At 38.1% G+C, this 57,437-nt stretch overlaps 2 protein-coding genes across 4 annotated transcripts; one reads left to right on the top strand and one right to left on the bottom strand.

The window, feature by feature from the left end:
* The first annotated feature begins 18,491 nt into the window (after positions 1 to 18,491).
* LOC132645413 (probable serine/threonine-protein kinase WNK10) lies at positions 18,492 to 23,191 on the top strand. Its single transcript, XM_060362380.1, has 7 exons — positions 18,492 to 19,200; positions 20,524 to 20,561; positions 20,658 to 20,885; positions 20,966 to 21,186; positions 21,265 to 21,422; positions 21,501 to 21,894; positions 21,992 to 23,191. The coding sequence occupies exons 1-7, from the start codon at positions 18,805 to 18,807 to the stop codon at positions 22,807 to 22,809; spliced, it is 2,253 nt and encodes a 750-aa protein (XP_060218363.1). The 5' UTR covers positions 18,492 to 18,804; the 3' UTR covers positions 22,810 to 23,191.
* A 4,207-nt stretch (positions 23,192 to 27,398) lies between these two features.
* Positions 27,399 to 33,612, bottom strand: LOC132645415 (serine/arginine-rich splicing factor RS31-like). 3 transcript variants are annotated; one of them, XM_060362381.1, is made up of 6 exons: positions 33,489 to 33,612; positions 33,176 to 33,305; positions 28,583 to 28,695; positions 28,215 to 28,444; positions 27,861 to 28,112; positions 27,399 to 27,732 (listed from the first exon to the last, which is right to left on the bottom strand). In XM_060362381.1, the coding sequence occupies exons 2-6, from the start codon at positions 33,279 to 33,281 to the stop codon at positions 27,702 to 27,704; spliced, it is 732 nt and encodes a 243-aa protein (XP_060218364.1). In that variant the 5' UTR covers positions 33,282 to 33,305; positions 33,489 to 33,612; the 3' UTR covers positions 27,399 to 27,701. The 3 variants fall into 3 exon arrangements, with proteins under 3 accessions (XP_060218364.1, XP_060218366.1, XP_060218365.1); XM_060362383.1 differs by having other exon boundaries at positions 27,399 to 27,729; XM_060362382.1 differs by having other exon boundaries at positions 33,392 to 33,508.
* Positions 33,613 to 57,437: the final 23,825 nt, after the last annotated feature.

Here is a 57,437-nt window from a genome sequence, read left to right as displayed (position 1 = left end):
TGCATATAATGTCGGGTTGGTTCGGTTCGGTTTGACTTTTTTTAGTTAAAACCAAACCAAACCAATTATGATCGATTTTTTTTCTCAACACCAAACCAAGTCAAACCAAACCAAGTCAAACCAAACCACTAGTCGAGTTTTTTTCTCGGTTTGACTCGGTTTATCGGTTTGGTGCGGTTTGTCGGTTTACTTTGTACACCCCTACCCCTAGTCCTGCCTTGCGAAATTATTTTTTTATTTTATGCCTGAGCGGGGGTTCGAACCCAAAACCTCAGGTATCCAAGCGAAGGACAAAATATAAAGAACACAAATATGAGGGGCAAAAATTTAAAGATCACCCAAAAGAAGGGCAATCCGTGCAAAAAAAATGATCATTATTTGACACCACTATAGTGTACGGCTAGCAGCCTCCCATAACAATGGTTACTTGTAGATCATCTTGTATTCTAAATTGATAAATGTCATTAAACTCTACAAGTTTGACAATTCTTTATCGCATAGATAACTTACACTCTAACCTCTTTTGTCACATCACCAATTATCAAATAATTTATGTTAATATACCCATGATAAATCTCAAGTCCAACTTTGTAACAATTATTACTTGTTGTTTTGATTAATGTATATTATAATCCTATAAACAACGATGTGTTTCAAAAGAAAAGGTAAAAAACTGTCTTTTTACGTATTTCTTTTTTCTATAGGAATTAACTTATATGTAGTGATAGCGTGAAAACTAGTTTATACTTAAGCTTAGGTGCAATTGTTACAATTACTTCTAAGTTACTAATCAATTAGAATTTTTCATACTTGTATGCTGTAATTGTTTTTTAAAATAGCCTAATTATATCAAGCTTTGCTCAATCAATATATAAAACTTATAAGTATTAACACTCTAACCTCACATTGTCGTATCCAAAACTAGTAAAAGATTTAGGCCCCGTTTGTCCATAGATACCAAAAAAAAAAAAAACACCTTTTTTGGAATTTTGGAGTTGAGTTGTGTTTGATCATAATTTTTAAAATTGTAGTTTTTGGTGAAATGTAGTTGTAAAAAAGTGGAAAAAAAAATTAAAAAACAAGTTTTTTGAGTTTTTGATATTCCGGACGGAATTCTTACGGGGATGTATCTTGATCTTGGTTGCGGTGTGGGAGAAAACTGTTGTTAGAATTATCTTCTGTTCCCTTTAGTTTGTCCAAGAAAAACGATAACACTTTTTTTCAAAATTATTTAATGTTAGCATTCTCATTCATCGTATAAAATTAATATGAATTGTAGAATCACGTGATATAAAATTTTACTTTCTTAGAAAATAAAAAAGAACGTAACATGGGGAGGGCTATTGATAGTTTAGGCCTGTAGGGGTTAAAGGTTACTCCTATTGTTTACCCTCAAAAGAAAGCAATAATTGAATTTGTACGCGGTTTAAAGGATCTGTGACCAAGTTTATTAACAAAAGTAAAATTAACGAGCAAACAATAAAGAATCAGTGGAAAACGAAAATAATGAGGTAGCCTGGGAATATATAACGGCGAGTCCGAATAGGAGGAGCTCCTTGTTCGGATTGCGCCTAAGGGTCCGGTTGGGAGAAATTCCTTAGACTATTTGAACGAAGATCAACTTACGATGAACGGGCTTAAACAAAGATAAGCTTAAGGATCTTAAGCGAAGTTGAATTTAATGATAAACGGGTTTAACCAATGAGATACAACTGGGATGATGAATATTCTGATGCCCTCTAATGGGGCTGGTACATGTACTTATATAGTGATAGTGTCCTACTATAACTAGGAGACACGGACCCCCACATGGGTGAAATGATTCCGATAATATCGGACACGTCCGTTGATGGCATGATCCTCGGCGATGAATCAGTGGAAGATAACCTTTCGCTGATTTGGACTTATCTTCTCGAACCCACCTCGGGCGTATCTTCTCGAACCCACAAATGGACACATTTCGAAGGTCAAATTACCAGACTTATTTCTCGGACCATCATTGATAACATCCCGCTCCTTCGCTGAACCGGAGAGAACTTTTCCCATCTCATCGTACACAGATAGTCCCTCCATTTTCCGAAGTAAAGAAATGGAAACGGGAAATAGATTGAAAAGACCTCGTTCTCCCCAAAACAGTGCTTCACTACGATCACATAACCGACTATCCTGAGTCTGAATATAATAAATGTTGCGCCGTTACATGCTTTGGTAACGTGCATTTCACCAGAATCCTTTGGCCTTCTATATTCTACCGTTATTAGAAGTCTTTCCAACTTCAACCTCCTCATTATATAAAGCCATGCACAGTATCACTTCTACACATTCTGAAAATCTTGGTCTTGCTTCGCTTAAGATGTCTTCTCCTCTACTATTGTTAACCGACACTGCCCTGTCACCGAATTCTCCTACATCTCCCACTGAACCTTTACCACCACATCCGAACCTCTTATCATGACAGACCTCAAACTTCAAGCGGCTGAAATTGTTCCGACTGGGTTCAATTTTGAGGATGATTGCAAGGTTGGTCATCACTACAACCATGTGAAGACCTTCGAATCCTTTGTCATTGATGACACAATTCCCAGGGTTCGGAGAGAGTGTGATTTAGGCAGTGGTGTTGAGATTTTGCCTGCCGGACAGGGGGTGCGGATTAACCACCACATCCCAGGTCATTCTCTCGTATACACTTACCCATTTGCCATCGGGTTCACGCTTTCGGTTCCTCAAGTGATCGAAGATATGTGCCGACATTATCGGATTTCCGTAGACAAATTGCTCCTCAAATATGGCCACTCGTTTATTGCATTCAGTTTCTAGCTGATATGACTGGAGTCCCATTTACTTTGGACCATGTAATCCATATTTACATACCCCGGGTCATACGTGGGGGCGTTATACATCTAATCCCGCGGGGCCCTCAGGTCCTGATCGACCCCGAGGATGACTTTGATCAGGGATGATAACATCGATTCGTCATTATGAGAACGACCCAACTAGAACGTGCCGTCCCGGATCCTTTACCCGAGGAGTGGAATCCTGAACCAATTGTTGTTAAACCCGAACTTTTACCCGGGATATTTGAATGGTTAACCGCCGTGTTGGCTGCTGCCGAACACGTAGGCCGTTCTTGGAGAGACTTAGGCCCAATCGGATAGAAGGGAAAAATCATGGTAAATCCCATTCTTTGCTACTATTTTTTTTTTACCTGTTTTTTTTACCTGATTTGTTTCTTCTATGTACCAAGGCTTTCGGTGAAGAAAGCTTCGAAGGCGAGGGCCGCCAAAGTAAATCCCGAGGATGCAGGTGAAGGAAGTGCTACTGGTTCGGCTAAGGTGCCGAAGAGAAGAGCTATACCGGAGGCACCAACTGGAGGTTCGGGAATTGGTGTCAGGGTTAAATCTCGCCGGATTTCCCAAAGGGGATCCTCCGGGGAAGGTCCGGCCTCGATCGTGGAGATCGATGACAATCCCGAAGAAGAGGTTGTTGCAACCCCGCCTGATGCTGCTCCAGCCCGAACACCGGAGAGCTTTCTCGAGGAGATCGCCCGACTTCTGGCAGAGAATGATCGGCTTAAAGCAGCTTTATCAGGAAATAGTGATGAGCACAAGATTGACGAGATCCAGAGCTCGAAATTTTAAGATTTTTCTTTGTTCGGTCATTTCGATCGATGTTAGTTCTAGTTTTGTACGGTTGTTTAGATCGATGTTGATTTTTGTCGATTTTCTTTGTACGGTCGTTTCGACCGATGTCAATTTTCTTGTTTGGATGATTAATTGAACCGTTTCCTTTCCGAATTGATTTGTAGCTCGATTTTATCATCTCTGAATTTAATTTTATTTTGGAGAGGCTAGACTTAAATGCAACTCATCGGGAATGCGCGGGAAACCCAAACGTCTCATCATGTCACTTCACTGACACGAAGGACGCGTCGGTTCCCGATTAGTCGCTTCGTGGCACATGGCGATCCACGTCTGGTTGTGAGAGAGGTGACGAGTGGGAAACGTTGTTGCTTTCACTATAAATACTCGACTCGTCTTTCCCCTCTCATTTTCATCTTCTGATCTTCGACTTCTCTTAAAATTCAATCTTTCCACCATCCAAATCATCGATTCAGCCTTCAAATCTCAAGAACAAGCTTCAGTTCTTGGCAAGTTCTTCATAAAACTCCAAAAACAGCCTTTTGATCTTCATTTATTTCTTGTTAGTTCTTCCCTTTTTTTACGTCCCTCTATTCGTTCGGTTTGACACCCATACTCATTTTAAAGCTAATATGGCCTCAAGTTCTAGGTATTCGTCACGTGAGAATACTTCAACCGACTCCCCTCGTGCCACCGGTACCGCTGCCGGCGCAGATACCGAGGCAATCTCCTATGAACCTCGGGGACGGGATGTAATTCCATCGGCATATAACTTCGATTCAGAGTTTGCTTCGGAAAAGCCCCTAAGGGGAGATAATGCGGATCGAGGTTATGACGTCCGATGTTATCCTTTAGCTATCACTGAGGCGATTCTTCTACAAGTCCGAGATGACTGCGGCTGGAACGTCAGTCCGACACCACCATTTGCCGGAAAGTGGAGGTACGACCCTTCGGAGATCGTGATCCCGAGCCCTAATGAGGACATGACCACATACGTGAAGGGTTATTCAAGTGTATATACCTTCCCCTTCACGTACAATCTGAACCCAGCAATTGATGAGGTCATTCTGGATATGTGCCGGACATACCAATTATGCCTCGGACAAATTGGACCGAATGTTTGACGTGTAGTTACATGCATTCGGTATTTGGCCAACGAGGTCAATACGATGTTCACACTTGATCATCTGATCAGGCTTTACTCACCCCGCTTCTTTCGGGGGGAATAGTAAAGCTACTAAAGCGTGGAAAGTATCCTATCCTTTCCAGTGTGGACGATAAGGACAGGGAGTGGTTGGTACGGTATGTCCGTGTCAAGACCGAGGAGATTATTCCTCCGAGTCATCGTCCCTTCCCCGAGAAGTGGAACAAACGATGTAAGCAACCCCGATGCTCAATATGTTTTCGGTTCATTTTTATGTTTTTATTTATGTGTTCGCTTCGTTTTGCAGCCAAAAAATGGATCCCTCGTGTCATCGACGACCTCGAGGACTGGCTCGAAAGCCTCATGGCCCAATACCCCCATGAGCTACGATACTGGGCCATTTGTTGAAGGACAAACGAGAGGTAAAAAACCATGGTGAATTTTATTCGTCTTCTTCCCTTCGTTTCCCTTTTTTTTTATTTCGTTACATTCGTAGGTTTAAAACGGGACAAGACCCAACTGAGGGATCCTCCGCCCCCATCTCCTAGGGGAAGCTCAATGTTCGACCCGGCTGACTCTGAGCAGCTCGTAAGTGAGGTATCTCCTAGTAGGAAACGGAGCAGATCTTCCCAGCCCCCGTCTTCCAAAGGCCTTAAAAGAAAAAAAATGGCCATGGCTCGAAGTGAGCCTTTGCGGACATTGGGAGACACACCGAACGGCAAAAATTTCATGATCGTCATCCGAGTGCATCAAACTGCACCACCCGCGGCTAGTCCTGCTGTGGCCGGTACGGAGATGCAGCGTGTAATCCTCCTGCAGGGATTATCTGACGTCGCCTTCCAACAGGCCTTAAAGAACCCAATCGGAATTTCTGGCGACGTCATTTCGATCGAAGATGATCAGTCCGGCGGGGAACCTGCCGCGGACACTGCAGATTTGCCCAGGACTTCTTCTTTCCTACACGGGGAGGATCTTAAGAGTATGTTGGGTGAGGCCTCCCGGGTAGATGCCGTTAGGGCAGATCCCTCGGGTTTTAACATGCCGATTCCCCAAGGTAGGAGACGGCCTATGCACATTACTGAATTGGGTTTTCTACCCCACCTTGTAGGCATGTTTCCTGCTCCGAGTGTCGACCCGAGAAGGATGAGGTATGCCGTTGTTTCTTTGCCGGAAGATACTCACTTTTTGTCTCATCCGGTTGGCGTGGCCAGCTATCTTCGTCCTGTAGTATCCCAGGAGGATCGTGAAAAGATGGACGACGTATAGAGGATGTGTCTCTTGAACGAGAGTATGCATGCTAGTTGTCATACCCCATTTTAACCGGGTTAAAGTAGAGTACAACATATTGGTGATTCCTATTTTTTGTTTATTTATTTTAAGGAGTCGCCACCTAATTATTTATGGTGAATTAGGACACCTAAAGTTTATTAAAGTTATTTTCTAAAGTTAGCTCTGTTTAAGGTTTGCGAAACTTAAGATTCTAGGTAAGGGTTCAATTAGTCTAAAGGGAATGTATTAGGCATCCTTTTAGACCCATTAACAATGGTTAACCGACCGGACTTACAATTGATTAGGCTAAGTGTAAATATAGTATTATAAAAAGAAAATAGTTTTATAAATATAACTAAAGTTACAGATATATATAGGAATATTGTTTGAAAACAGGATTTGTAGAAAGTAATAAATTTATATAAAAGAGTATTTCCGATACTATTTAAAAATATGACTTATACAATGTTATTAAAGCTTTAAACGAAAGTATAATAGTGTTGTTTAAAATAATACTTGTAGAGGAGATTCAACAAACGCGAATTTTTAGGTAAAGATGATATTGTATGAATAGTGTGATGTAAAAGATCTAGACTTGTTTTTTTGTAAATGGGATGTAAAACAAAATGAGTGAATTTCTTTCTTTTTTTATTAATTCTTACTTAACCATATTCAACTAAAAAAATGTATAATTGAATAAATCTTGAAAATGTTTATAAAGTCTAATCGGATTCTTATTTTGTATGTTAGTGACGTTTTGAAATTCTAAGATAGTAAGCATAAATTATGATTCCTTTAGCCAAAATATGTGTAGTCATACTATTTTGAATGTCAATTGTTCTAACAAATGTTATAGATACTATAAATAGTTTAGAAAACAGAAGTGAATGTAATTTGTGATATTAACTACCCATTATTAAACTAAAACTCTTAATGTCATTGAGGTTTATCTAAATTAGCAAACAAATGTTAGTCATGCAATACACGTTAAATACACACAAAAAAAAAATAGAGGGGCAGATATAACATAAATGGGCTTGGCCTATTTGGACTGTTGTGGTCTGTTTGCGGTTGGGCTTCGGCCCAGCAAATTTCTATATGTGTTGCTGCTGTTGTCACGCCTATTGGGCTTCGGCCCAGATTTTTATTTCCTTGTTTGGCTGCGGATCGGCTGCTACTATATGGGCTGACTCGAGAGGAATTGTGTTGGGCTTTTGGCCCAACGTCAAAATGCGGGGAAGATGACGAGTCGCTTGGACTCGTGTGCGGGATGTCATGCATAAAAATGAAGAGAAAACGGTTAGTATACGATCAATGGATAATGTTAAACATGTAAGATATAAACTCAAACAAATCGGCAGAGCGTATATATTCTATGTATATTTGAAGTATACCTTATGTATACATAGGTATACCAGCTGAAAATTGAAGCGATTGTAGGTGCATTGAAAATATTCTAACCAGCTGATTATGCTTAAACACAGAAAACTCAATTTTATAGGTATTTTGAAACAGTAGCAGCTAGGCTTAACACTACGTTCTCATCAAATGAAAGCATCTGTTTCCTTTTAAAACCAGTGGTTCACTTAGTATAGTATTGACATCATATTATAGCAGCCAAATGTGACAAGTTTCATCAAGGCATCAGTAGTATAGTTTTTTGTTTTAAGAAAGGATTTCAGCATATCTGATAAGTTAACAAACTAAGACAAAAACACTGCTTAAACTAAATAAATAAGTATAGGAGAACCTGCTACATTGTCAAGTATTTTAGACTGATAACAGGACCAGTTTCAACAACAAATAAAGATTACTAAGCTGATCATGCTCAACAGACTGAGATAGCAGTAATTTTCAGCTAACCATACACTCATAGAATCAACAGGCCATATCATGCCAATAGCAATTTAAGACTGCATGAAAAATACTTAAACAATCCCATAATTAAGGCTACAACATCATTGTCCTAGTTAAACAAACCATGGAGCATATACTATCACATAAACAGCCTACCAAACAACATAAAGAATAAAAGAAACAAAACAGCACAGTAAATTAAAGTAACAACATTTCTTAACATAACTAGAAGAGACTACTTATTTTAGAGGGCATGCTCACACTCAAAATGGACAGGGCCTATTTCACAACTTCTATTTTGACACATTCTATTGCACAACTGTGATTGGTCTAATACAGAGATTCCTAGCCTCCTATCTTTAAACACAACAATCATAACTTGGATATCGACCATACATGAACAGAACAACATACGCAAACCTTAATAGACATGCTGTTCATACAGAAATAATGACCACAACTTTAAGCTTTCATTTTTTATACTAACAAACAGGAGAATATATGCATATATGATCTTAGAGGGATATATAAGGGGGTTTAATGGCAACATCAAAGGAAAGAGTGACAGTGTAATGCTATGAAGAGTAGGAAACGAACACAGATCCAACGAATTACTAGACAGACCAAATCAAGTTACAAACTGATGCCTTAACCGCATACTCAGGTCACGATGTCAAATTAATACTTCGATGGGCATATAAACATAACAGACAGGACTGAATTATGCTTTCAGTGTTTTAATGCAATCCCAGGACCTGATTGGTACAAAACATATGCAGTAGCAACCTTTAAATGACAGAAGAACAAACAACCAATATTCACTGTCACTGTCTCATATTAGCATTAAGTAAAAATAGGAAACTTAAACTTACGGATGAAAGATAATTATGGAGATGGTTTAGTGCCGATTTGTTTTAATCATATACACAATATACCTAAGATATACACACCACGGTGTGTATATCAGATGTATATCGAATGTATATCTTCTTCTTATCTTGATAACCCACTGTATATCCAATGTGTATTCGATTTTAAATGTGTCCTAAGTCTTGGAAATTCAGTCTTAAGCATCCGAACTACACTTTACATCTTTCAAATTCAATTAACGATTAATATCCTATCCTAACAGCTCCCAAACATCAAACAAATAACGCGACGACAAAGAAATTACATAATCACTAAACATATAGTAGAATAAACTAAAAATATTAACCAAAACAGAAACTAAAGACCATGAGTAATGAATGTATCGAAGTTTACCTCTTTTGTGTGCAATGAACTGGGGTGTCGAAGTCGTCGAATCTATGTCTGAACTCGACAAAGCGATTTCGAAACTAAAGTTGGGTAAACCGAATATCTTAGTCGCGGCTAAAGTTCACCGAGACAGAACGAGATGTTTTTTTTTACCAATCTTAAAGTTTAGAATGCCAGTTAACAAAATGCTAAGGATCTTTTTGATCTCTTCTTTATGATGGATCGATAATAAGAAAACAGAGAGTGGAGATCCTCCCCTTTTCTGAGTTGATTTCTGATTCCAGATTTTGGGTTTTTTTTTTGTTCATCCAAAATCCCCCCTAACTCTGTTCTCGATTCCCCTTTTTATGGGAAAAATGGAGGAGCGTAGTGGAGCGGAGGAAGAGGAGCGTAGGGGAACGGCGGTGAGTGGAGAGTGGGGTAGCGGCGGCGTGAGATGGAAAAGAGAAGAGAGAAAGAGAGGTAGGGTAGAGATAATGAGACGTTGTGGTGCGGTGGTGATGATAAAAAGGGGAAAGAGAAAGAAAAGTAGGGTAGAGAGGAGGGAGGCGGCTGAAGTGGAGGAGTGGGGTCGTCGGTGTTGAGTGGGGAGGAGCGGGTGAGGAGCATGGGAGAGAAGGGAAGGGAAGAGAGAGGGTAGAGAGGGAGTGAGTTGCGGCTGAAAGAGGAAGAGAAAGAGAGAGAGATGAGCTGAGGGAGAAAAAGAAAGAGAGGAGCGGATCATTAGGTTAGGGATGAAAAGGAGAGGAAGTGGACCGGGTCGGGTGAAATAGTGAGCTGGATTGGGTGAAATGTTTGGGCCAGACGGGTGAGTATGTGTAATGGGCTACTGAGCTTAAAATAATGTGAATTGGTTGAAATTGTGATCATTCCTCCTTCATTTTAATTATTCTTGGGCTTTTAACTTAACAACCAGTACAACATATATTATGTGAAGCCAAATAGTAAGTAGTATGTGTAAAGTAAAATTAATTTAACGAGTACGAATCCTAAAATGAAATGATGACGAACCATTTAAAATTTGTGATAAAGTAATGCTAGTAATGTCGATAGTAAAGTAGTGAAGTAATGATATTAACAGTAGTAGCCTTAAAATAATAGTGAAAATAAAGTACTTAGCTCGTCAGTAAATTTAGAAGCCTGAGTAAATAAAATTAAATAAATGAGGGACAAAATTGGGTGTCAACACTAGTAACCCGGTATGTACTGGAGAATTCCTCATTTAATGCCTTTTACTTTCTATACTAATATGTTCTCGAATGCAGGCCTTGGTACTGGCAGACGAGGGGTTTCTTCAAGGTTCAAGAGAGTGTACTGAGCTGCGAAGTTAGCTAGATGATGCCCGGGGTCAACTGGATGCTCAGGGTCGTGAAACCCACAAGTTCGAGACCCTGCTGTGGGATGCCGAAAAGAGGCTTGCGGAGTCCCAGGACGCCTCTATCCTTAAGGATGAGGTTGATGCTGTTAAGGCTGATCTTGATGTTGCCAAAGCCGAACTCGAGGTGGCAATAACCAAACTCGCCATTGCTAGGGAAGAGAACCTCCGAGTGGGAAATGAATTGGCGGCCATAGGCGAAAAGTATACCATCCTTCAGGTGGACAAGGACCAGCTGGCTATGGAGGCCGAGATTTCTTCCGAGGCTTTTGAGGAACGGGTAGCTGCTGTTTTCGAAGTTAGGCAGGAGCTTAACGCTCTCAAGGCCGAATTTACCAGGTTAATGGTCGAGCATACCGCGCAGGGTGAGGCTTTGAAAAAAGCCCAAAAAGCAGCAGATGATTAGGCTAAGGCCGTTGGGAATCTGACCACTCAGCTGAACTAGTCCTTGGTTGCTCGTCGCCGCATTGAAGATCAGGCCATTGCCGATGTCCAAGCGGCCACTAACCGCTCCATTCTTAAGGCCGAGCACATGAAGTGGTTGACTCGGGTTCATACCCTTCGTGAGATCCAAAAATAAGCCCTCGAGGGCATTGGGGATAAGATCACCCAGGTCGAAGAGATGGAAGCTAAGATGAACAAGGCCATCAATGATGAAAGCTCTGGGGATGACCCCTCGAACTCTGAAGAACTTGCCTCCTCGGGAGAGGAGTAAAATAACTTTGTTGTTTTTTTTTGTACGGTTTTGGGCTTGGCTGTTTTAAGCCGATGTAATTTTGTAAATGGTTCGGCAGATTTTGGGCCGATGTAAAAAATTTCTCGGCATATTTTTTGCATATATATATATATATATAAGTTTTTGGCTCTAGATGCTCGACCCTATTTTATATTTGCAAATTCGGACGTCTCGGAATCGGCACATTAAGCATTTTTGGCCGATATGTTTAGGAGCCTTCGTATTTGCATCGAGTCTGAATTCTTTTAGACCTTGTTCTGGTTCTAGCCTTTAGAGAAGTGAGTAGACTAGATGCACCGAAATTTTTATAAACGAAAACTTGGAACATTTAAACGGAAATATGAACCGAAGTGTTTTTCTCATTTCATAATCACAAATGATACATGGAACCTAAGGGCACGACTCATTTAGTCGTTTAGCCTTCGCAACACATCCTACTCGGGCACGACTCAATCGGTCGTTTGGCCCTTACAAATAACCTATCCGGGCACGACTCATTCAGTCGTTTGGCCCTTACAAATAACCTTTCCTGCCATGACTCGTTCAGTCGTTTGGCCCTTACAAATGACAAAAACCTTCGGTACCCTCGGTTTCACATCTCATGGGGTCATGTGCTCTAGCCCCCCAGTGTTTGATGTTCGAAGTATGAGGAGAAAAACACTATCGTTGCTACAAGTCCCCAGTCCCGGCTCGTAGCCAGTCTTCAACATTTTTTAAGTAACACGCTGTACATCGTTGCCTTGTTAAAAACCTCGCCGGAAAACCCAAGTTGGGACAAAATCGGGCTAAGGAAAAAAGAGTGCAACACGTGTTTTCGGACTTGAGTCTGCTATCTCGGGTCATTGTGTCATTACCTGCAGGGGTTAAAACTAAGAAATCTAAGCAATTTACCAGGGTTAATTCGTACCTTAGCAATAGTATCTCTTTAGGTGTGCCGCGTTCGATTATTCGGCACTTGTTGTCCGTCCACTGCCTCGAGCTGGTAAGACCCTTTGCCCGTTATTCCGATGACCTTGTACGGTCCTTCCCAATTTTGTCCGAGTTTTCCTTCGTTGGGGTTCTTTGTATGCAGCTTCAACTTTCGAAGGACTAAGTCCCCGATTTGGAAATGTCGGAGGTTGGTCCTTTGGTTGTAGTATATGCCCATTCGTTGTTTTTACGCCGCCAAACTGACTAGGGCGGCTTCGCGCAACTCCTCCGTTAAATCAAGATTTATAGCCATTGCTTCGTCATTTATTTCCTTTGTGGTATATTGAAATCTGAAGCTGGGCTCTCCTACTTCTACTGGGATTAGAGCCTCCGTACCGTACATGATAGAAACGGTGTTTCATCAGTGCTTGACTTCGGCGTCGTTCTGTATGCCCATAATATCTCGGGGAGGACTTCCCTCCATCTGGCCTTGGACTCATCGAGACGTTTCCTTAAGTTCTGAATGATGGTTTTTTTTGTGAATTCTGCTTGTTCGTTTGCACTCGGGTGATATAGAGTTAACACTATTTTCTTTATCTTTAATCCTTCGAGGAAATCGTTTACATTGGCCCCTATGAATTGACGGCCATTGTCACATGTGATCTCGGACGGAATGCCGAACCGGCAAACGATGTGGTCCCATATGAAATTGATGACCTCTTTTTCTCTGATCTTTTGAAATACCCGTGCTTCAACCCACTTAGAAAAATAGTCGGTCATAAATAATATAAAGCGAGCCTTACCTGGCGCCGATAGTAGGGGTCCGACTATATCCATTCCCCACTTCATGAAAGGCCATGGGGAAAGTACCGGGTGAATTGCTTTACTTGGCTGGTGTATTATCGGGGCGTGTCTTTGACACTGGTTGCATTTGCGGATGAAGTTTTTAGCATCCGTTTCCATATGGTCCCAATAGTATCCTGCCCGAATCAGTTTCCGTACCAACGACTCGGCTCCGGAATGATTGCCGCATGTTCCCTCATGTACGTCTCGCATTACATAGTCAGCTTCATCAGGACCTAAGCATCTGGCGAGAGGGCCAAAAAAGAAATGTCGGTACAGCTTACCATCGACTATGCAGTACCTTGCCGCTTTAGTCCGTAGTGCACATGACTGCTTCGAATCCGTGGGCAGATTTCCATCCTTCAGATAATCCATGTATTTATTTCGCCAATCCCAAGTCAGCGTCGTTGCGTTGACTTAGACCTGATTACTTTCAATAACTGAACTCATCAGCTGAACAACTGCACCCGAGTTTAGCCCTTCGGCTTCAACAGAGGAACCGAGGTTCGCTAAAGCATCAACCTCGGTATTTTGTTCTCTCGGAGTATGTTGTACCGTCCACTCTTAAAACCGGTGTAAGACCACTTGAACCTTTTTAAGATATTTCTGCATTCTATCTTCTTTTACCTCGAAAGTCCCATTAATTTGGTTCACGATCAGGAGGGAATCACATTTTGTTTCAACGACCTCAGCTCCCAGTCCCTGGGCCAACTCTAAACCTGCAATTAAGGCCTCATACTCGGCTTCATTGTTAGTCAATTTCGAGGATGTTTTTATAGATTGTCGTATAACATCTTCGGTTGGGCTTCTCAGCATGATCCCGAGTCCGGACCCTTTTACGTTGGATGCACCATTCGTATGTAGGGTCCAGAATCCGGTTGTTTTACCCGAGGCTAGTGCTAATTCTTTTTCAACCTCGGATATCATTGCGGGCATGAAATCTGCCATGAAGTCTGCTAAGATCTGAGACTTTATGGTTGTTCGGGGTCTGTACTCGATGTCATACCCGCTGATTTCCACCGCCCATTTTGCTAACCTATTGAATAACTCCGGTTTATGCATTATATTTCTTGACGGGCAAGTAGTTATTGCACATATGGGGTGACATTAGAAGTATGGTTTCAACTTTCTAGATGCACTCAAAAATGCTAATGCAAGATTTTCAAGGTGGGGATAATGTTTTTCGGCATCCCCTAAAGTCCTACTAACATAATAAACCATAAATTGTGTACCTTTTCATTCTCGGACAAGAACACCACTTACCACTATCTCAGATATGGCCAAATACAGGTACAGTTGCTCGTCGGCCTTTGGCGTGTGCAACAAGGGCGGGCTTGATAGGTACTGTTTCAGTTCATCCAAGACTCATTGACACTCGGGTGTCCAGACGAAGTCATTCTTTTCTTGAGTAAGGAGAAGAAACGATGACTTCAGTTGGGGGATCTAGAAATGAATCTGCCTAAGGCCGCGATTCTCCCGATCAATCTCTGCACACCCTTGACGTCTTCGATCACCTTGATGTTCTCGATGGCTTGTATCTTATCGGGGTTGATTTCTATTCCTCGGTTTGACACCATGAACCCCAAAAAATTTCCCGATCCTATTCTGAAGGCACACTTCTCCGGATTCAGCTTCATGTTTTACTTGCGCAGGACATCACCCTTGACGTCTTCGATCACCTTGATGTTCTCGATGGCTTGTATCTTATCGGGGTTGATTTCTATTCCTCGGTTTGACACCATGAACCCCAAAAAATTTCCCGATCCTATTCTAAAGGCACACTTCTCCGGATTCAGCTTCATATTTTACTTGCGCAGGACATCGAAAGTTTCCTGTAAATACTTTAAATGGTCCTCTGTTTCCAGGGACTTAACTAGCATGTCGTCAATATAAACTTCCATTGTTTTCCCTATCTGTTGCTCGAACATTTTGTTAACTAGGTGTTGATAGGTAGCTCCGGCGTTTTTAATTCGAAGGGCATTACGTTATAGCAATAAGTTCCATACCGAGTTATAAAAGATATTTTCTCCTGATCCTCCGGGTTCATTCGAATCTAATTGTACCCAGAGTACGCGTTGAGAAAACTCAGTAGGGCGTGTCCGGCCGTCGCATCTATCATACGATCGATGTGAGGCAAAGGACAATAATCCTTCGGACATGCCTTATTTAAATCTTTAAAGACAATGCACATTTTAAATTTGTTACCTTTCTTCGGTACGATGACCACGTTAGCTAACCAATTCGGGTATTTGACCTCCCTAATAGATCCTATTTTTAATAACTTCGTTACCTCGTCTTTGACAAACGCGTGCTTGACTTCTGACATTGGCCTTCATTTCTGTTTGACCAGGCGAAAATTTCGATCCAAGCTCAAACGATGAGTGGTCACTTCCGATGGAATTCATGTCATGTCTAAATGGGACCATGCAAAATAATCTGAATTAGCTTTAAGAAATTCAATCAAATTATTCCTAAGCTTCGGGGTGAGTCCCGTGCCCAGGTATACCTTTCTATCCAGGAGATGGACGAAGAGGACAACTTGTTCCAGTTTTTCTATTATTGACTTCATTGTATCGGATTCGTTTGGTAGTACGAAAGATCTTGGTACACCGAAATCATCTTCCTCCTCGGCCACCTCATTCTGTGATTGCTATTTGGCCCCTTTGTCCGTATCTAAAGTCTTTGTGCGGCTTACTGCAACGGCCTTTGGTGCGGGTTCTTTTGGTGTCGCTTCTTCAACTGCGAACATCTCCTTAGCAGCGGGCTGCTCCCCCCCGTATTACTTTTATCCCATCGGGGGTTGGAAATTTCAGCATTTGGTGTGATGTGGATGGTACTGCTCTCATCATGTGTATCCAAGGTCTCCCGAACAGGGCGTTGTACTTCATTTCTCCATTAATGACGTAGAGCTTGGTGTGTTGCACGACCCCGGCTGTGTTCACGGGCAATATGATTTCTCCTTTAGTGGTTTCACAGGCCATGTTGAACCCGTTCAAAACTCTGGTCGTCGGTATGATTTGATCCAACATACCGAGTTGTTCGACGACCTTCCATCGGATGATATTTGTCGAGCTACTTGGATCAATTAATATATGTTTAACGTGAGTTTTATATAAAAGTACAGAGATTACTAGGGCGTCATTGTGAGGCTGAGTGATGCCTTCTACTTCCTCGTCATTGAACGAAATAAATCCATCTGGTATATAGTCCCTGCTCCTCTTTTCCCTTGTGATAGAGAATTTCGTTCTCTTCATGACAGGTCTTCGTGGTATCTCAACCCCGCCAATGATCATGTTGATTACGTGTTGGCGTTCTTCCGGCTTAGCTTTTTGTTGACTTCCCTGTTCTTGTAGTTATTCTTCCCCCGCTCACTCAAAAATTCTCTGAAATACCCGTTCTCGAGTAATCGGGCTACTTCATCCCTTAACCCTCTGCAATCATTGGTCCGATGCCCGTGGGTACCGTGGTAGTCACATTTCAACTTTGGATCTCGTTGCGAAGGGTCGGTTCGGAGTGGCTTCGGCTATGTTTCTCCTTCAATCTTTCCAATTGCTACCACCAGGGTCGAGGGGTCAATATTAAAATTATATTTCGACAACCTCGGGTTTTCTCTCGTAAGTGAGGCAGTGGTAGAGTTGGTTTTATACTGGAGACCCCTGCTTGATGAACCTCGATCAATCCGTCTGTCCCCTCGGTCAATCCGTCGGTCTCTTCGGTTCATGTTAAGACCGGGGTGACTCCTGCTTTTTTCTGATCGGAAATCGGGCCTCACAGATGGGTAAGGGTGATACCTGTCCGGTGGGTTGTATTCTGGTTCAAATGCCCTTTTCGATTTATCGCTTCTTATCCCAGTTACCGGATCTGGTGGGAGGCCAAGCTGATCATCCTCCACTCTGATTTTTGATTCGTACCTGTTGTGCACATCGGCTCAAGTCGTAGCACTGAATTCCAACAAGTTCTCCTTTAGTTTAAGGGAAGCGTTGGAACTTCTTGGATTAAATCCCTTCGTGAATGCTTGGGCAGCCCATTCGTCAGGGACAGGGGGTAACAACATTCTTTCCTGCTGGAACCTAGTAACGAACTCTCTGAGCCGCTCATCGTCCCTTTGGAAAATCTTGAATATATCGGCCTTCCGTGCTTGTACCTTTCGTGCACCTGCATGAGCCTTCACGAAGGCATCTGCAAGTAACTCAAAGGAGGGGATGGAGTATTGGGGTAGTGAACAGTACCACTGCATTGCCCCTTTGGTTAAGGTTTCACTCAATTTTTTCAAACTTACTGATTCGATCTCATCATCCTTGAGATCATTGCCGGCAATAGCACACGTGTATGCACTGATGTGTTCTTGGGGGTCGGTAGTTCCATCGTACTTCGGTATATCTGGCATTTTGAACCTCTTCGGGATCAGCTTCGGTGCCCCACTTCGGTGCCCCACTTGGATCGATGACGGGTGCGTTGAGTGGCACCCCGTTGAGGTTTGCGTTGTGTTCGCTGGATTTATCTTCGTTGAGATGAACGGAGTGGCTTGGGTTTGACATGGTGTAGCCTGAAATCACATAAACGAACAAAGCAAGTGAAGGTTGTTTTATATAAGCCGTCACTATTATCCTTCGCCCCACGGTGGGCGCCAAACTGTTTACCCTCAAAAGAAAGCAACAATTGAATTTGTACGCGGTTTAAAGGATTTGTGACCAAGCTTATTAACAAAAGTAAAATTAACGAGCAAACAATAAAGAATCAGTGGAAAACAAAAATAATGAGGTAGCCTGGGAATATATAACGGCGAGTCCGAAGGGAAGGAGCTCCTTGTTCGGATTGCGCCTAAGGGTTCGGTCGGGAGAAATTCCTTAGACTATTTGAACGAAGATCAACTTACGTCCGTTGATGGCGTATCTTCTCGAACCCACAAACGGAGACATTTCGAAGGTCAAATTACCGGACTTATTTCTCGGACCATCATTGATAACACCCCGCTCCTTTGCTGAACCGGAGAGAACTTTTCCCAAGTTCTCACCGTACACACCTATAATAGTCAAGTTCAAAGAGATAATTAAGATTATTAATAGTTTAGGATGACCTGAATATAGCGCCAAATTTATGGTGTCTTTAGGTGTTTCGCCATTTACATATGATTTTCTTTTTTACTGTCAAAATAGTAAATGCATAAGAAGGTTCGCGTACTCACCGCACTATTCCCCCCCCCCCCCCCCCCCCTTTCTTTTAGGTCTAGCGGTTACTGCTTTGGTTAAGTTACATTTAACCTACCCCGGATCATGTTAAGTGTTCACAATTACAAATTTAATATTAACAAAACAGAAGAAGTGAAATGAAATTAATAACAAGATCAGGAAATAACGGAACAAGTGTTCGTTCCAGCATAATTTTCTCCTCTCTTATATCAATTCCACATACCCCAAAATTCATACCTTTTCTTTCTCTTTCCTGCTAAAAAAGTTAATCGATTTTTCCTCTATGTCTAACATCATTTAGCTTTCATCTTCTCATCTATAGTTTATAATTTTCATTTGTTTTTACCTATCTTCTTTAGCCCTTCTTTATCCTATTATTAATAACTTTTATTTGGAAGGGTTAATAATATTCATTCACCTTTAACAGTGTGTATTGTGTGAATATTTTGCATGAGGAATATATCAGGAAGAAGAAGGTGATTGTGTAATGTGAAGTTTGAGTTAATTGGGATGGCAAGAACTTCATTGTCATTGTAAAAGATTTATTGGATGTCTGTGCCTTATTAGCTGTTTAGCCTCGAATTTGAATGCCGATCACGTCGAAGATTGTTCCACACGCGATCGGCATTCTTTTCTTACGAGGCATTTACCAGCATGCAAAGTTGTCATCTTTTTCTAGGCACCATTTGAAGAATACGTTGCTCTCCTTCAATTCCTGGCAGCTAGTACTGCTTTGGGTTGTCTTTGTTCTTCTTGTTTTCCCTTTCTCTTTTTATTCCTTTGTTATATTTGTTTGGTTGATTGCGGGAATGAGTTTCGGGGGTGGATCAGGATCTTCTTATCATTCTGGAAATGGAACTATAGTTGGAAGCCCTTTGCGGCATTCTTCGAGTAACAAAGGTTTTTTTGGTTCATCTGCTAATGAGCGACCGGTTCACCAAGTTGATTATATTGAGAAAGACCCCAAGGGTCGATATGTTCGGGTAATTCACTTTACTCTGTGTTTTTTTGGTATTGCTTCCCACATGTTGTGTGCTTCATTTGTTCACATTAATTTATGCTTAATGTTTACTCCATCCGCCCATTTTTGATTTGGCACGCCTCTTAAAGGAGCCATAAATAGAATGTCAATTTTACCATATCACCCCTAATGTACTAAGTTTTCTAATGATCAATTAAACATCCTTTAAAAGTTGTGCAGCCACTAACAGTTCATTTAAGTTTCCAACCAATAAGTAATAAGAGTAAGATAGGTATGGAATGGTAAATAATCTTTTGATTTTTCAAACTGGACAAATAAAAATGGACATCTATTTTTGGTACAGAGGACAAGTAAAAATGGATGGAGGGAGTATTTTCTTGTTTTGTTGGATAATTTATGTCAAGTTGCAAAACTCATTTCCCATTATTCTTTTCTTTGGAGCATAGTACATTATATACTCACATAGATGCGTTAAGGTGGTCTTAGCTCAAAGGCGAACAAATGCATATTAAACTACATACAGTTCGTTTCTTCTTTAGTTGGTTTGGATTCTGGTCCTTTTCCATAATTGTTAATCGATAAACCTTAGCAATTTCATGTATTGTGGTTCAAAGCAAATTGACTAACACACTTGATTTGTTGCTATAAGATTTCATCTCGGTAAAATACACAAAGACTATCTAAATGTTAGCGAACTTCTTTTGAGCTTTGAAGATGGTTTGCTTAGTTTGTGTAATCCCTTTTTTCCTAGCATATGGTAACACTCCAAGAGATGTGACGCTTTTTTCTATGGATGGAGAATAAAGGTCAGGAGAGTCCAGCTTCAGGTCAAATCAATTTGAAGATGGTCAATCAAATAGAAAAATCTTGGCAGCCAGATAACAATCAAATAAAAAACTCCTTTAGGATCATAAGCAATCTGGTTTACGTTGAGTCTTGCTGATAATGGGGATCAGAATAGTAAGTCCATATTCAATAGACTTGCTGATAATGGGAATCAGAATAGTAAGTCCATATTCAATTCTATTAGAGTGACTGAGTTTATGCTAATCCAAAGTATCTTTTTCATTTTGTTGAATTACCATATGGGATGATATCGTGTGATTGAGATAGCTGCGAAAAGGAAAAGAAGGAATCTTGTTTTTTCTTGAGCCTGAATTCTAGTTCTTTAGCAACTTAAGTAGCCTTTTTACTTCCAAACAAAAGATCCAAGCAGTCTGAATATTAAGACAAAATTGGGATGGTCTGCTGTTTAGCACTGAAAACTTCAGAGTATTATTTCACTAACAATCATTTAAATCACCTGCTTGTGATTCCTCTACAGTACAGTGAAGTGTTGGGCAAGGGAGCATTCAAGACTGTGTATGTTCCTAAACTTTGTTGCTGATTTCTATTGTTTCTTTACATAAGTATTCAGAGCATAAAACATTCTGTATTTTTATTAAAATTGTGTTCCAGCTACAAGGCATTTGACTTGCTTGATGGTATTGAAGTTGCATGGAGCCGAGTGAAAGTCGAAGATGTTTTGCAGTCACCTGACAATTTGGGAAAGTTGTATGCGGAGATTCATCTTCTTCGACAATTGAAACATGACAATATAATGAAGTTCTGTGATTCTTGGATTGATGATAAGAAGAGAACAGTTAACATGATCACCGAACTCTTCACATCTGGGAATCTGAGGCAGTGAGTTTCTCATAGTTCCTTATTTTCTTTGCTTACAAATTGTGTTGTCATACAATAACTATGTAAGTTGTAATCATCAGATACCGTAAGAAGTATAGAACTGTTGATATGAAGGCAATAAAGAATTGGGCAAGGCAAATACTTCAAGGGTTAGACTATCTTCACGGTCAGAACCCTCCTATAATTCATCGGGACTTGAAATGTGACAACATATTTGTCAATGGAAATCATGGAGAAATTAAGATTGGGGACCTTGGATTGGCTACTATTATGGAGCAGCCTATTGTTAAGAGTGTTATTGGTATGGGTATTTCTTGTATCAACATGCTTTGAAATAATGTCTCCTCTTCGAAAGTGCTAACTTTATCTATTGCTGAAGGGACCCCGGAATTCATGGCTCCGGAGCTTTATGAAGAAGAATACAATGAACTAGTTGACATATATTCCTTTGGAATGTGTATGTTGGAATTAGTAACCTTTGAATATCCTTACAGTGAATGCAAAAATCCTGCTCAAATCTTTAAGAAAGTTAGCTCGGTAAGTTTGATAAAGCTGCTTCTTTAAGTTGTCTAGTCATTACATGTTCTTGTGAATCTAAGGAACTTTTATTCTCAGGGTGTTAAACCTGCTTCCCTCGGAAAAGTTAGTGATCCCCAAATCAAAGGATTCATCGAGAAATGCCTGGTTCCTGCTTCTCAGAGGTTGCCTGCCAAGGACCTTCTCAAAGATCCATTTCTTCAATTTGAGAATTTAAACGAGCCGATCCATAGTCTGTTGCAGTCACCTTACCAAAGTCCAAGATCATTAAGTTCATTGAAATCTGCACCTCATTCAATGGATGTTGATTCCGAGTATAACCAATCAGTATATACAGACTCCCATTGTGGAAGTCCTTGTGCTCCGACTTTGGAATTCCAGAGGTTTCATCAGAATAATGAATTTAAATTGACAGGTAAGAAGAATGACGAGAACTCAGTTTCATTGACCTTGCGAATTAAAAGCCCTTCAGGTACGTAGTTGCATTCTAATTCATTAATGTTTTTATTTCTTTGGCATTTGGAATTAAATTGGCTCTTGTCTTATTTAAAGCCTTCAAATTTTTGCAGGAAGAGTAAGGAATATACACTTCAACTTCTATCTCTATGCTGACACCGCACTCTCAGTTGCGGCTGAGATGGTTGAACAATTGCAACTAGATGATCATGATGTAGATTTTATTGCTGACTTCATTGACTATTCAATAATGAAAATGTTGCCTAGTTGGAAGCCTTCTGATTATCACTCTAGTAGAGGGAGAAGTCAAAGAGAAGAGGCTCTAGAGAATTACCTAACCTCGTCGCCCATCCCTCCCACATCTAATGCTCGACAAGATAATATTCCGGTTCTCAATATGAACAACCAAATTAGCAGTACTTCAAATGGCACTTCTTGTCATGTTACTTTTGCTTCCCCTTCGCATTTGGCAAATGTGATAGATGAAGAATCTCAAGGTTCAGTTGCTTCTGAAGTTATGGGAAAAAATTCTTCTCTAAAGAGTTCATTTGGATTTGGAGATTACTTTACAGATGTAGTTTCTAAAGGTTCTAGTGGAAACTTATCGGAGATGGATTTCATGGGCTTGTTTCATGATGAATGTAAGTCTCAGGGAAACGTTGGGGATTATGTAGAATGCATGGAATTTGGAAAGAATATGGAAGTGACCTTAACGGATACGAATGGAGCTTCTAAATGCATGAGTTTGTCAAGCAGTTGTTCATTTTTATCGTTAGTAGAGAAAGATGAGGACACTGAGTTAAAGTTAGAGCTTGACACAATTGAATCACAATATCAACAATGCTTTCAAGAACTCTCAAGAATGAAACTGGAGGCATTAGAAGCGTGCAGGAAAAGATGGAGCACAAAGAAAAAGTTGGCAGGTAATTGAAGGAGAATAGCTGACGACTTCATTCACATTTAAGGTTTTTCTCTTTTTTTTTTTTCTTTCTTAATTTATGATCACATATTCGAATCCGTGATGGATTTTGGGATTTTTTTTTTCAGACCTAACTTGCTTCATACCCCTTTATTTGTGTGGGTGAAGTTTATATGTACTTTGTATAAAGAGTGTATATAGTCGTTTAGATTTGCTGGTTTTTAGCCTTTTTATATATTGTGTTCTTCTTTGGCCATTGTTTGCCCTGTATTTTCCAAGGATGCAAATGTTTTTGGAATTGTTGACTTGTAATATATGTTAGTAATGCACTTTTATTTCTTCGAGTAATTTCTTAACTCTAGTATGCTGAGGTTTGTTCATGTTCTATATTTTATTTGATAGGTCTAACATATGTCCTTAGGCCCTGATTAAAAATGACCTTGATTAAGTTCGTTAGCTCCTCTGAGCATGACAATAATTGTTGAGTGACATTTACTTATGTCAAAGGTGCTGTTTTTATGTTGGGAAAAAGTGTAGTAATAACCGGGCATGTTTTCCCGTTGAGCTAAAAGTGTTTTGCACCCTTAATGTATTCCTGTATTGGCAATTTGCACCAAACCTACTCTTTTAATGATTGATGCATAACCTCTTGCTTTTGTTTGAAAACCTCAAGCCACAGCCGTCAAACACTCGAATATTGCTTGAAGAAAATGAAGTTGATCATAGGTTATATTCATAATCTAAGAAAATATGAGTATATACATTTTCTATATATATAAAAGAATAAATTAAAATATAAGGATAATATAAGTATTCTATTAAACAAAGTAAAATGAAACATAATATTAACATATAAAGAGCAAACTTGTCCATGTCTAAGTTACAAAATAGTCTTGTTAGCTTTAAATACTATGAAAGAATGGAGATTTGTGTAACATTTGAAACCATATGAGAACTACGTATTACAAGCTAAAACTTCAGTGGAACTTTATGAAATTATCCCAATAAATAGATATGCATAAAATATGCAACAAGGATAGCAAATTTAAAATTTTCAGGTAAGATTTGATTTTGTAGATTATAAGATTGGTTGAATTAAGATCCGCCCATATCCTCTTTGGTATTTAAATCCTTTTACAGTCATTCCTCCAAGTCTTAAATGCAATTATATATATATATATATATATATATATATATATCAATAACCAAGAATCTATAGAAGTTCATTGCTTCCTCTAAAATTAAATCATACAAATGGATAAATCACTTGGATTACGAGGACATTGCTGCTTCTATTGCCGAAATATTGTAGCAGATCATAATGACATCATTGACAAAGATTTTTTAGTTTACTACAGTATTGTGTTCTTCTCTTTCTTTTTTGGTACTAATATTCATTGGTTTAATCGGTTTAAAAGTATATAGAGTAATAATTTAATTTCATATGGATATATAGGGCATACATGAAAATGGAGGTGGACGAGCTTTCTATTTTCTCGTGCTAGCAATGTAATTTAATTTCATATGGATATATAGGGCATACATGAAAATGGAGGTGGACGAGCTTTCTATTTTCTCGTGCTAGGAAGAGACTCCATATTAAATGGAAATGATAACTGGTACACATGTGGTGTCTGATATTTTATGTGCTTAATGTGGCAAGATTTTGGGCTGGAAATACAAGAAAAATTTCCATGAACTTAACTAGTACAAGGCAGGCAAAATTGTGATTGTTAAGAACAACATCATCAAGGTTGTTGACCCTCCTTTCAGGGACTAAATGTCAATTACCAGTTGATTTGAAAATTCAAGAAATGCATGATCTATTGCTTTGAACGTTTTGAACTTCGAAATACATTGTCATGATGTCAGAAACTTTCATCTAAATGTCCCTAATGATCCTACAGTTAGTAGCGATATCGATCGAAATGATGGTGTACGAGTATGAATTTGTGTTTGTTTCTACCAATTAATTATATTTGTGATAATTTTGTAGACGGAGTCACGATTCGAAGCTTGTGGGTTCGATATTCTAATTCGTTTAAGTTGTTGGGTTCTAAATTAACAATTTATACATATTCAGTGAATTTTTCAAGACAAATACAGTATTTAGACCAAATTTACTGGGTTTGGCCAATCCCCTTAAGTAATATGCTAGCTCCTCCCTGACTTCGGGTCAATTAAGATACTCCATATAGTTTTACAAGTCTATGAGGCAATTCAAAGAAGTCACTGAAAAAGGGACCCCAAATTAGAGCTATAGAAAGATGGAAGTCATGACAAAATGACCCTTTGTAATAATGGAATCGTAATTAACTTGAGTGTGACAATTGACAAAAATCCACTCCCTCAACTTGGGCTTGGGAAACATCCTCTTTGGCTTTTCTAGCTAGGAAAAATGGAGAAATAATTTTATTAATAAGCATTACTTGATAACTAAGAATAAATTGTAAGTCTAATCCAGATTCCAGATGCCTTAACCTCTTTTCCTTACAAAGAGTTCTACCACAATTGACTTCTGACTTCAAATCAGTCATTGAGGCACAAAGGAAACTATAGTTTATCGCTTAGACACTCTCATCCTAATAGTAAGCTCCTTAACTAAAATTTCCTATTCCCCTTCTATCGATCATAACTTATTATAAAGATCAAATACAAAGTGTAAAAGTTCTTTGCGCCAGTGTATACATAACTTAAAACCCAATCAATATTGTGGGACCAAAGATTTTAAAATGGGAAGCAAGGAAGCTTCAAAGAAAGGAGGGCAAATAATAGACAAACTAAGATCCTTGTGACAAGTTGACATCACTTAGAACATCCCCATCCAAACCACCTCCTATGAAACTTCCTCGAAACCTTTATTTCCATAAAGAAATCTTCTATTTATAAAATTGGATATTCATAATACATTGCCCAAAGTATAAAAAACGATCAAAGAGATAATGTCTATTTGTGCTTCTCCCTATTTTCTGATCAGTTGTAATATTCTTTAACACAACATTCACGGCAAATGGAAATTCCTTAATGACACATGAAAATAAGAGTCCTGGAACAGTTGAGGAAACCATTTGTTAAAAAAACAATACAAGGTGAATTTATAATTTGGAAACTGCATCACCTTTCTCGACTAATGGACCAAAGAAAAGGGAAAGGTACTGCAATTAATTCTCAATACAATATCCTACTCTCCTAGATCAATGATCAAACTAGCTAGAGAGCCACTAGCCACAAGCAAATTTGTATAAAAAGGGACTTTAGTTCAACTTTCCATGTACCCTGAGCTTGAGTTTTCTTTTCTAACAATAGAGGTGTACTCAAGCACAAATTAATTAGAAGAGAATGGAAAGCAAAGTTGTAAAGCACCTAGCGAATATCAAGACTTGTCACCTGTGATGGCGGAGAGGCTGGACGTAGATACCTTTGTTAAGGAGCTATGTGGAGGATTCCGGCTACTAGAGGATCCCACGATCGGGCCGATCACACCGGATAGTTTGCGAAAAACTCTGCGCTTTTGGGAATGCATGGCATGAGCAAAGAAGATGCAGAGGCTATGGTAAGAGAAGGAGACTTGGATGGTGGAGCATTGGATGAAAAAGAATTTTGCATCCTCATGGTCAAACTTAGTCCAGAGATGATGCAAGATGCCGAGGCATGGCTCGAAAAGGCACTCGAACAACAGTTTTTGGCACACCTAGCCTCCACCTGATGGACTAAATCAGCCCAAAGATACTCTTAACATGATGTTATAATGTCCGTTTTGATCCAAGTCGGAACGTTTATCCGCAAGAAGTCTTACATGATTAAGAGTATCGTAGGAGTAATTGTGGGTGCAGATAACACACTTCAAGGACTCTGCATCCGTAATGGTGATCACTAGCTTATTATTCCTGCATGATGCAAACAAATGCATCAAAACTGTACTTGTAATGGATTTGTTTATGGATGTTGCTTTTTAATGGCAGATGGAGAATAGATATTTGGACTAATTACAGCTTGATTTCTACAATTAGACCGGTTGCAGATTCATTCTTGGAAGAATCAACTCAAATAGTAGAATGTTGTAAGTTGTAACCAAAAGAAGAGTGTCTCGCGGACGGCCAATGAAGCCTTCAGATTTGACAGACTTTTGAGTCTCCTGAGAGCCCTTAACACAGAGATTTCATTTTTATTTTTTCGAACTTCTAATATTAGCTCGAATTTCCCACGAGACTGGACTTGGAAACGTCTCGGGCACTCTTCTCTACTGGGACAACCCAAAAATTTAGCATGTAGACAGTACCAGAGAAGTGTCTCGTGTATATTCTGAAAACAGAAAAGAATATGGCTACTGATCTTAAATGGACAGCAAGATTGCCAACTGTCTCAACAGGGAAACAAAACTATATGGCGTCTAGACAGACTTTGGAAGTGTTTGATGGACAATTTTCGAAACAAAAAATGCTTTGTAGTGTCTAGAAATTACAATGTGTGCTGAAACCAAATAAACCCAACTCTCAAGATTATAAATCTGTTCTATTCTCTAAAACATCTTTGCACAAACCTGAACTTAAAAGTTTCACTTCCAACGGATCAGTGTAGTTCCAGAAAATGATGCACTGGTATAATTTATCCGTTGCCACTCCTTCAGTATAATTAGTAGGATAATTCGATGCTGCACAAACCAATAAAAGTTGGGGCAAACTAACAAGTATTTCCTTACATATGTTCCTTTTCATTTTCAAAATAAGCAGAGGCAGTGATTCCACCATGCAAATGTTCTCCAACACCCAAATTGAACTCTACCTAGCTCTCTAAAGTTTAAGCAATACAAAATGCTGAAAACAATCCATTACACTAATACACAGCATATATTTATATTATGACACCAGAAAGGCACAATGATCTTCGTCTGATAAATTACTGCTTCAAGTTCTTGACCTCCGAACAGGAGACCTGCTGAAGTTATAAAGGAAAAGCAAGTGAACAAAAGCTCCCCATTTACAACAAATTACAGAACTCATAAACAGCCTAGCTAGATTCAAATAGTAAAAAATGACATTTTCTGTCAGACACTACGAATGTACCTGCGATACCTCCCATACTCTGGACTCCTGTATCGATCATATGACGGACCACTATATTTGTTATAAGCAGGGCTACGAGGACGGCCATAATCAGGACTAGGTCGACCCCTGCGGTATATTGGGCTTGGTGACCTTCGGTAAGGACCATCACCATGCCTCCCATAATCTCTTCTGGGACTATCATACTTGTCCCCCCTCTCACCATCATCCCTCAAAGCATACTCTACAGAAACAACTCTGTCAAGGATCTCACTGCAAATGCAAAACAACACTTCTTGTCAGGAAACAAGAGAAATAGTACAACATAGACATGAAATTGCAATATAAGCAAATAGAAGAAAATGCAGTGGCAACCTCATGTGTGTACACTCCAAGGCTTTTGTGGCATCTTCCTGATTTTCAAACTGCACAAACGCAAAATTACGACGTATGCGAACATTAAGGATCTTCCCATATGGTTCAAAGTGTCTTTCTATGTCACGCACCCTAGTGCGGATAGGGTCAAAGTTAATGACAAACAAAGTTCTTGTTGGTCTTTGGTTTGTTGCAACCTTGGAGTCATCACGAGGTCTACCACGCTCACCCTGACAAAACAAAGATACAAAGCATAGGTCTTACATAAACTTTTGACTACAGTTCCAATCCTATTGCCTCTTGAAGAAGGTAATGTCTAACAGGATGACAGTTACCGAATTTGAGAAGTAAGAGTGCAATGAAAATACCTTTGCCCATTCCACTGATAACCGGCGCTTGTCATACCCAAATGGCATGTTGTCAAGACTACGGATGGCATCAGCTGCATCACGCTCATCCTCAAAGTAGACAAACGCAAAGCCTGTAGTTGTAACGACTCCATTATAAGGTCGGCGAAAAGCAAGACAAGAAAGTTTGTAATCTTTTGAGCAGAGTGCACATCAGCTAAATTAAAGTTCTCATCCCCTTTAGGAAATTAAAAAGTACAACACCTGCAAGTATGTGAAGGCTGATGAAAGTAAGGAGATAGAGAGGCCTTGCATGAACAAAATGATGATGATGATGATGAAGTCTTATTAAAGGTTTAAATCCAAGAAGTCAGTCTGAATAGTCATTGCTAAGCATGCTTCACCAATTTCACAGCACGATTCAGAATATGGAGGCATGGCATGATAGAATTCATTGATCCGCTTATTAGTAGTGGTTGGCATGGCATGAAGAACAGATAGATCCGACCACAACCATTCTTGAAAAAAGGCAACATGGGCAGTGAAGTAAGTGAATGACAGAAGATCAGTCTAAGAAATGCAGAACGATTCCATCATTGAGAAGGAGTACAGGAAGACAGACAGGTTGCCTTGCAATAGAAGTTTTTGCAAGTGATGAGCCATGATAGAAGCTCTTTTTCCTTATGAGATGTTCCTGCGTCAAAAGAAACACTTAAATATGGATATCCTCCAAATGAATTTCCCATTTGGCTCCCACCATGTCTTGCCAGGTCATGTATACACATACATAGTTACAACCAAGCAGCTATGTAGCAAAGCAATTACATTTAACCAAATAATCACCATCTTAGTATCCAAAAGAACAAACTATACTTATATGCTGGGAAGGGGGAATCAGCATGATATTATTGAATGAAAATATTTATTAATAACCCCGATAGTGCACATCCCAAACTAATTGGGGTCAGCTATACGAAGCACTGTGGAAGAGAGGCCAATCCAGGATCTGGGGATACCGGGTGCCACACTGTTTTGAATGTAGACCTAAGTTGCTCGGACTCGGGTGCGGGTATCCGATACAGGTACAGATACAAGTGTCGGATTCGGCAAAATCTAAATTTTAAGATTCGAGGGTGCGGATCCAGGTATGGATACGGGTGAGGGGCTTCGGCTAAGAAAATTCAAAATTATAAAAATAGAGCTATAAAGAACACGACCCCTTGAATTCTTGGTTTCTCTCTGTTTGGCCGGAAACATGAAGCAACGAATATGAGACAAAAGGACTATAATATTGAAGGACCACGTCTTAAATCTGTTTTATCTTTCATTTTGAGAATTCAAAATCTCAATTTTCCCCCCAAATTTGTCCGTGGACTCCGGTCAACGTATCTGAAGTTGGTTGACCATATCCGAGACGTATCCCGGGAGCGGCATAAAAAACGAAGAGTCCGAGCAACTTAGATGTAGACATGTTTTTATTTACACCGTCCAAATAGTTGGTCGGTTTGATCAACTTTGGGCTCCGGTGCGGGTTATTCGCCTTTTCGATTTACATAGACCAACCGATAGAACAAAAAAATGAAATAATTATGACAACACGGCGCAAAGCAAAACCTCCCACATTGTTGGCTAATACCATAGATATACATCATTCATTTATAACTGCATCCGACGAGATCCATATTCTGAAAACACTCAATAACGGCATAATTACTTATATTTATAAATACTTCACGCTTTATGTAACAAACTAAACAATCATTTATTAGTTTCAGAGGCGTCTTATTGGTGTGCTTACAGAAGTTGTCATTAGCTTTAACCAAGAGTATTAGATACTACTAGCTTTCAAGTGTACCACCATAAGGTCTAGTGGTGTCACAAGAAGGGTATATATCTACTAATAATCAATTGTTAGAAATATGAATCAAACCTCGCCTTAAGGAGAAGAGACTTCTGAGAGTTCCTGCCTCGTTTCCAAACATAATCAAATACAATATTTTTTATGCTTAATAGAAAGGAAGAAAAAGAAATTAATAAATCTGAAAAGGTTAACAACGAATTAACTTAAAAGTTTTACAATTAGATCATAATCACAACAAAAAAAATAGTCATGTCTTATATTTTGTGACATATGGTTTAATTCATGGTGGGCTGCTTAATATTCAGGTGCTATTGAAAAATCCAGAAATGAAAAAGATATAGGAGAAAAACAAGGTTCTGTATACACCGACATATAGAGACTAGAGAGAGATGACATCTATTGAAAAATAATTTACAATAATATGATCCAAAATAGAAAATGGAGTAACAAAATAGGAAATTTAAAAAAAGAAAAAAGAGGAGAAGGGGTGAGTGTGTTCTAACGTGGCGGGTGTGGGTCCTCAAAGAAGTTACTTCTCCAAAAATTAACATAGAGAGAGAAATAGGAGATAGGAGGGCTGTGAGGCAGGGTCCACATAAATCCAGGTGTCAAAGGTATAATGGCGTCACATGGAATAATTTATTTCCTAAACGCAGTATACTTACTACAAAAACAAAATTAAGAAGTGCAGTCGGTGGAAATCGAACTCGCATCCATTACGCGTTAAACTAGACTCTTGCCACTGGCACTATAAGCTGACTTATTCCTCAGAGTGCCACGCTTAATAAATATTGATATTTGATATTCTTATACATACACATACAAAATTTCAACCGAAGCGTCAGGGTGCCGTGGCATCCCCACCCTTCTACCTAGATCCGCCACTGTGTGTAAGACATGGAAAACTTATCCTAACTGGACTATTTTTACACTGGTGTATACCAGCCTACTCCCTTTTTCACGGTTTGAACCGGCTGTGGCATTGCAAAGAAAATAAAACAAACAAACAAAGAAACAAACATTAATAGCTCCAGAAAGGTCAGCACTGCCTAGATTTTAAAACCAGGGTCCTGACATTAAAGAATCATGTAATTCTAACGACTGAAGATATAGCGGCCTAATGCATTTTAACTTGCAATACAATTGCACGAATAAAGCTATTAGGGGTCGTACAAGTAGCTGGTTTGGCGGTGAATTGCAGGTATTAAATCCTGCATAAGTAATACCATGGTTGGTAGCTAGTTAGGAGGTAAGTTTCATGTATATGTAATTTGCAATTTAGAAACCCGCATACTAATACATGTATGAGTTATGAGCTATGTATTACTTTATGTAAAATAACTAATACATGAAATAATTAATACATGAATATTAAACCTTGCATAACTAATCTCTGCATAAAACAATACACAGATTCCATCATAACTAACCCCTGTTTTACTAATACCTATGTAACTCTAACCAGCTACCAAATGACCCCTTAGGGTCTTATATTGTTTCTAGGGCAAAAGGGTCAAATTTACCCTCCAAGTATGATTTATCGTTTAAATTTGCCCTCCGTCAAAATTTGGGATCAAATTTGCCCTCCCCGTTAGGATACTTGATAAATTTGCCCTTATATGGATGGAAGTTTGACTTGGACTCCACAACACAAAAAAATTAGCCACGTTGGATCCACATAGGCTCCACGTAAGCTCCCAACCCCAATTATTTTAACCCGTTTCCCCATCCCCACGTAAGCTCCCAACACCATACTAACTCCATGCATTTGGCAGCAAACTTAAAGGGTGGTTTCTATGCTCTGACTAATAAATCATGAGAAGTCACAAGTGGCTGTTGTTCAATCTAAAAAACTTACTTTATATTGCACTTTAATTTCACATATTAGAGGGTTGCTTTTACCTTTGACTAACTACAAGAGATTCTGACTGTTACTGCCTTGCTGGGCTTTCTTGCATTGACCAACTGTAGAGTTAGTGTAAATACTCCTTAATACTCTTGAAGTCCTTGTTTATTTTGTGCTAGGATAGTGTTTCCTTCAATTTACTTTTCACATTTACTTGGAGAATGATACCTTTCGTATGTGCTGCAATGTTGATGAAAATCGATAGGAGATTAGGACATTAAAGTGGCTGATTTTGTCTACTATTGATCATGGCATTGTCTAAGCAAGTTTTAATGCAAATTTATTTATTTGGCATTGTCCTTTTCTGTACCATATCTAGTGAGAATCCAACCTCCAAGAAATTAAATTCGCTGGAGTTTCCAAATCCATCTGTGTATGTTACTGTAAATGGGGGTAATTCCCTCTCTTTCTAAAATAAAATGAACTAGGGTTGTATGATTTTATGGGATGGGGAAACGGGTTACGGGTTAAAATAATTGGGGTTGGGAGCTTATATGGAGCCTACGTGGATCTGACGTGACTAATTTTTTTGGTGTTGTGGAGTCCAAGTCAAGACTTCCATCCATATAGGGGCAAATTTATCAAGTACACTACCAGGGAGGGCAAATTTAATCCCAAACTTTGACGGAGGGCAAATCTGACCCTTTGCCCTTGTTTCTATTTCTTTTGTATTTACCTTTATTAGTCATTTCAGCCACAAGAATGGATGCATTAGGAAGCCAACAAAGATAAAGATGAAAATCAGTGAAGGCCAGCAGTATGACTACAATTCCACAAAGGAACAGCAGTATACTAATAAAACAAACTAAACCAAGAGAAATACAAAAAAGAAAGCGAAAAGGCATACCAGATTTCATGTCAACACGCTCGATTCTTCCATATTTGGTAAACAATCGTTCCAGTTCAGATTGACGTGTATCAAACTCAATATTTCCTACGAATAAGGGCCTCATATTCGACTCCAAGTTATTTTTTACCTGAAAGATATCATCAACAGCACTGCTAAGGGTTTTGCCTACAAGTAAATTTTTCCTTACAAACAACTAATTGACAAATTAACTACCTGTCAATTCCAAATTATATGAATTCTATGTGGCAATTTCGTTTCATACAAAAGATTTAAAGTTGAACTTAGGGCTAAGGGGGACAGAAAGATTTACCTTGAAAACCTTAGAACCCAAAGAAACTTGTGTCTTATGGGACAGGAACAGGCTAAATAGCTACTCCTGCTCCGAACATTTACGCGAATTGCCCTTTCTTTTCTTTCGGTGGTCTTTAAATTTTTCCCTCTCATATTTGAAATTTTTAAATTTTGCCATTCGGCTAAATTTCATGGGTTTCAGGTTCGAACCCTCACACAGTCAAAACTTAAAAAAAAAAATCTTAAGGCAGAGTTTAAATTCGTTATGCCCCACCGGCATACACTTGTAAAGAAATTACCAAAGTTATGCTGGACCCGGCATACTTATGCCTTATGGGTAGACTTGGCATAAGTATGTCGAATTCGAAATAACTTTGTTAATTCCTTCACAAGTTTATGCCTGATCCGGCATAAAAGTTTGCCCATTAAAAGTATGTCCTCACCGGATGAGGGTACCTAGGAAGAATTTCATTGTCCTCCTTCCAATATTATTACAAAACTAAAAGGCTTCATGGTAAAAACTTTGTGCGTGGCCTCTTCCACTCATCGTCATGCAAATGCTGTCATAGTGTTAATACTCATGAAAAATTATCATAGTGTTAATACTCATGAAAAACTAAGCTTAGATATAATGGAACAAAATCACGACAACTACTCTTTTCTAACACTACCCCATAATATCATAGTGTTAATACTCATGAAAAACTAGGCTTAGATATAATGGAACAAAATCACGACAACTACTCTTTTCTAACACTACCCCATAATATCATAGTGTTAATACTCATGAAAAACTAGGCTTAGATATAATGGAACAAAATCACGACAACTACTCTTTTCTAACACTACCCCATAATATATTAACAAGAGCAGTTATAATATATCCAATACAGGAAATGTAGCAAAGAAAGTCTTTAGGCCACATTGACACAAAAATCACTTGAATTTTAATAGAGCATTTTGATGTCACTAAAAATCTGTAAAAAGTTGACATGAGATCTCAAAGTTATGCCGGACCCGGCATAAACTTATAAGGGAATTACCAAAGTTATGCCGGACCCGGCATACTTATGCCAAGTCTGCCCATAAGGCATGAGTATGCCGGGTCCGGCATAACTTTGGCAATTCGTTCATAAGTTTATGCCGGGTCCGGCATACACGCGACCCAAATCTTGCCTTGCGGTTTTCTTTTTTAATTTATGCTTGAGCGGGAGTTCAAACTCAGAACCTCATGATTTCTGCGTGAACGCTCAGTGTTGCAATGCGAAGGGCAAAAATTAAAGACCAGTAATTTGAGGGACATAATTTAAAGACCACAAATATGAGGGGTAAAATTTAAAGACCACCCCAAAAGAAGGGCAATCCGGGCAAAAAAATGAACATTTACCTGATTTGGGCCTGTTTCGAGTTTGTTGTGTTGCATCCCTACAGGTGGTCCAAGCCCACTTCATTGTGGAAATAGACCCATTTAACATAATTGGGTAATTTTCACTTCTGTTTCTATGTTGTGCTAGTCTTTAATTTTTTTTGTCCTCAAAGCGAACAACTTTTTCGCGAGGCATAAATTTATATTGTTATATCATCATCCCACAAGTTATGCCCAAACTCATGCGCTGCTTGACATATGTTTGATTTGAAGGGTAATAATTAAAGATCAGCCCATTTGAAGGGCAAACTGTTTAGTATCTTCAACATATTTTCCATCTCCACCTCTCCCTTCCTTCTTTTTTCCCCCTCCTATTTTTTATTCTTCCTAATGTTTTATCAAAATTTTTAATGAAATTACTATCATTGTTCAAGACCTACAGTATTTCATGCAAATCTGTTGCGTAGTTCCAAATTCTGACGAGGGATACAAATAATAATATTGTTGATTTGAGAAATCAGGGACAAGACAAGGGAGTCAAAGCCGAACTCATGTTATGAATTTTATGTATTCTGAATTCTACAACAAGGACTTCAAGTGTTATAACTAATTTTAATTTTAATTTTAGAGAAAATAGCTGCAGTGCACCCTAACGTTTGGCCGGATTAATTCTAACGCACTCAACTTTTACGGGTGACCTATTACCCCCCGGACAATTTTAAAGTGAAATTAATATCTCCTTGAAAGGCCATAATTAGATCTGCCTCATGTGGGTGAATTATACGCGCCTTACATGTATGTTTTACCACCAAAACCACCAGTCACCCGCTTTCTCACCGGAAAAAATGGCCAAATCTGGCCACTTGTGTATTTTTTTCTGGCCAGATCTGTGAAATGACAAAAAATGGCCAAATTTGGCCACTTGTGTATTTTTCCATATCTTTTCCTTGGGAATTTTGCTTTAGTCACCCCCTTTCTCACCGGAAAAAAAGGGTCAAATCTAGCCACCTCTTTCTCCTACTAAGAGCCTGTTTGGATGGGCTTATGTCTATAAGCTGCAAACAGCTTATAAGCTAAAAAAAAATAAGTTGGGTAGTCTAATTTATTTTTTTGGCTTATAAGCTGCTTTAGATAACCTAAGTCAAATGGGCTCAATTATTTTTTTGAGCTTATTTTAAGCACAAAATGACTTTAAGCTGGCCGCCAAACACTCAAAAAAACTGAAAAATAGCTTATAAGCAACTTCCTTGCACAAAAAATAATTGCCGAAAAAATCACCGAAAACTGCATATTTCCGGTGAGAGGAAGTTTGTGTAACAAAGAAGAAGAAAAGATAAAAAGGAAAATAATAAGAAAAGAGAAAAAGTAGAAATGAAAAGTAGAAATAGTGAAAGTATTATTTTAATATTTTTATTTGCTTCTCACTCTCCCAAAGAGAGAGTGAACTACACTCTATATGCAACCTCACCATCTAGGGAGGTATTAATTTCACTTTAAAATTATTCATGGGGATAAAAGGTCATCTGTCAAGGTTGAGTGTGTTATAATTAATCTGATCAAACGTTAGGATGCACTGTAGCTATTTTTTCTTAATTTTATACATATTTAATGAATTTCATAATAGAAATAGAGGGTTTAGGACAAGCCTATTGAATTACAACCTGTAAATTGCATTCTAGCTACGCCATTGAAGAGTGCAGTAGCATAACTTACCCTCATTTTTCAGTCAAGGAGCCCAAAACATATGTAAATATTAGTCATATAAATATAATAAATCTTTTAAATAATGTAACGAGATAATTAATAGAATAAAGATAATATCAAATCTTGTCAATCCGGTATAAACTTATCTTGTGACTTGTGATAGCTTATTAGTGTGTTACTTGGTTAAGGTCCTCGCTCGCTACTCTCCTTTTCTTATACTTCAGTATATACTCGAAGATATAGAATAAATTTCATGTAACTCATTGTATATATATTTAGTTGGATAAATTTTTGTATTTTGATTGGATTTTTGACTCTTCTTAACTCCATTAGCTTCTTTCCTAACAACTAAAAAAAAAACCGTAATATGTCTTATCATTTTTTCACTTTCTCGTGCGAGAAGAATTCGCAAGGTTTGTCCTTGACTTCTTGTCTGTCACTTACACATCACATCGAGAGAAAAACTTTACTCCTATAATGTATAGCTAACATTATTAGTGCTGACTGCTGAGGCTTGTCCTTGACAATACTGAAACTTTTGACTAGAAAATGGAAGCCAGCCTTTTATAGTTACAGACTTACATCATTTAGCTTTACTAGACGGCCTATGCCCGTGCCGCGCACTGACCAACACTTTAGATTATAGTGCATTTATGTGTATGTAATTATTTTTAAATAGTGATAATATATATATATATATATATATATATATTATGTTCAAAACACGATTAATATAACATTATAGTTTATGCTCCTTATCTAAAATTTTATTATATTAATGTTTGCTATGAACACAAAATTGACAAATTTATTAATATTTTTTAAAAGAGAAGACTTGTTTAAAAGGAAACTATTTTCTTCTCTTTGAGATAAAACAATAGCAATATTTAAGCATCAGTTGATACTTTCAATTTTAATTCGATTAATTTAAAGGTGTAAAATACTTATTATTTTTTTATCAAATTTTGATTTGGAAAATTCTAATTCAAATTATTAAATTAATTTTACATGTTTAAAACGAAACAAAGTAGAAATTGATTTTTTATTTAAACGAAGAAATACTATTTTTTAATTTTTAGTAAATATTCTCAGTTTAGCTCATTTTACTTATCATGTTGTCTTTTGCATGTTTTTTTAAGAAAACGTCGATTAAAATTATAATTTGACTAATTTACCTTATTCATTATTTGATCTGCATTTGATATTATTTTTTTACGACATTAATTTCTTTTCACATTTATTAGAGTAACAATAAAAATAAAAAAGTAATTAAATTCTATCTTATTTTAAAATATAAATATTTTAAGTATATTTATTTTAGTAAACATAACAAATAAATGACTTGGCGGAATAACAAATACAACATTTTAATATCTAAATTGTGTGGTTTGATTACTTAACCTTTTGAAGAAAAGCAATTTGATGGATTGACACGCATGTGGTAATGAATTCATCATTATTGACTTAATGAGATACATTGGAAATTACATGAATATTGTTTGATTTTTTAATAGGAGGTGCACTTTTTTTTTTGACATTATTAATTTGCACTATTTTTATGCATATATATATATATATATATATATACTATATTTAAAACACGATTAATATAACATTGTAGTTTGTACTCCGTATCTAAAACTTTATTATATTAGTGTTTACTACGAATACAAAGTCTACACTTTTTTTTTACATTATTTTTTTATTTAATATGGGGTTCACTTTTTTTTTTATATTACTTGATTTTGTTAATATGAGATCCATTTTTTGTTACCGTGAGTTTGGAGAAGGTGGGATTCACTTTTTTTTTTTTTTTTATATTGCTTGATGTCGTTTAGTATGGGGTCCACCCTTTATGGGGTGCGCTTTTTTTTTTGGACATTATTAGTTTGTACTATTTTTATGCATATAATATATATACATATACTATGTTCAAAACACGATTACTATAACATTGTAGTTGTGCTCCGTATTTAAAACTTTATTACATTAGTGTTTGCTACGAATATAAAGTCTGCACTTTTTTTTTTAACATTATATTTTTTTTAATATGAGGTTCACTTTTTTTTTTTATTTTTTTATATTGCTTGATTTTGATAATATGGGGTCCACTTTTTTTTCCCCATGAGTTTGGAGATGGTGAGTTCCGTTTTTTTTCTTCCTTTTTTTTTATTGCTCGGTGTTATTTAGTATGGGGCCCACTCCCCCCCCCCCCCCCCAATTTTTTTTAAGGGACAACGGACGACGAAACATGGGTCTAAACCCATGCTTTATATAGTTTTTTTTTATATTGCTTGGTGTTGTTTAGTATGGGGCCCACCTTTTGGACATTATTAGTTTGCACTATTTTTATGCATATAATATATATATACTATGTTCAAAACACGATTAATATAACATTATAGTTAGTGCTCCGTATCTAAAACTTTATTATATTAGTGTTTGCTATAAATACAAAATCTGCACTTTTTTTTTACATTGTTTATTTTTTTAATATGGAATTCACTTTTTCTTTTTATATTGTTTGATTTTGTCAATATGGGATACTATGTTCAAAACACGATTAATATAACATTGTAATTTGTGCTCCGTATCTAAAACTTTATTATATTAGTGTTTGCTACGAATACAAAGTCTGCATTCTTTTTTTTGACATTGTTTGTTTTTTTAATATGGGATTCACTTTTTTTTTATATTGCTTGATTTTGTTAATATGGAGTCCACCTTTTTTTTCCCCTGAGTTTGGAGATGGCGGGTTCCACTTTATTTACTTTTTTTTTTAAAAAATATTGGTTGGTGTTTTTTTTTTTTTAATATTGGTTGGTGTTTAATATGGGGACCACACTTTTTTTTTAAATGCTTAATTGGTTGGTGTTTTTTTGAATTTTTTAATATTGATTGGTGTTTAATATGGGGACCACACCTTTTTTTTTAAAGTATTTTAAGTATGTTGCTGTACAATAATTTCATTTGCTCCCACTAATGGGTTGATACGCATGTGGCAATAAATCCATCATTATTGATTTAATTGTTTGATTTTCTAAGCACTTTTGTATTTTAAGTATGTGTTGACACCCAATTTTGTCCCGCCTCTCCTCCGAAATACCTATTTACGCTTTTAATATTTTTAGAAAAATTAAAATATATATATTTATTTTTTACTATAATTATTAGTCTCTTATCAATATCGGCGTTTCATTATTATATTACAGTTACTTATTATTATTATTATTATTATTATTATTATTATTATTATTATTATTATTACTATTATTATTATTATTATTATTATTATTATTATTACAGTTCACAATTTTTATCATTTCAGTATTTTACCAGCTTACGCACACGCATCGCATTTATCTTTGCATAATTAAATAATAGTATTTATCTTACTGTGGATTTTCGAAATATTATTGCACGACTATTACAACGCCATTTTTTATCTGAGCATTAATGTTTGCATATTTCATGTTGAGCAATATTTTAACACAAGTTATTTAAATAGGTCTTTTATTCAAATTTAGAAGCCAAACTATTTCTTGCACTCGGTCCGTATTTTGACTTACCGGACCCAAAATTAAAGTCCGATTAATCCCTAATATCTTTTGGACTAGCCCATATCTTTTATCTCAATTTTTTAAAACCAGTCTATGTTTTTAATTCTAGCCCATTCTTTCAATACTCAGTCCAAAAATGGACCCAGTCCAAAAAGAACCGGGTCCGGCCCAATCTTGCTTAAGGGAAACCCTTTAGGTTTCCCCTTCTCATTTTTCCCTCATCTTCACTTATACTCCACCGCCGCTCCCTCTCATCTTCCTTTCCCGCCTCTCGTCGCCGCTCCCACTTCCCCCTTTCCTTCCTTCTTCTCCGCTCCCCACTCACCCTTGTCCCCCACCACCGCCGTTTCCTTCATCATCTTCATCCCCCACCACCGCCGCTCCTCTTCCCTTTTCCCCACCACGCCTACACCCGCTCCCACTTCCCTCTGTTCCCCACCATGCTCTGTTCCCCGCTCCTCTTCTCCCTCCATTCCTTTTATCATAGTTTTTTTGGATTCAAAAAGCCCTATAAAATGGGATTGAATCGTCTAGTTTAGGGCAGGATTTTTGGATGGGTGAAATCCCTCAAGAACAGAGGATCTTTGTTCGTTTCATAAAATTCCTCCAAGAATCCGTTTTCTTTTAGCCGTAGAAACCCCCTGAAAATTAAAGATCTTGAAACCCCAAAATTCTCCAAATATATATATATATATATCAAGTTTTCAGTAGTCATAAGAAAATTCTAAACGTCGAACCGAGAACATTAAATCAATTTTATTTTATTTTACTTGCCTCTGGGTCGCTCTTAATCCGAGCATACGCAAGTTCGAATTTCAAAGTGTTCGAGTGTAGATATCGAAACCTTCGCCCCACTTCGCTGCACTCGGAGAAGGTATCTTCTTTCCTTTAAGTTATTTTAGTATTCGTTTGAGCGTTTGAAACTGTTTTAGGTGGTTTGTTTGCTTAGTTGTATTTCAATTTCGTTAGCAGTTATTTTAGTCGTATTAAGCATATTTAGTCCCTGTTTAGTTCAGTTCTGTGATGGTGTTAACTTTATATGCAAGTTTAGATTAACCTGGTGCTTTAAGTTTACATTTGTCGACTGGTATGTCATTGGATTAATCATGTGTTGATTTAAATTAGGCGACCTGTTAATCGTGTTTGTGTGTATTAGCCTTTTTCCATGATTAGTTAGTCTGAATCTCATCTGATCAGGATCTAATAAGGACCATTATCATGCCTATTCTATTTGCTTCTACATACTGTTTAGAAGAGTGATGTTAATCCTCGCTTGTATTCTAAATCTGGGTTTGTTGGTTCACTGCTATGACATCTAATGAGTTTTATATTCAGTTATGATCCAGAAGTCTACCAATCCTGCCCATGTGGTTAAAATTTGTTATGATTGGTCAGCCTATTAATCGTTTATGTCAAATCTGGATTATTGAGTGTTGGATTTGATCATTATGGCTAAATATACATTGGGTAATGCATAAAACTTTTCCTATTTGACACCATGATTAAATGTATTGGTTGCCTGAGATATGTCTGTGCCAGTTTAAATTAAGTTAGAGTGAGCTGAAACTTAAGTGTTCGACCTACAAAAATGACTCGTCTGTGGTGGGTTGCTGGAGTCAAGAAATGTTCCTGAATTGTTGTTACGTTAGCTTTGCTAGTTGAGTAGACTGTTGCTCCCATTTTCGAAATTAGAATTAAGTGCACTTTGGTTTAAGTACAATTCTTTTCTTTGAAATCTGTGTTTGTAATTCCCATGTTCAGCCACTTTGAGGTGGTCAGTTGATGATTACATTTAAGTAGTAAATGAACTTAAACCCTACAGATTCCCTTTTGGTGTTACATTGTGCCATCAGCTGCCTCCCACTTCTGAGATTGGTCTTAGTGTACAAGCTTGAACATGCATTTTTATCTATGTTTAGTTCCAGTTTTCTTTCCTCGTGTGTCACAAATTGCAGTCTGGTCATCAGTTGATCACACATCATAAGTATTAGAGCTGAGTAATTTCAAGTTTATGACACCTCTTCATAAATCATTTTCAAATACAATGATTACTATGACACTCCGTCTCTCAAGCATGTTTACTTTACAGTTTTAAGCGCAAGCTATTTTTTATGTACCGTTATTGGGTTTGTTTTTACGTGGTGGTGTATTTTTTGTTTATTGTGACTTTGGGTTGAATAGCCTTCCTTACCCTTCTTAATTTTGCCGGAATGGTTAAATAATAATCCATATGGTTGATTGTAAGTAATAAACTTTGTTTGGTTAAGTTTCTTTTCTTGTTTGAGATCTCAGAACTATATGATAAGTCCTAGATTAGTCTTGATAAACTTGCTGCCGGATATTAATGTTTAAAACTGTTGAAATGATAAAATGAAACTAGATATTAGATTGTAGCTGGTAAAATTTGGATATTTCGTCAGGACATGAAGTTGTTTTATGTGCTCGTCTAAACCTTGCCTGATATGTTAAAACTTGACTAAGTTGTGACAATTACCTAAGAAATGAAATGATTTTTGCTACCACTTCGTTGAATCTGCTCTTTGGGATGCTTAACGGACCACTAAACTGTTCCTTCTCCATCAGTTTATAAAGTTATCCATCCCTGATTAAATCGTCTGAATTTTATTGTTGAACTTACTACTCTTCAATCATTCTGCCATTGTGAGGTTGCTAACCAGTTCGTTTAGTATTAGAGTTTTCTATAAAAAAAATATATATATATTTTAAACCATTGTTAACACATGTCTTGAAACTAAAAAAAAAAAAAAAAACAAGCGTAGGAGGAGGAGTGTCACTTGTGTTAATACCTCCTCATAGAACCATTTTGCCTGAATAATGATTACAAATGCATTCCCTGTTCTGGTGCGGCTTTAGCAGGTCAAAAGTCAGTCATCATTTCATACACTTAAAATGAAAAGAGAGAGTGTTACTTCTACTTTCTTGTTCCCCCTTCTGTCATCATCTTATCCCTGTTTCGAATTACCAGGTTTGGTATGAAATCTTTTATTTGTTTGGCATGTTATGTCAATGCTCGAATGAATTCCCTTTTGACCCTCGAGTTTGGGAAATCTCTGCCTAATGTGAAATTTGCGTGAATGATGTTTCATTGAGTGTATGAAATTTTAGAAACAAGAAAAGGGGATTAGAAAACAGTAATTGCATTTAAAATTTGTTTGTGTGTTGTTGACACCCAATTTTGTCCCGTCTCTCTGCCAAAATACCTATTTTTAAGCTTCTAATATTGAAAAAAAAAATAAAAAAAATACATTCTGGTTACTATAATTATTAGCCTCTTATCAATACCGACATTTTATTATTCTATTATAATAATAATAATAATTATTATTATTATTATCATTATTATTATTATTATTATTATTATTATTATTATTATTATTATTATTATTTATTAATATTATTATAATTCACAATTCTTATCATTTCGGCATTTTACCAGCTTACGCATTTATCTTTGCATAAATAAATAATAGTATTTATTTAGTGCGGATTTTCAAAGAAAAGTAACATATATTATTACACGGCTATTATAACACCATATGATTTTATTACCCGAGTCTAGTAATCACATATTTTTTGGTATTAAGTAATATTTTGTCACCCTCGGTATATTCATTAATTAAATGGGTCTTTTTTAAAGCCAAACTATTTCTTGCCCTCGGTCCGCATTTTGACTTACCGGACTCCAAATTAAAGCCCGATTGACTCTTGGTAATTTTAGGACTAGTCCGTATCCCTTGTCTCAATTTTTTAGAATAATCCATGTTTAATTTACTAGTCCGTTCTTTTAATACCCAGTCTAAAATTTGACCCGGTCCACAAATGGACCGGGTCCAATTCATTTTTCAGCTGAATAAGGAAACCCTTTTAGGGTTTCCCCATCACTTTCCTCCATCCCCGCCGTCTCCATCTATCTCTCGTCTCCCTCCCCATTTTCATCGTCATCTCCATCATCGCACCTCCCTCATTTCCCATCCCCGCCGTTTCTCCTCCATCTCTTTCCCCCTCCCTTTACCCCTAACCCTAGCGCCGCCCATCTCCCTCACCTGACGCTCCACTCCGTCGCCTCCATCACCTACACCCATACCTCCTCTGTTCCCCACGTTACCCCTGACACCCCACGTTACCTCCATTATTCCTACACCCACTGCTCACCTGCCATCTCCCACGCTCACCTCCACTCTTCACTGCCGTTCCACTTCATTGTGTCGCCTCCACCATACCTCTGACACTCCCACACCTTCTTGTTCCCCACGCTCCTCTTCTCCCTCGATTCCCTTTATCATTTTCTTTTCAACCCAAAAACCCTATAAAATGGGGTTGAATAGTCTCAGATCAGGGGGGGATTTTTCGGGTTCATGAAATGACCCTCAGGAAACGGAGAAAAATTGGAACTAAGTAGGAGTCGCACAAAATCCCTTTAAAAGTTAAGTCCGTTAGCCGCCTATAATCCCCTAAAATACGAGTTCGATTAACAGTTTTTATCTTGTTTTGTTATCAAGTCAAAATATCAAATCAATCTTGTTTTCTGTCGATTACTGTGGTGTTTCTGCGAATCCGAACATCGCGAGCTCGAATTTGGTAGTGTTCGAGTGTAGATCGAAGACTCGAAGCCTCACTTCGCTGCACCCGAAGCAGGTAATTCTCCACCCCTTCTTTTATTATGTATTTTGCATTAGTTGGTTGCCTTGTTTATTCTGGTTTAATATTCCGTGATTTCAGGCATGCTAGTTTTAGTTAAGTTGATTTAGTTTGATAGATAAGCCTGCTTCTGTGTTGGTTTGTTTGTGCGATTAAGCATGTTTGAGTATGGTAATGCAGTCTAGTGTGTTTAAGTATGTGAGCTGCTTTTCCTTTAGTGGATTTCAGTTTTAACGGTTTAACGTGTGGTCGTGTGTTTATATGCTAAGTTCGATTCATGTTTAGTTAGACACGCTTCCGCATCAGTTGTTTTACTTTATGCTGTTAAGCCATGTTCTGTGCAGTTTAGTCGACTGCTTTCGTGTGTTGTTGTTCATACTGTTTATGCTATATGTTTATTCCTGTGTTAGAGTAAGCTTGATTAGGATAATTATGTTTATTTTGGTCAGAGTCACAGTAATAGGCGTTATCGGGATTAAGTTATGTTACTTGTTTAGTTGTAATTATAGTAGTAAGCATGATTAGTGGTTAAATGCTTGTATGCCTATGTTGCTTGGCTAAGATTTATTGTTTAGATGCTCATATAATGAGCATGATTGGGGTAAAGACATGCCAATACGATTGTGTTGTTTGATTAAAATCATAAGAAATGTTATTAATAAGCTTGACTATGAGTCCTTAGAATGTTATTTAATCCAATGTTTTCACTAAATGTCCATTTAAGTGGCCTATCCGCTGATTAATTGGACTATGTTTGGTTTAAAGCACTTGCTAGTTTCCATAAGCATGTCTGATCTCCAGATGACAATGTTCGAACGTGTTTAGATGTGCTGTGGGATTGGCCCTCTATTAATATAGTTGGTAACTCAAAAGCGATGTTTATCTTAGAGTGTTCGAGTCCTGCTCCTTTACTCAAAAAATGAATGCTCATATGCTGAACTTAAAAAACAGAGGACTAGTTTTGATTCGGTCTGTTTAGTATGGGTCTGTTCCAGAATTGTGTATGCTCACGGAAGCGAATGTGAATGATGTTTTACTTCTGTTTGGAACTATAAGTTGTTGCTTGTTCTCGGGTCATGGTGTCTCCTTTGGTTGTCTAATTTGAAGGCAGCATGCTGATTACAATATAAGTTGTTTTGTTGGCATTGCGGCTGAGTAATTTAGTCTCTGCTGAAATCTCAACTAGCCTCGACATGCTTACTGCTTAAGAATGCTGAAATAAAAAATGAGGATGTAGAGCTAGAGTATGTCTGTCCATTCAACTAGCCCCCTTATTTTAAGAGATAAAGAAAATCTGTTATAGGCGTTGTTGCCTTCCTAATTGTTAATACTAAGTCTTCAAGTTGGCATCAAAGTTCTGTGGTTCGGTATTCCAAAGTCGCAGAGTGTGTATAAAAGGATTATTAAATGAAACTTGTAGCATCTGTGAATCTATTCTGGGAAACTTACGACACATGTTGAGGTTCTATTTTGGTCAAATTTGATGAATACATGCTGCGTGAACCCCCTCGGAACCTGTTCAATTCTTGAAGGAGTTGCTGTGCTTAAATGTAGAAGTCCATTGTGTTGGTTAAGTTACATATCAGTTAGTTCCTATCTATATTTGTAAGAGGTCTTTAATAGTTAATTTCTTCTTAGCAGATATATTTTAACTCCACGCTTTTGAATTGCCAAATTGTTTTGAATAACATTCGAATATGTATCTGTGTTTAATGGAGCCTATTGTATCATGCTTTGTGTTTTTTTTTACTGTGATACCATGACTCATATTCTATTAATAAAACTAGCTGTACGATGCATCTTTATCAACTCAATGACTCATATTTCCACTATTCCTTTATGTTCTAGAGATTATATTTGTAGCTTTAATTTAGTTGCTTAGCCTCATTTTCTCTTATTGTCTGAAGTTGTGTCTGGTGTGAAAATTAGTCTTAGTGTGTTAAATGTGCTTTAGTTTCCAATTGGTTGAATAGACGAAAATGTATATTTATTTTTATCATCCTTCGGCATGCTATTAGACTTACAAGTGTATTTCTAATCTTTATTTCTCTTTTTATGCATGACCATCGCACATGAGTCCGAAGGATTCATCTTCTTCCGCATTCGGAGTCGGGCAAAAAGCCCAACAAAACCATCTCCGCCCAGCCCAATCCGCAGCAAAAACCCAAAAGAACGAAAAAAATGGAAATTCTGGGCCAAAGCCCAATAGCGTGGACAGTTCCCAGCAGTAAAAAAAATGGGCTGGCCCATTCGATATTTATTTACCTCTTTTATTTTATTTTGTGCATTTAATTTGTATTATGCAACTAACTTTTGTTTGTTTTGTTTTCTTAGTCTAGATAAATCCTAATGAATTAGTAGGTTTAGTTTTAGCAACGGGTAGTTAGTTTAGGGAAAACTAACAATCAATTCGATAAGTTTTATCCTCTTCTTTTCATGTTAAAACTATTTATAAGGTCTAACATTTATTTCATTTGGAATAATTTATTTGTAAAATGGCATGACTATATATTTTAGGTAAAAGGAATCATGTGTTATTCTTACTATCACATACCTTTTAAAATGACACTAATACGCAAATATAAACTCAAGTATGTTTCATAAACATTATTTTCAAGATTCATCCAATTATACATATTTTTTAGCCAAGCATAATTAAATAAAAAGATAAAGAAAATTCATCTTCTTTTGCATTCTATTTATAAAATAAGTTTTAGATTTTCTACACTACTACTCATATAATGTAATTTTATTCTAAGTTTAAATTGGCTAGGTCTTCTCTTAAAAATTTCTATTTATATGCGAATCATTATATTTTGCAAGTCTCATTTTTAAAAAAATAACATTATTAGTTAAAGCTTAGCAATATTTATAGTTTACTTTAAATAACATTCAAAATCTCTTTTTGTGCAAATTATCTTACGAATCTTGTTCTAAAAATAGCATTTTATTTAAAGCCTTATCATATTTCTAAATTTTATTTTAAACAGTGTTATTATATTTTAAAGCCTTAGTAACTTTACAAGACATTTTCTTAAAATTTAAGCACCTTATTTAACTCTAATTAATTAACTTAAGTTTGGTCGGATAACCGTAGTTAACGGATTCTAAAGGATGCCTAACCCCTTCCCTTTAGGATAATATAGAGCCCTTACCTAGAATCATATTGGTTAAGCAGACTATTAATTGAGGTTTAGTTTTAACTTTGCCTTAGTTAATCTCTAGGTGTCCTAATTCACCGTTAAATTAATTAGGTGGCGACTCCTTAAAACAAAAATAAATAGGAATCACCAATACGTCATACTCTTAAATCAAACCCGGTTAAAATGGGGTGTGACAGCTTGGCGACTCTGCTGGGGACTTTAGGCTTTTAACCATAACAACTTAGGTTATTAAATGATTTGTTGGATGCTTTGTTTGTTCTGCTTTATCTTGCCTATATTGTTGCTTTCTATGCTTTTAAGTTTTTTTTATTGTTCCATTCCTTATGTGCATTTTCTATGTAATATGTATATTACTGCTTTCCTTAAATTGGCATTCCGCTCATATTTCTTCCACTCCTGGAAAACTCACACATATCCACACACTTAAAACGGCTTCGCAGTTTGCGCCCGTGCACTACTAAATTTCCCTTTAGTTGGATTAGTCTTGTGGATTTAGTCGATCGGCGGTGCAGTCGACGGCCACGGACTTTCCACTTCCAAGTTGTCCGCTTGGGGGAGCCTTGTGTCATAGGAAAACCATTCTTAGTCTACCTAGGGTAGAGCGAAACCAAAACCTTGTAAGGACATGCATCATTTTAAACCTAGGAAGCTTAATACCCTTGGTGTATTAAGTTCATTAGTCAACCTTACCAAATGTCCAAATGAGTCTATGACTCTAAGTGACACTACTCACTATCTATGTGCATTATTTGAAGGACAAATATGTGGAATATGTGGACCTAATACTCTATAGATAAATATTTCAAGGAAACTGACATTTTGTTGCAGGTTGCCGTGGAGCATTAATTAATGCCGGAGGTTGAAGACAACCAAAGGAAATTAGTGAAGTTGAAGTATTAGATATCTTAGGTTGATTTTGAGATGTATTATTGGCATGTAATAATTTTTATTCTTGCAAATTACTTTTAGGAGGAGTTGTGGAATGATACATAAAAGACATGTTTGTCCTTCAAATATTCGTTAGGCCTACCTCTGGCATAAAGAGGTCCCTTGCATTATAAAACGCGATGTATTATGTGCAATAATGTGTTTATATGCAATAATATGTCCTTACCGTATACTGACTCATTTTCTTTTTTTCTTTTTCTTGTTTTATCTTTTTTCTTTTTAAAATTTATTTTCAAAATAAAAGGTTGACTTGTGCTAAAAGGGAACTGGCGGAGCATCCATATTTCACACGGTCTAAAGCCAAGAAATCAGATTCTGACTCATCACTAATCACCTGGTTAACTAAAAGGACTCGTTCTAAAATGGAGCAAAGTTTGATCAATGCAACCACTTCATCTGAGCCATCTCTTAGTTTACCAATCACGAGTGATCCCACATCTTCTAATCAACCAGAAACACATTTGGAGATCATTGCTCGTTTGGAGCGACGAGTTGCTGAATTAAGTCACATGGTACTTCACAACCGGTCATTTTCTCAAACGCCACCACATATGACTCCATCCCAAGGAGTTCGTCAGACTTTGCCTGTGCCACCTCCATTTCCAAATTTGGACGAATTTAACCAAACAAATTATTTTACCACTTCTCAGCCAGTTCGCTCCGAACACCTCACTCAAAATGCTCCTTTTTTATTTACAACCACGTCTTCAAAAGCTCAGTTCATACCGCCGGCACATGATGTTACCAATACACATCAAGTTCCGCCGGTGTATACTTATACCACAGCTCCACCCATGACACAGATTCAAGGACAATGTCGCACAGATGTTGATCATTATGTCGAAGTTGAAAATGAGGCACGGTCAGTTAATGATGAAATGATAAATAGAAAGCTCAAAAGTTTGGAAGATGCCATGAGAAGTTTGCGTGGACTTGGTAGTAACCAAAGCGTGAGATATGAAGAATTATGTGCATTTCCTGAGGTAGAATTGCCACCAGGTTACAAGATTCCAAAATTTGAGAAGTTTGATGGGTCGGGGAACCCTTTCTTCCATTTGAAGGTCTATTGTGAAAAGTTGATTGGTGTGGGGAAGAATGAAGGGATAAGAGTCAAACTATTCAATCAGAGTTTGAGTGGAAAAGCCTTGGAGTGGTATTCTAAGCAAGATACAACCAAATGGCGTACTTGGGATGATTTGGCAAATGCTTTTGTGGATCACTACAAGTTTCATGTTGAGATCGCTCCTGACAGAATCTCAATTACAAAATTGAAGAAGAAGTTCACCGAATCATTTCGAGAATATGCTATACGGTGGAGGGAAGAAGCATCTAGGGTACACCCACCCATGGAGGAGACAGAAATGGTTACTTTCTTCATTCAAGCACTAGAACCGGAATACTATGAACGTTTGGTGACAATGAGTGGAAAAACTTTTGCAGAAGTGATCAAAGCTGGGGACATGATCGAAGATGGCATTAAGACAGGGAGAATAACAAGTCTAGCAGCTTTGCAGTCTACCAGTAGGGCTATACAAACTGGTACTCTCGGAAATGGAAAGAAAAAAGAGAAAGAAGCAGCATCGGTGATGGCCTTGGGAAACACATCATACCGCCATCAACGACCACCACAATACCAGCCTAACGCTCCTCACTCACAGTATTTCCAATATTCTCCATATACATACGACCAAACTTTGTCATCTTACCAACCTCAATCACCACAAATATCCTACCCTGTTTACAACACACAACCAGCATATCGAGCTCCACGACCACCAACATATCCAGCTCCACCATCACAAACTCATCATCCAAACAATGCATCCGCACCTCGCCCAAATAAACCGTTCCGCAATTTCACACCATTGGGAGAACCACTGAGCGTTGTTTTCGAAAGACTGCAAGCTTCAGGCTTAGTATATCCCGTGGAAGGTAGAATTCCAGATCCATTACCCAGAAGCTTTGATCCCACTAAAACATGTGCATATCATTCGGGGGTAAAAGGCCATTCCACTGATCGTTGTTACGCATTGAAACATAAGGTTGAGGATCTTATTGAAGCAAAACAGATCACGGTCAAACCACCAACACCAAATGTGGTTAACAATCCACTCCCGACCCATGATGGGGCCACGATAAATATGATTGGAATAGATGAAAATGTTGACGACCCAGCCGAATTTATAGTGCCTGTGGATCGTGTGGAGGATCATGATTTTGTAGCCGTTGCTTCTCCGGCTGTAGTGATAAGGGGTTGTGTGCCTGTCGAGATATTAGGAGCTTCATCAACGCCTGTGGAAGTAGTTCAAGCACCAAATCAGTTACCAGTGCTCGATACAAAAGCCGTACCATGGAATTATCAACAAACTGTGATGGAATGTCGAGGAAAGGACACGATCACTGACAAGGTTAAGACATCAGGAATGACAAGGTCTGGAAGATGCTATTCTCCAGAAGAGCTAGTTAGATTGGGGCAAGTTAAGGAAGCCAATGTACCTCCCAAAAGGGTCGTGACTGAAACCGAAGCAGAAGAATTTTTGAGGAAGATCAAGGCTAGTGGGTACTCAGTTGTGGATCAGTTGAAAAAGACCAATGCTCAAATTCCTATTCTCTCTTTGCTTTTAAGTTCAGATATGCACAGGAATGCATTGTTGAAGATCTTGAATGAAGCGTATGTTCCAAGCGAAACAACTAGTGAGGCGTTAGCTGGGATGATTGAGCGCGTACTTGACAGCCATCGAATCAGCTTCGATAATGAAGAACTGCCGCCAGAAGGATGTATGCATAACAAAGCACTCTATATAACTGTCAAGTGTCGTAACATGTTTGTGGCTAAAGTATTGATTGATGGGGGTTCTGGACTCAACATCTGTCCATTAGCAAGTCTGAAGAAGATCGGATATAATGTTAGTGAGCTCAAGACCAGTGATATGAATATTCGAGCATTTGATGGGGCTCAAAGGCGCCCTATTGGGGAAATAGAGTTGAAAGTGTTGATTGGCCCTGTTGAATTCATTATGGATTTTCAAGTACTTGATATTTCCACGACATACAACATGCTGTTAGGTAGACCGTGGATCCATTTGGCTGGGGCCGTACCATCTACTTTGCACCAAACTGTCAAATTCGAGTGGGATCAGCAACAAATATGTATACACGGAGAAGGAGACACGTCTTTCTATCTAGAGCAATCCACCCCATTCGTCGAGGCAGAAGGAGGGTTCGACGGAGCAGCTTACCACGCTTGGGAGGTTGTGAATGTCACTAAAGAGAGTGAAGTGTGTCAAACTCAAGAGTTCAAAAGATCATGCGCCGCAATTATGGTTGCAAAAGAAATGGTGAGAAATAGGTACCAACCTGGATTTGGGCTAGGGAAAACACTAAATGGGCGGGTTGAGCCAGTCGTTCTCCCTACGCAACAGTTTACATTCGGTTTGGGATATGAGCCAACTGAGGAAGAAGTGAAGAAAGCACGAAAAAATAAAATGAAGGAGATTGCATTGCCAAAACCTATTCCTACCATTGATCAAACTTTCTCAAAACCTTCAGATCTGATTGTTGAAGTTGCCTATGATGATATCGTGGAGGGAGTCAAGAACCTGTTCGTCGAAGATGAAAATGATCATGCTGCGATAATCAAAGACTTTGCTGAAATATTGACTTTATAGGCTGCTGAGCCAGGACCTGAGTTGCAAAATTGAACTTCTATCTTAGCCCCGGTTCGTCGGGAGTTTCAGTATTTTAAGTTTTAAATTTCCTTTTTGTAGTAGGCCGGAGGCATCAACTAGAACATTTAGTTCCTTTTGTCATGTTGCCTCTATGTTTTGTTACGGCCTTTTTAAATTAAGATTCTGTCATTTTGTTTGTAACGAACTACGTTTGGCCTGACTTCCTGTTGGATACGTAGGCAGCCCATATCGGGTTCGGCCACTCTTTTCAAATCATTTCAGTATCTTTGTTTGTGATTGGAACTACGTTTGGCCTGACTTCCTGTTGGATACGTAGGCAGCCCACATCGGGTTCGGCCACTTTTTCAAAATATTTCAGTGTTTTTGTTGTATGGTTGGAACTACGTTTGGCCTGACTTCCTGTTGGATACGTAGGCAGCCCACATCGGGTTCGGCCACTTTTTCAAAATATTTCAGTGTTTTTGTTGTATGAGTGGAACTACGTATGGCCTGATTTCCTTTTGGATACGTAGGCAACCCATATCGGGTTCGGCCCCCCTTTATTAAAAAAGAAAAACAAAAAATTCAAAAATCTTTATTTTTACCACGAACTACGTCTGGCCTGATTCCTTTGGGATACGTAGGCAACCCGAGGCGGGTTCGGCCCTTCTATCTTAAAATTTTTATCTTCAGTTTGTCCAAACATTTTGGTTCCTATAAAATACATAAGGATTTTTATACAAGACTTGGTCTTCCCACCGCTTAAATTCATGTGTCTTAGTATCTTGAAACTGGGTACAAATTTTTGAAATCGGTCAAATCACTTTCAAAAAATTTTCATTACAATTTTCTCACTTTTCGATCGTTTAGAACCAAGCGTTTCCAGGACTTGAAACTGGGACAAATTTCGAAGTCGGTCAAATCACTTTCGAAAACTTTCATTATAAGTTCTTATTTTTCAAATTGTCCAGAATCAAGCATCTCTAAGACTGAAACTGGGACAAATTTTTAGAAGTAGCATAAAAGTGGTCTTAAACAAAAGTCCATCCATATTTCTAAAATGTGAGTAAATTCAAAAATCGAGTCTTCTTAATCATGTTACATATTAGAGCCACTAAGTATTTCCTTTCAAAGTCATCTAAATCTCATTACTTTTATTTTCAAAATACATTTTTTTTATAACTGAAACTCCCCGGCAAAGCAAGATATATGGTGAGACATCGAAGAACGTGGACGCGACCGAGACAAAAGTCAATTCAAGGGCCAAGTTCCCCGACATGCACAAGTCAACCAATTTTCTTTTAAACTCATAATTTTTCTTTGTTGAGACAGGTCCAATTAACATGAACACGGTGCATGTATTAAATTATGGGCGTGATCAAAAAGTTAACTTTCTTCAAAATGCAAATACTCTTCAGCGTGGATGCAAAGGTAGCTTATGCCGAACGGTGGGCGTCGTTCCACTCATCACGAAATTTCAATTGCAACAGTGGACACAAGTTCATCTTCTCAACCAAGGGCTGTAAGTATAATTCTTTCAGACCCAACTATTTATTCTTATCACTAACAATTGTTTTAGCTCGTGACATTCATCGATGGATCGAATACATATAATCATGGACACTGACCTTGATCACCTGTTATTGGTTAGAATTCCTCAATTTCGACATCATTTCATACATATTCAAATCATTATCAAATTCTTTTAAAATGAGGTATTTTAATAAGATAGCAAGATCTAAATATTGCATCGTATATCAAATTGTGGGGTTAATTATAGATTTAATTTCCGTCACAACGGGACAGGGATTAAGATGTGGATATCTTTTTACAATACTATTTCTAAAGTGGACGTGGATTTACATTTACATTGTGGATGCGAGCATGGAAGTGAAAATAGAATTATATTACGGAAAATATACCTACAATTGTAGAAAGTGGATACAGATTTACGTTTTCGAAAGTAAAGTGGATTTATTTTGCGCCGTATAATACGGATGTGAAAGTAGATATAGGTTTGTTTTGCACCGTATAATACAGGCGTGAAAGTCGACGTGGATTTATATTTTGTACCGTGAAAAGTGGGCATGGATTTACATTTTTGCACCATAGGAAGTGGACATGATTAGGCGCCCACCTTAGAATGCGGGTATGTCAATTTTCAATATAGGCGCCCACCTTAGAATGCGGGTATTTCGATTTTTAATTTAGGCGCCCACCTTAGAATGCGGGTATTTCGATTTTTAATTTAGGCACCCACCTTAGAATGCGGGTATTTCAATGTTCAAATTAGGCACCCACCTTAGAATGCGGGTATGTCAATTTCAATCCAGGCACCCACCTTAGAATGCGGGTATGTCAATTTCAATTCAGGCACCCACCTTAGAATGCGGGTATTTCAATGTTCAATTCAGGCACCCACCTTAGAATGCGGGTATTTCAATGTTCAAATTAGACACCCACCTTAGAATGCGGGTATGTCGATTTTCAATTTAGGCACCACCTTAGAATGCGGGTATTTCAATGTTCAGTTCAGGCACCCACCTCCGAATGCGGGTATCTTATATTTCAAGTTCAGGCACCCACCTCCGAATGCGGGTATCTTATGTTTCAGTTCAGGCACCCACCTCCGAATGCGGGTATCTCATATTTCAAGTTCAGGCACCCACCTCCGAATGCGGGTATCTTATATTTCAAGTTCAGGCGCCCACCTCCGAATGCGGGTATTTTATATTTCAATTCGGGCACCCACCTCCGAATGCGGGTATCTTATATTTCAAGTTCAGGCACCCACCTCCGAATGCGGGTATCTTATATTTCAAGTTCAGGCACCCACCTCCGAATGCGGGTATCTTATGTTTCAGTTCAGGCGCCCACCTCCGAATGCGGGTATCTCATATTTCAAGTTCAGGCACCCACCTCCGAATGCAGGTATTTTATATTTCAGTTCAGGCACCCACCTTCGAATGCAGGTATTTTATATTTCAATTAAGGCGCCCACTTCCGAATGTGGATTCAACTTTCGAAATAGGGGTTGCAAGTGTAACTTCTCCAACCCTGTCTTACTTACACATATATTTCTTTATTGCTAACATTTGTTTTTAGCTGGTGGCTTTGAACAAATATCGAAGTTGGCATCACACATCAAATCGTGGAACTATTTCTTCTGCAGCGAACTGGGGCAAGTTGTCGGGAAGGATAATCAGACTTCCCGACACGGGTCAAAGATCTACCTCGAACACTCGTCTCTAATTACAAGTATTCTCTTGCGTTCCAACAATTCAATTTTCAGAATTCTCAAGTTTCTATCACAATACCCAGTGTTATCATAATTCAGCACTGAGACAATATTTTGCAAGTTTCGCGCCAATTGGGGTTCAAGTGTCGTAATTGTCCCAGAACTACACTCGACCTGATTCTCGTATAGCCCGAGATATGTAGGCAACTCAGAGACCGGAGTCCAGTCATAATCCTCTCAAGTTTCCTTTAGCCGGGACAAAATAGGCTACTAAGTCAACGTCTTTGCCCGACAACTCTTTTCATCATTACCGGGCAAAGAGGGACAAGTTGTTGACACCCAATTTTGTCCCGTCTCTCTGCCAAAATACCTATTTTTAAGCTTCTAATATTTTGAAAAAAAATAAAAAAAATACATTCTGGTTACTATAATTATTAGCCTCTTATCAATACCGACATTTTATTATTCTATTATAATAATAATAATAATTATTATTATTATTATCATTATTATTATTATTATTATTATTATTATTATTATTTATTAATATTATTATAATTCACAATTCTTATCATTTCGGCATTTTACCAGCTTACGCATTTATCTTTGCATAAATAAATAATAGTATTTATTTAGTGCGGATTTTCAAAGAAAAGTAACATATATTATTACACGGCTATTATAACACCATATGATTTTATTACCCGAGTCTAGTAATCACATATTTTTTGGTATTAAGTAATATTTTGTCACCCTCGGTATATTCATTAATTAAATGGGTCTTTTTTAAAGCCAAACTATTTCTTGCCCTCGGTCCGCATTTTGACTTACCGGACTCCAAATTAAAGCCCGATTGACTCTTGGTAATTTTAGGACTAGTCCGTATCCCTTGTCTCAATTTTTTAGAATAATCCATGTTTAATTTACTAGTCCGTTCTTTTAATACCCAGTCTAAAATTTGACCCGGTCCACAAATGGACCGGGTCCAATTCATTTTTCAGCTGAATAAGGAAACCCTTTTAGGGTTTCCCCATCACTTTCCTCCATCCCCGCCGTCTCCATCTATCTCTCGTCTCCCTCCCCATTTTCATCGTCATCTCCATCATCGCACCTCCCTCATTTCCCATCCCCGCCGTTTCTCCTCCATCTCTTTCCCCCTCCCTTTACCCCTAACCCTAGCGCCGCCCATCTCCCTCACCTGACGCTCCACTCCGTCGCCTCCATCACCTACACCCATACCTCCTCTGTTCCCCACGTTACCCCTGACACCCCACGTTACCTCCATTATTCCTACACCCACTGCTCACCTGCCATCTCCCACGCTCACCTCCACTCTTCACTGCCGTTCCACTTCATTGTGTCGCCTCCACCATACCTCTGACACTCCCACACCTTCTTGTTCCCCACGCTCCTCTTCTCCCTCGATTCCCTTTATCATTTTCTTTTCAACCCAAAAACCCTATAAAATGGGGTTGAATAGTCTCAGATCAGGGGGGGATTTTTCGGGTTCATGAAATGACCCTCAGGAAACGGAGAAAAATTGGAACTAAGTAGGAGTCGCACAAAATCCCTTTAAAAGTTAAGTCCGTTAGCCGCCTATAATCCCCTAAAATACGAGTTCGATTAACAGTTTTTATCTTGTTTTGTTATCAAGTCAAAAT

Source organism: Lycium barbarum, chromosome 6, assembly GCF_019175385.1.
Source record: "Lycium barbarum isolate Lr01 chromosome 6, ASM1917538v2, whole genome shotgun sequence".
NCBI classification, from domain to species: domain Eukaryota; kingdom Viridiplantae; phylum Streptophyta; class Magnoliopsida; order Solanales; family Solanaceae; genus Lycium; species Lycium barbarum.
This window is presented reverse-complemented; position numbering and strand designations above follow the sequence as displayed.

Excerpts from the sequence above, each read along its gene's own strand:
- LOC132645413 (XM_060362380.1), top strand. The coding sequence starts at position 18,805 with ATGCCGATCACGTCGAAGATTGTTCCACACGCGATCGGCATTCTTTTC. Across the intron at positions 20,562-20,657 it reads AAGGGAGCATTCAAGACTGT|CTACAAGGCATTTGACTTGC; the intron begins GTATGTTCCTAA and ends ATTGTGTTCCAG. Across the intron at positions 21,423-21,500 it reads TCTTTAAGAAAGTTAGCTCG|GGTGTTAAACCTGCTTCCCT; the intron begins GTAAGTTTGATA and ends TTTTATTCTCAG.
- LOC132645415 (XM_060362381.1), bottom strand. The coding sequence starts at position 33,281 with ATGAGGCCCTTATTCGTAGGAAATATTGAGTTTGATACACGTCAATCT. Across the intron at positions 28,696-33,175 it reads GCGTGTTGACATGAAATCTG|GCTTTGCGTTTGTCTACTTT; the intron begins GTATGCCTTTTC and ends TTACAACTACAG. Across the intron at positions 28,445-28,582 it reads TATCAGTGGAATGGGCAAAG|GGTGAGCGTGGTAGACCTCG; the intron begins GTATTTTCATTG and ends TTGTTTTGTCAG.